The sequence below is a fragment of the Vigna angularis genome, chromosome 2, assembly GCF_016808095.1.
Source record: "Vigna angularis cultivar LongXiaoDou No.4 chromosome 2, ASM1680809v1, whole genome shotgun sequence".
In the NCBI taxonomy this organism is placed as follows: domain Eukaryota; kingdom Viridiplantae; phylum Streptophyta; class Magnoliopsida; order Fabales; family Fabaceae; genus Vigna; species Vigna angularis.
The window spans coordinates 5,922,615-5,994,703 of NC_068971.1; the positions used below are offsets into that span (position 1 = coordinate 5,922,615).

Genomic DNA, 72,089 nt, shown 5'->3' on the forward strand with positions numbered 1-72,089 from the left:
GTTTTTGGTGAGTATTTGTGGTAGGATGGAGGTGTTTGATGGATCTCCGGAGAGGTTGGGCCAACTCTAGAGAAGGGTGGTTAGAGGGACCTCATGGGATGCTCTAGCCTTGACTTGAGACAAGATATGTTTGCACACATTTTGGCATAATAACATTCAAATTCATCAAGTGATTTTACAAGGAAGGAGACCCTTCTATTTATAGAGAAAGGTGTCTCCTAAGTAGACAAGAAACCCTAAAAACTATCCACTCTTAAAGAGACATGTGGCAATCCTCTTTTACAAAGTTTCTCCACTCTTAGAGTGCCATGTGGCAATCCACTTTTGTAAAGTCTTCTCCACTCATGTGGTAATCCACTTTTGCAAAGTTCCTCCACTCTTAAAGTGCCATGTGACAATCCACTTTTGCAAAAGCTTTCCACTCTTAGAGTGACATGTGGCAATCCACTTTAGGAAGAGTTTCTCCACTTGGAAAGTGACACATGGCCACTTCCTTTTTAAGAAGTGTCTTCACTAAGAGCTTGCCATGTGGCCATCATGTCCCATGGTGGGACACACTCTTTTAAGCTAATATTACAAACCATACAATACTTGGCCCATTATACAAGGCCTAAAAATATACCCTATACTACTTGACCCTTAATACAAGGTCTAAAAATACTTCATGATAGCCCAAGTAAATAAGAGTTTAGCTCCTTCTTTTGGAAATGATTTTAATTCTTCTTGAATTTGTTTGGCCATGCTTCTTGTGATTGGACCCTTAGCTAGGAGTTTGTCATCACGAACGGTTGAACAACAGTGGGGAAGGACGAACGGTTGAACAGTGTGGACGAGCGCCCACAGCAACAGTGGGAAAGGACAAACGGTTTCAGCAACAGTGAGGAAGGACGAACGGTCACAGCAACAGTGGGGAAGGACGAACGGTTTGAACAACAGAGGACGAACGAACGCGCAAGGGCGAGGACGAACGCTCTTCTCTTTTGTTTTTTTTTTTTATTATTTTTTTTTTATTTTTTTTTATTTTTGTCATGATATACATTTTTTTTCAATTTTTCTTTTTATGAGGAGAATACAATAAAACAAAATTATTTAGTCAATCCGGACGAAATTGAGTGTTGACAGCTGCCCCTCTTTACTTAGATTTTACTAGATCATATGATAAACAATGTTTTCATATTATCAGAGTAAAAAATAAGTAAAGATAGAAATACTAATTTCGTCTGGATTTCAAGATAAACAAGAAACAAACAGATAATAAAACAAACAAACAATACTGAGAATTGAAGTGTGACAACCTCGTATAAGGTCCACCAATGCTACAGATATAGTGAACGAGGAAATATTTTTTTTTTTTTTTGAAAGTAAATTTATTAATCAACCCGGACGAAATTGAGTGTAATCCCTCTTTACTTAGATTTTACTATATCATATGATAAACAATGTTTTCATATTATCAAAGTAAAAGATAAGTAAAGATAGAAATATTAATTTCGTTCGGATTTCAATGAAAAGGAACCAGGATCAAACATGGAATTTTTTTTCATTTTTTTTTTAAAATTTTTTTTCTTTACTTTTTTTTTGTTTTTTAAATAAAATGAACAAGATTAAATGAATGAGAAATTTGAATTTGATTGGGTTCGACCATTGCCATGCAGAGGGTCATTTGAAAAAATTAAAATTTGGACCTGACCATTGCCATGTAGAGGGTCATTTGAAAAAGTAAAATCTGACTTGACCATTGCCATGCAGAGGGTCGTTTGAGAAAATTTAAAAATATGTACTGACCATTGCCATGCAGAGGGTCATTTGAAAAAGTAAAATCTGACTTGACCATTGCCATGTAGAGGGTCGTTTGAAAAAATTAAAAAAATGTACCTGACCATTGCCATGCAGAGGGTCGTTTGAAAAAGTAAAAATGGGCTCGACCATTGTCTTACAGAGGGCCGAGATACCAATGGCAAAAAGCAAAATTGGGCTCGACCATTGTCTTACAGAGGGCCGAGATACCAATGACAGAAAGTAAAATTGGGCTCGACCATTGTCTTACAGAGGGCCGAGATACCAATGACAGAAAGCAAAATTGGGCTCGACCATTGTCTTACAGAGGGCCGAGATACCAATGACAGAAAGCAAAATTGGGCTCGACCATTGTCTTACAGAGGGCCGAGATACCAATGACAGAAAATAAAAATTGGGCTCGACCATTGTCTTACAGAGGGCCGAGATACCAATGACAGAAAGTAAAAATCGGGCTCGACCATTGTCTTACAGAGGGCCGAGATACCAGTGACAGAAAGCAAAATTGGGCTCGACCATTGTCTTACAGAGGGCCGAGATACCAATGACAGAAAGTAAAAATTGGGCTCGACCATTGTCTTACAGAGGGCCGAGATACCAGTGACAGAAAGCAAAATTGGGCTCGACCATTGTCTTACAGAGGGCCGAGATACCAGTGACAGAAAGCAAAATTGGGCTCGACCATTGTCTTACAGAGGGCCGAGATACCAATGACAGAAAGCAAAATTGGGCTCGACCATTGTCTTACAGAGGGCCGAGATACCAATGACAGAAAGTAAAAATTGGGCTCGACCATTGTCTTACAGAGGGCCGAGATACCAGTGACAGAAAGCAAAATTGGGCTCGACCATTGTCTTACAGAGGGCCGAGATACCAGTGACAGAAAGCAAAATTGGGCTCGACCATTGTCTTACAGAGGGCCAAGATACCAATGATAGAAAGTAAAATTGGGCTCGACCATTGTCTTACAGAGGGCCGAGATACCAATGACAAAAAAAAATTGGTTGATTGTTTTGAAAATTGAAATTTTTGAATTTGTTGAAATTTTGAGAACCTTTTTTGATTTTGATTTTGATTTTGAAATTAAGAAACAAGGTGTTGCATTTTTGTACAAGTATATGGATTTTGAAACCTCAATGTGCAAGAGAAACATGGTTGATGTAAATTTTGAAATTTAGAGAAGAAAACTTTGATACATGTTGATTTTTTTGTCTTTTTGAAGAAGAAAAATTTGATGAAATTTTGAAATTAGAGAGGAAAACTTTGATGCATTTTTTTTGTCTTTTTGAAGAAGAAAAATTGATGTAATGTACATGGAGGGGAAAACTTTGATGCATTTTTTTTGTCTTTTTGAAGGAAGAAAAATTTGATGAATATACATGGAGGGGAAAACTTTGATGCATTTTTTTTTGTCTTTTTGAAGGAAGAAAAATTTGATGAATATACATGAAGGCAAATTCAAAGTTGATGAAAATATGTACATGATGTATTGGAAGATTATGAACCTATGACATTTTTTTTGAGAGTCAATTTGTTTCCTTTGAAATCATCAAATTTATGACGATCTAGACTTCCAATTTCCTTTCAATGGATGTCCAATTCTAAAGTCAATTGTTCAAAATGAAGCTTGTGTGCCAAACATTTCTTGACGAGATACTAGTGTGTACATGCTTGGTATCAAGGGTTGGAAAAAAATGTGGAGGATGATTGGAAGGATTTGGAGAGTACCGGGTGGGCCACTCGAGCCTCTTACTCCTTAAAACGGCTACAAAGGCCATTGTGAAGTAGTAGATACCCAGAAGCTGCTCCAGTTTGGAGCATGCTAAAAGTATTTGGATGGACAAATGTATCTGTGAATTGTGAGGGAATAAGTCACGAACCCGGGGAGTGAGAATATCATGTGGGATTTGCAAATTGCCCCAATTTTGGTGGTGATGGATTTCTTTGAAGTTCGGGGCGAACCAAGATCATGCAAGGCCCAACAAGGGATGCCCCAGTTTTTGTATGAGCTTTGAATATTTAGATGAAAAATTTTGTGATTTAACAAAGTTGCTCAATACTCTGAATGGGCTGAAGCATATGAAAGTCACGCCTTGGTTTTGGGTATGAGTCAATTAAGCGAGGTTCCACAAGAAGTTGCCCCCCATTTTGGGTTTACGAATGATAAGATGGACTCAAATATCATACAAAACCCCAAAGTGTCTGCCCCTGTCTTGAGGGTGGATCTATGAATTTCAGTACGGACAAATCTGAGAGGCCCAACAAGGGATGCCCCGGTCTTGGTACGAACCTTGAATATACAGATGAAACAAATGTGAGATTAACAAAGTCGTCCAATATTCTGAATGGGCGGAGCCGAAACATATGAAACTCACATAGTTGCCCAAAATTGTCCCCTAGATTGGGAATCGGGGGAAGAGTTGAATGGAATTTGAATGTGTTCAGGAATTTGTGATGGATATGAAAAGGATTGGCTTGAAAAGACTGCCCCAAATGGTTTGATTTTCCTTTGTATAATTTTGATCAATAGGGAGCTCCCTTCATCCGAGGACATTTATTTTTCATTTTTTTTTTGACTGCATTGTTGGTCATTTTTGTCTTGTCTCAAAATTAAGCTTTATGAAAATTTAAGCAACCATCATTCAATCTGTGTGGACTTTTATTGGGCTTGTAATGTGGCTTGGGCTAAAGGGTATTGAAAGAAAAGATATAAAGGCTCAAATAAATTTTTGTGGGTTATATTTTTTTGAACAAGAGTTACCATCTACACCTTGTATCAGCTATTTGTCAAATCTGTTTTGACTTTCCTTGCTAATTTGCAAACTTCACTCTTTGTTCGTCATCACTTTGTGATTCTTTGTATTTTTGCCTTACTTTGTTTTTTTTTTTTTTGCTGAATTCTCTTCGTTTGATCACTAAGTGTGTTCCTTTGCAATTTTGAGTCGATTTCTATCGTGATGATAACCCTTGTTTGGGTAAAATTTGAAAAGAAATTTCTTATTGGCTCAAATTGGGTATCAAAGGATATATTTTGTTTTTTTTGTTTTTGGATGAAGAAAGATGGCCACACATCATTTCAAATTTTGATTGCTTTATTTTCAAAAGATTAATTAGGAGACAAGACTAAATGATCTCAACAAGAGTCATTCATTTCTTTTATTTATTCATTTTTTCCTTGTTTTTGTTTTGCCCTAACGGATTCAAGAATCTCCCAAATGAACGCTAGTGGAGGTAAAGGAAAATCTGCCCCAGTGTAAAGCTTGGTGTTTATCATTTGGGCTCAAGAACATGATTGGGCCAATCTAGTGGTATAGCGAAGGCTAAAGGATGATGTTTTCAAGCAATGCACACACAGATATCCCTTAAGAATATGTGATTTGATCATTTGACTCCAGGAGATTATGACATCCATTATATTTTTTTTTGAAATCTCATAAAATGGATGATTTGTATCGAAAACAAATGACTCAAACTTTTGCGTATTTTTTTTGTTTTATGCACGAAGAAAAGTATATGAAATGAAAATGATGATGCTAGTTGAAAAAAAAATTCTTTTTTTTTTTGGTTTGAAAAATGGGCTTTGCAGACTAGCCGGGAAACTGGACCTTAAGGGACGATATGGAAAATAGGCTTTGTGAGCTATTGTGGAAATTGAGATTTTTGGCCTTTGCAGAAATCTGGGCCTTGCGGGTCAGTATGGAAACTGAGCTTTGCAAGCCAGTATGGGAAATGGGCATTCTGAGCTAATGTGGAAATTGATATTTTTCGGCCATTGTGGAAACTGGGCCTTGCGGGTCAGCATGGAAGCTGGGCTTTGCAAGCCAGTATGGGAAATTGGCTTTACGAGCTTATTGTGGAAATTGAGATTTTTGGCCTTTGCAGAAATTGAGATTTTTCGGCCAATGTGGAATCTGGGCCTTGCGGGCCAACATGGAAGTTGGGCTTTGCAAACCAGTATGGGAAACGGGATTTGAGAGCTAAAATGGAAACAAAGGCTTGGGAACCAGTGCAGAAATTAGGCTTGGTGAGCAATGCAAGAATTGATATGAGAAAATTTGATTTAGGAAAACGCTTGAAAAAAATAAAAATATTATTTTTGGTTACTTTCTGACACGGGAAAATCCAGATCGGATCGGACCCAAGGAGAAGTAAAATAGAAAGAAGTTGGACTTACCAGGCACATTGACCCAATGGATCAGATGACCTGAGCCGTGTGAACTTGTCACAAGAAGAAATGACAAAGAAAACACATTTTTTTTTGCATTTTTCAAAGTTTATGGAACAAGCTAAAAGAAAATCATTTTTTTTTATTTTTTTGTTATGAGAGGATTTCACAAATTTGAACTAAAGAAAAATTTGCAACACAACTAGACTCAATGGGCCCAACACTATTCCTTTTACAACCATGACAAAATCTTTAGACAAGGGTCAGAATTCCTTTACTTTATTTTTTGCACAAATACTTGTTCACACAAATGAAAAGGGAAATTATGAATTGAAAACACAAAATCTACATAAACATGAATTTTTATTTTTCAGAAATTCAGATGCACTGGTTTAAGAGAAACCACATATGACAACGGGGCCTAATGGGCTCAAAAACTATTCATCTTCATTCTCAGATTTTTTTTTCTTTTTTTTTTCTTTTACTACAAATTCAACGAAAATCACACAAGACAATTTGAACAAAAGTACAAAACATCATTCAACAGCAAAAATGTGAAAACAAAGTATTTTTGACACATTTTCAAAAGAAGTAGACTCGAGAGACAACCACGAAGGTCATTGGGCCTAATGGGCTCGAGCATTGTTCCTTATGCAGAAGAAGAAGGAATAAAAATCAAACAAAATGGTGTGATGTGAAAATACAAACATGCCAAAATAATTTTTCACTCAAATTTATATTTCAGAAAGAATCGGGTTCAAAGAAGGCTAACATGACAATGAGGCCCAATGAACCTGAAAAATGTCCTTTATCATGGAACTGAAAAACAATTTTGAACATTTCAGATTTCACATCACTTCACTTATTAATTTTGAAAATTTTCCATTTATCATTTTTTTTTGATTTATTATTTTTTTTTTTGAAATAGGATCATCCAAGAAGTCTTGAATTGGGCCGGATCGACCCAACAAAACCCTACCCGTCTTCAGATTTTCAAAAAAAAAAAAAATTTTATGAATTTATTTTTTTTTAAAACTCAGAAAGAAATCAGACCGACACCAGACGGTTGTAGCGACCGGAACTGTAGCCACAGTGGATTTGCTCAGCTATAAAACGGGTATCCCTTCGGGGTCGAGCGATATTTTCTGATTTTGCTCTCTCTCTATCCTTCTCTTTCTCCCTCTTCTTTGAGCGTCTGGATCTGCTAGGAGCCTCTGCCCCCGTGTGCTCTCGGAGGCGTCCCAGGGCTGCGACGAGCTTCTGTAAGCCTTCCACTTCCAGGTAAGTCCTCTAAACTCTTAATCCTCTTTCTTTCCTTTAAGTTTCTTATTTTCTTGCCCTTCCTTCCACTCTTCCCTCTCTGCTTTTCTTTCCCTTTCCCCTCATCATTTTTTTTGTTCGGTTTTCCTGTCTTTCTTCCCGTTATGCTCTCTTTTTTTTTTCTGCTTTCTGCTCTTCTTTTCTTTTATGCTTTCGCTTTTCATTTTTGCTTTACTTCCCCTCTCCCCTTTATGTTTTTCTTTTCTGCTTTCCTTTCTGCAAGCTCTTCTATTTTCTTCTGCTTTCCGCTTTGTCTGCTTTTATTTCTTTCTCGCCTTTCTCTGCCTTTCTTTCTGAGTCCTCTTTTCTCTTTTCTCTTTTTTTTTAATTTAAAAAACTTAAAACACTTAAAAACACAACTGTCTTAACTTAAGGGGTATATAGGCTGGAAACCAGACGTTAATCTCCCTTCGATTGAAGGTATGGCAGAGACAATCGGGTAGAACAACGCCACGTACCCCATAAAATCAGAAAACTTAAAAAAAAGAATTTATTTGTATGAATCGAACATGGACAAATATGGACAAGGACAAAAGGACATAGATCCGTTTAGGACCCTCTTGCAAGGACCGTGAAACAGATCCGAGACCAGACACTGAAATAACAAAAACCGACCGGACAAAAAAAACTTAAAAGGAAACAAAAACGAATAAAGAAAACACTGAAAATACTTCTTTTGTTTTATGCTTTTGTTATGTTTTTGTTCTTTTTATTTTTATATATTTTTTTTTTGTTTCAGAAAACTTAGAGAGGAAAAAATGAACGAGATGGAGATGGAGAGGTACACCAGTCAGCGGTGGAGACCTACTGACGATCAGGTCAAAATGATGACCCATATCTACAATTACGGGGTCACACATCCCAGCAGAGCCCAAGTCGTCGAGATTGCATCTCGACTAAGGGCTTTCGCAGATGCCACTGAATACAATGTGCACTGCTGGTTTAACAACCACGGCAATCGGGTCAGGCGCTGGCAAGCGGAGATAGACCCCACTGGCACTCAGTTTTCACAACTGCCGCTATACATGTATGGTAAGCATCCTGATCACCTCCACCCCTTTTTTTTTTTGAAAATTTCCCCTCTTCTTATTATTGACAAAATTTTGTTTTACTTTTTTTTTTGGAAAGAAAACGACTGGGTGATCATGAGGGCGCCGAGGCTGCTGGACTTGTTCCCCGTTCCGATCATCATCGACGACGATAGGGACACACGACAAATCGCTCCACCCATGCTTCTCACATTCCGCACCAGAGCTCCCTCGACGGAGCTCTCCCTCAGACCACCGCAACCAGCTCGGGAATTTTTTCGCTGAATTGTTGTTTTTTTTTTATTTTCATGGTTTGTAATATTAACGATCACCAGTGATCGAACCTCGAACAATCTTTTATTTGCTTTTGCTTTATTTTCTGCTTTTTTTATTTATTTGAATTTGTGATCTTGCACTTTTTTTTTGTTATTTCTGCTTTTTTTTTCTTTTTTTTGCATTTTTATTTTAAATGTTAAGATCGTATGAGTGTATTTAAATTGCTGTCCTTGTTCAAAATCAACTCTCCGACCTTACTGTAAATCTCTCTTTTTATTGTGAAATAAACTGGATTTTTATGCTTTCTTTTTATTTGGTCAAAACAAGATTTTCCAATAATTATGTATATAAAAAAAAGATGGGCTAAAATAATTTATTTACAAGAAAATAAGGGAAATTGAATTCGAATAAAAACATGAGATCTGAAGTAAAAGGGATAAGCAAAATTTCAATGAAATACGTGTATGAAACAACGAAAGAAACTGGCTCAAGACAAGCCTCAAATGAAAAACACGCTGTAATACACGCTGAAATAACTGTATGGGTGGAAAACACGTCTTGCAAGAAAACATCAAATTCGGGAAAATCTGACACTGCAACCTTACTCTTGATTAACAAATTTGATATTTTCGAAAAACATGAGTTTGGTAATTTGCAAGTAAGAAAGTGACTCAAGATTTTTTTTTTAATTTTTTTCTTTTTCCGCAATACCCTTTAAGGACTTGATTTCCAGCACTGCTTTGAGAACCTTATAGTGAATGTTCACATTGAAAGTCATGGATGAAGGTGCTATATCGATGCGTATACCTCCTCGGTACTAAGACACTTCACAACATCAAATTCTCTTGTATAATGACTTATGTTTTCCTAAAGCCCAATTCATCGAACTTTAAACATCTTGAATCAATTAAAGTTTGGCTTTGCGCTGGAACACCCAACACTTTCGATGAAACCATAAGCCTTGGATCATGGAAGTTTAACAGGCTTCACGAAACCAGTAGACAAGGCCTTTTCGTAGGACACTTGGTAGCATCACGCGTAAATCTCCTCTCCGTCCAAATCTGCTTCTGCAACTCCTCTGCATCAACTTTAAAAGAGAAGGGTTCAATAATTGAGTCACACGAACGTCCAATTTTCTAGACGAGCATCCCAATTCTGGATGAGCGTGGACGAACGTCCTCTGCTGGACGAGCGTGTCGAACGTTCTAGACTAGCGTGGACGAGCGTGGACGAGCGTCCACTTTCTGGACGAACGTCCTATTTCTGGACGAGCGTTATGCACCAGCGTGGACGAGCGTCCACTTTCTGGACGAGCGTCCACTTTCTGGACGAACGTCGAGCGTTATGCACGAGCGTGGACGAGTGTCCACTTTCTGGACGAGCGTCCTCTTTCTGGACGAGCGTCCACTTTCTGGACGAACGTTCTCTGCGCGCTGAACGAGCGTCGCTATGGAACGAGCGTGCGCTCGCTATGTGACGAGCGTCCGCTCACTTGGCGACGAGCGTCCGCTCACTTGGCGACGAGCGTCCATGCAACACTTTCAAACTTGACGCTTCATCCACCTTTTATGGCTTTCACAATTTTTCTAGCACTTCAAATTTGTGCCTGACAACCTCAACATTGACTTGGTGAGAAGATTTCAACTCAGGCAGCTTTGTCCTCATCGTGCTCACAATACTTGGCTTAATAATTTCCCCAAAGGACCATGCAAGTGGTTGTCCCCAGCTTGTTTCCTCTCTCAAATGTGTTCTCCTTGGTCTTTTGTGGGCTTCATGACCCGAGTCTGCCTCTCACGGCGGAGTGTAATACGAGGAAAGACCAATAAGGAGGGAAAATTTGTGCCACTCAAACTCTATTGTAGTTGTGGTGTGTACAAATCTCCAAGTCATTGTAAGGCGTTTAGGGCCTCTAAGATTAAGCTCATTTTTTCCTTCAGTTGTTGGATATCGACTTTCATTCCTTCTTTTTGGTTCTCCAATATTTGTGAACTGGTTCGAGTCCTTTAGGGTATCTTAGATGTTTAGCTGTATTTTAGTTTTTTTAGTTTTTTTTTTAAAAAAAAAAATTAAAAAAAGGAATAAATAAAAAAATGAAAAGAACAGACAACGCAGTTCAAAATCTCTAGTCAGAAATTATAAAGCTGTGAAAATAATTGCCCAGGTATAACTTTGGAAATTAACACGAAACAGAGTCAATAAGGTGGTTCATCATTCTGAAATCCCCAAAATGCGAGACATAGGAATTCTTGGTCAACCATCGCAGGCTTTAGTCATCACATTATCTAATCAGTTTCTTACAGCAATTGAGGAATGTTTCAGTCCCCTCAAGTGGGTTGGTGATTGACATTACAGACTCAGCATCAACTAAGAACTTAAGGACGTTTTCAATGGCTCCATTGATGAAGAAAGCTAATTGTGAGTGACTTGTCCTTTTTCAACGACATATTCCTTCATCTGACTCATCAATCTTTATGTCCCCTTTTAGCTGAATGGAAACATTCCTTCTAGTTTTGTCATTGCTGCTTCTATCCACTGCTCATCATTTTGAAATTTCTTCTCACAAATTGGGTAGGGGAAATTAATGTGAATTACAACTTGATTGTCTTAACCCTTTCTGCGATCCATTGGCTAAGGGAAACTTCCACTAACAGTCCATGATCTTGGACCTTTCTTTGAAGCGAACAACATTTCCCCGAGTGTCTTTAACTTGATGAAACATTTCAGCAAAAGATTCATGCCTCATATGATCTGCAATGTGGCGAGAGATGCAGGTGTTAGCGATCCTCTCAGGATACTCAAATATTTTTTTGCGCTAACATAGGATTGCAATTAATACACCACCTAATACCCATGAGGGGTACATTAGGATACCTCCTACAATGATATGTAATCTGATCTATGCTGCCAAGGGACATACCATTTATCTTGTTCTTCGTTTAAACTTGCACAAAGTTGCGCCCATTCATTTGCTCTTTTTTCACATGTGGTTCACAAGGAACAGCCTAAGACAAGTGCAAAAGTTCCTAAAATTCACTTCTTTTTCCAATGGTGACCCCTGTTCACCTGACTGAGTACCTGTGATGGACTTTTTGTACAAAATCCAACTTTCTCTCGGGTAATCGTTTACAATGTCCTTGTAATCGATTATATACCACAATAATTCGTCCATGGGGTACAGGGAATTTAAGGCATCTCCAGTCTCACGGGAAATGAACCACATATACAACACTGGTAGACAACATAACATCTTTCCCCCCTTAAGTTCGTAACAACGATTAAGGGTCCCATAAACTTCAGCCAGGATGGGACATGGGTATATTGCCCGATTTAGTTGTATAGAGCTTTGGCCTCAAGACTTGCATTTAATATTTTCCCAAATTCTTCCCCTCTGACAAACTCACCAAATTCTTATACCCCGACTCAAATTCCATGTTAATTTCCATTTTTAGCTTAAGGGCCTTAATCGCAACTTTATAATTTTTGACTAGAATCCACAAAATGTGACAAGACTATGAAGAAAAACAATGAGCGAAAAAAAAGGAAAAAGCAAAAGAAAGAAAAAAAGATAAAGAGATATGAGGATATGTACAAGGTGCGTGATTTTTATTAAGCGAACAATGAGGGTTATAAGAATACACATTTCTCCCCTTTGTGCCTTATCAAAGGTTGGATGACTGAAGTTCTAAGGCCAAATATATGCACTCACAAGGATAGCTCCCTAATGCTTAAATCAGGCCACCAGAGCTATGGCTCTTTTCACTGTTTCTCCACAACAGTCAGAGTAATCAACTAGATGTGGAGACACAAATGAAGAGAACAGACTCTGGCTGGGGTTCTCACGATAGCCAAACAGGAAGTATGTCCCAAATGACACCGCTACACAACCCCTCTATTTCTAAGTTGCGCTCAGACCCGGGTATAGGGCCCCACTCATGATATGCATATTGTGTGTGTGTGTGTGAAGGGAGAATGCAATTATACACCCCAAACCCTCACCTGCAAAACAACCAGAAAAATCCCAGGCAGATATAACATGTTTTCTACCCTAGGGTTCAATATAAACAAAACAAACACACATACAATTATGACAAAAATCAAACAAAGATAAAGAAAAAGAAAGGGAAGAAAAACACAAAGAAAAACCACATTGAAATCGCACATCTAATTAAATGGCCTGACTGGTGATTCCCCAGTGGAGTCGCCATCTGTCGCAACCGAAAAAAATCGCGACGGGACGACGATCCAATAAAAAGAAGCTTATATTTTGAAAAGAGATTTTGGAGTCGCCACCATAGTTTATTCTGGAAAACTACGGAAAAAAACCATAAAAAAATAAGGCATGGTCAAATTGAACCAGATTCTTGGTTCGGGAGTCGGTTACGTGTAGGGAAGGTATTAGCACCCTACAACGCCTGCCCTAAGGCAGTACCTTTAACTAAATGTGCGAATGTGGATGTGGTTTTCAAAGTATTTAACTTTCCCTTAAAATAAAACTTAAAAGAAACAAACAATATTTTTTAGCTTTTTGGGCCCGACAAGGATTGACCTTGCTCCTACGTATTCTCATGCAGAATGAGAAATCAGGGTTACGTAGTTCTTTTAGAAACTGCTTGAGAAACTTGTTTGAAAATTTGTTTGAGAAATTGTTTGGAAAATGATTTGGATTTTTGGGAGAGTGAGCCTGACAAGGACTGGCCTTGCTCCTACGTATCTCCACTTTTGGTGGAGAATCAAGGATCACGTAGTTCTGGAGGGCGATATTGTTTGAGTTTGAAAAGTAGATGTTTTTGGTTTTTGAGGATTTTTATATTTTTTTTTTGGTATTTTTGAAGAAAGGGAAAAGGTTTTTGGCACAAGGACGATGCGTGCGATCACACATGTGCCTAAACCTTTAAAACGTATTTTTGGTATTTTGAAGAAAGAGAAAAGGTTTTTGGCACAAGGACGATGCGTGCGATCACACATGTGCCTAAACCTTTAAAACGTATTTTTTGGATTTTGTCAAATTCATTATTATATTTATTTTATTTATTTATTTTTGTAATTTTTGTTCATTATAAAAAAGTGAGTGTATGCAGATAAATAAACAAGACAAAAACAGTACAGAGGGATGGGGGTTATCTTACAAAGGGGTTACATCAGTAAAAACTAATAACCAAACAAATAATAAAAATAAAGAAACAAAAGCCTAAAAATAAAACAAGAGAAACAAATCAGGGATGTAGAGATAAAACCAGGAGTGACGTGTGAAATTGATGCTTCTTTGTTTGGGCCAAAATCCCCTCTTTTGTCTTTGTATCCGTCAGGGGTGTCAAGATGAAATTGGGGGGTGCATTGAGTGTACGCTTGTGAGGCCCAATTCTTCTTTTTATTTTGTTTGCAGAAAGCTTCATTCCAAATGGAAGGAGGTGTAAAGATGAAAACCGTGGACTGCAGAAAGCTATTTTTTTTATTATTTTTTTTTATTATTATTTTTTATTTAAGAAACCAAAACGGGCTCCAAGCCCAAACTCTTCTTCAGGGTTAAGAATCAGACAAGGGGGCGAGCCCCTTCCTTCCTAGGCTTGGCAGCCACTGCATGGGGAGGTGATGGGCGGCCGTCGGCGAGGGTTTGATGCTGGAGGACAACGACGACCTTTCTTGCTGGCTGCGACCTCTCTTGCTGCCGGGTCGGAAACGTCGGGGCTGGAGCTCGTGGTGGCGGGTATTGACCTAGGAGAGAAGAAGACGGCGGCTGCGAGGTAGAGGCGGCGACGCCCTCCATAACCGATAGTTGCCGACGAAGATGGCAGAGGCGGAGAACGACGGTGACTGGATCTGAAGTGTGCTGGTGATGAGGGTCGCGATAGACATACGCGGAGGTAAAGGATGGTGGTTCGGGTTTGGATCAGGGGCGACGGGCAAAGGCTGAGGCAGAGTCTCCGATGACACTCAAATTTGGTTTTCTGTTTGTTAGGATGATGAAAACGGAGGAAATAGAGGAAGACTAAGGTGCTGCCATGAAATGGTATAAGGATGGTCGTGAGGCGTGTTGGAAATGAAGGTGATGATATTGATTGTGTGTGAATATGGCGTATGGATGTTTCTAGTAGCAGTGGGCGTTTGAGATGAATAGGGGATGTTGTTGTTGCTGATATTATGGAAGAAGATGATGAAGTTGGTCATGAGGTGAAAACGAAGAGGGAAGGGATGTGCGGGTGTTCCCGGGGTCTTGGAGATGATCACCGGCGTTGAAGATAACAGAGTTAGTAGTGAGAAAGGAAAAATGGTTGTGGTCATGAGGTGTTGAAGATGATGTTAAGATGATGAAGATTGGGGGAATGGCCTTGAGGTAAGGGTGAAGATTGATGATTAGGTGTGAAGGTGGAGAAAAATGCTCAGAGGTGTTGACTGTAGTCATTAACACTTGATGATCAAAATGCAGAAAAAAAACAAGGTGATGATAGGGGTTGGCCGTGAGGTAAGGTTGATCGTGGCATTGGGTTTGGGATGTTGGGGTTGATGAATGAATAGTAAAATGGTCGTGAGGGAAAGAGGGAAAGGATCAGTGGGCGTGTTGATGATGCTGGAGATGGTGTAAGGATGATAGGTGTAGTAAGTGAATATGGAGGATCGGTTGGGTGAAGGGAGTTCCGGCTTAAGATTAGGCCGTGGTCATATTTGGGTTCTCTGTTTGTTGGAGTGAATTGGTTTTGGAGGGGTATGGTTTTAAGTGAGTGGTTTTTTTTTTGTGAGAGTTGGATTGAAAATTTGAATTTGAAGTTGGATGATGAAAATGGAGGAAGAAGGTGAGGTGGTTGGGTCACGGTGGGTGTTGGGGATCCATCTTAGAAGTGATGAAAAAACTGGCTGGTTTGGTGGCGTTCCCAGGTGTGGTGAGTGATCAAGGGTCTCAGAGATGGGAATAATGATACTGGAGGTGGTTTTTTGTTGTTGTAGATGAAAATGGAGAAGATGAAGGGGCCTCCCCTGAGTAGTTGGCTGTAAGGTAATATCATGTAGGCTTCAGCATATTGTCAGGTGAGAGTGTCGGTAGCTGTGTTTTTTTAAAATTATTGGGTTGGTGGAAGTTGTTATGGTGGTGGTGAGTGGAGCACTCATTCGTGGAAGGTTGGTGATGGTGGAGAATAGTGGAAATCAATAGTGGAAGATTGGATGGTGGAAGCTGTTGGTGGGGAATCATAGTGGAAGTGGAGGTGGAAGTTGTTACGGTGGGGAGTAGTGGGAAACAGTAGTGGAAGACAGTGGGATGGTGGGAGTTGTTACGGTGGTGAATAGTGGGAAACATTAGTGGGAAACAGTGGGATGGTGGGAGCACTCATTCGTGTGAGGTTGATGATGGTGGGGAATAGTGGAAATGGATGAAGATTACGGGCAGGTTGGTTGGTGGTGAGTGGGGCACTCACTGTAATGGGAGGTTGATGGTGCCCTGGAGCGATGGGTGATCGGGACGAGCGGTAGGAAGGGTATAGTGGACGAGCGGCTGAAAGGGGAGGTGATTAGGACGAACGCCAGGAAAGCAAGACGAGCGTAGATGAGGGGGAACGAATTCGGCGAGCGGTCGCGCAAAGGACGAGCGCTCAAAACCGAATCCAGGGAATACGAACGCTGGAATAGACCGAACGGTCAAAAGAGAAAACCGAGCGTCCAAGTGATGACCGAACGCTCATTAAACAATATAAACCGAACGCTCACTAACACAAGACACAACAAAACCGAACGTTCACTAACACAAAACACATCAAAATCGAACGTTCACTAAGAAAAACATGACCGGACGTTATTTGCTGAACCCCACAAATGGCCGAACGTCCAAAGCCGAACGCTGAAGACATATATCATGGTGACCGAGCGTTTAATTTAAAGACCGAACGCTTATTACACAAAATAAACGAACGTTTAATAAACAAAAATAACCGAACGGTAAACATGAGAGGCAGTTGAGGACGAGGACGAACGTCCAAAATGAACAAATGGCCGAACGGTCGAATAGTGAACGTTTGAGGATGACCGAACGGTTGAAGATGAGGACGAACGTCCTAAAGAACCGAAATGCCCAACGGTCGAACAAAGCAAGTGACGGTCGCATAAGGGTGAGGACGAACGGTCACAGCAACAGTGCGGAATGACGAACGGTTGAACAACAGTGGGCAAGGACGAACGGTTTAACAGTTTGGACGAACAGTTGAACAACAGTGGGAAAGGACGAACGGTTGCACAGTTTGGACGAACGGTTGAACAACAGTGGGGAAGGACGAACGCTTTCAGCAACAAAGAGGAAGGACGAACGGTCACTGTTTGGACGAGCGGCCACCACAACAAAGGGAAAGGACGAACGGTTGAACAACAGTGGGGAAGGACGAACGGTTGAACAGTGTGGACGAGCGCCCACAGCAACAGTGGGAAAGGACGAACGATTTCAGCAACAGTGAGGAAGGACGAACGGTCACAGCAACAGTGAGGAAGGACGAACGGTCACAGCAACAGTGGGGAAGGACGAACGGTTTGAACAACAGAGGACGAACGAACGCGCAAGGGCGAGGACGAACGCTCTTCTCTTTTGTTTTTTTTTTTATTATTATTTTTTTTTATTTTTTTTTATTTTTGTCATTATATACATTTTTTTTCAATTTTTCTTTTTATGAGGAGAATACAATAAAACAAAATTATTTAGTCAATCCGGACGAAATTGAGTATTGACAAATAGGCATTGATTTAATTTGAAAATTATAAATTTTGATTTAAAAGCTAATTCGCAATTAAGATAGGTAGTTTTCTTCTATTTATATACATAATTTAGGTATTATCTCTAATATATCTGAATTGATTAAAAAGAGTGGTACAAGTGAAAGACAAAGAGTAAAAATAGAACAGATAAAGTGAAGTAATAAAATAAATAAATTTAAATTTTGAAAAATAGTTATTCAAATTAAAAGCATAAAGTCAAACTTAATTTAAATATAATTAGACCACTTGTATAAGTTTAACAATGCAAAAAGTTGGATTATCTTTCTATGGTGGTAGATCTATAGCCTACACATAACCAAGTGAATTTTTTTTTTAGTGTACCTACTATTTGTACCACAAAATAATATTTAATGAGATCTTCTTGAATTGATGACATGTTCCTCTCCAAGGAACCTCAATAATTGTTTCAAACAAATTACTATGTATTATAATTTCTTTAAGTACGAAGAGTCTTATGACAAGACAAGACAAGACAACTATTATCTCAGTACATCATTTGTTTGCAGAAAGTCACCACATATAATACCAGGCTAAAACAATTAGGGTTTGAAGGTTACATATTGCGTCTTCTTTTTTATTTGTTTATGGCATAAACAGTTTCTTCGTTAGAAGCTAAGTTTTACATCAATTACTAAAAAATTATATGTTACCCTTCCAAAGCCTTGAGCCACTACTCCCAACATTTCCATTCGTTTGTGCTGATGCCACCATCATCAATCCCTTTATTTATCTTAATCTAAGTTATCTTTTAATTGATAACAACATTGGTAATGGGCATGGGGTTTTTGATCAAGGAAAATTTCTATTGTTTTTTTAAAGTTCATATTTTAGATATTATGTATTCGAAATTTTGGAAAAAATTATGTGATGTTAAAATAGTTTTGTAATGTGATAAATTTGTGAGAGTTTACATATAATTGTAATTCGATAATAATATATGATGTTGTTAGTGGCAGATAAAAAATTTAGCAGTGTTAAATTAGATTTTTTTGTATGTAAATTATTTTTTCTAATTAAAAAAAGTTTTTATTTTCTCTACTCAAAATAAGTACACATGATAGTAGAATTCAAAAATATATGATTATAATTCACAATCATATCATAAAATAACTTTAAAAAACTATTACTAAAATCTTAAAGATGAAACAAACTCAAGTAGTTAAAGTAATTTTTAAGATAAGTTGTACACAAAATAACATACTAATACTAATATAGATCAAGCTACTAGCATTATTCACAAAATAGCACACTAATATAGGTTTAGCTACTAGTATCATGTATAATGACTTGCATGTGCAATGCAAGTCAAGCAAAAAATCATCTGATTTTAGCTGGATCTTGAGTGTGGACTTTACGAACAAGTGGAAGGATCCTAACGGTACTTTGATTGCTCCTTTTATTTGAAGGAGGTCTCCTCTTTGATGAGAATAAAAGATTCATCTACAAAGACTCTCTAACACTCAAGTTAGTAAGAAAGTCATGATTTATTATATGAAAGTGATTATCAAGTATCAGGTGTGTAAAATCCCAGAAAATAAAATTTTAGAAGTGATTAAAATAGCGAGAATAAATTATTTTAATATTAAATGGTTTTAATATAAATAGTTTCATTATGAACGAGTTTTATTATTATAAAACACAACGTCTCCTTATAAATCACTTTTATACAATTCTCTGACTTTTTTTAAAAGGATTCTTGCTCTTTGTTCGTTTGTTTGAAGATAAAAGACTGCTTGAGCGATCCTCGCGGCAAGATCTTCAAGTCTAGCCGATCAATTTCTATAAAAAGAATAAGTTGGTTTCTTCTCTTTTCTTTAGTTTATTTCTCTTCCATTGCATCCACACCATTTGTGGTTGCATGTGTCATATGAGTTTCCTATGTGACTATCTGATGATCACTGGTTCTAACGGTGTACCTTGATTATGTTTTTGTTGTTCGTAGATGCAAATAATGTCTTTTTATCTATGGGAGCTGTATGGAGTTCTATTAAGTCGTTCGATCGTTTAATAGGTAAGGAAAGCTAATTATAGTTTTTGATATTGATAATGTTTAAATCAACTAGTTTTCGATCGTCTATAAAGTACTTTGTTGCATTGCTTGATTTGGATTCAAATTCCTGAATTGATTTGCTTATTAGTACCTACATCGTCGATCATGTTTTACTCTCGCACGATTGATCCAGAAATTGAAGAAAAAGTCGACAATGACATCAACGACGACACATCATCAACATACTCTTGATTAGGGATGGAAATGGGTCAGGCACGAATAATGTCTACCCACAACCCGACCCGCAAAAACAAATCTGACTCGCTATCCGCCCGCTACCCGCATGAGTATCCGCTTAGAAAATACCTACGGATATTTTAAAACCTGCGGATACCCCAAAAAAATTAAAAAAATATATTTTATACATTTTTAAATAAAATTACAATATATATATATATATATATATAACATCAAGTAAGTTAAATATAAATTAAAATTTAATTTTAATTAAATTTTACCTAATAAAATATAAATTAATTTTATTTTTAATTAAATTTAATTTATAAAAATAAAAATTATTATTTTATTATTATTTTTTGCGTATAGCGGGTACATGCGGGGCGAATAGTTTCATACCCAACCTGTTTAGAAGCGGGTATTAAAATACTCGCTACCCGTTACCTGCGGGTAGTAACTACCCGTCGTGGATTTTTTACACGCGGATACCCGTACCCGTGGATTTTTTTGTCATCCTTACTCTTGAGCGTCCCTCCCCGCGGACTTCACAGGTGATGATAAATCAACAGTCGACATTATTACTTGAAAGATAAAGAAGAGTTGGACGATTGGTTGACAGAGAAAAGTTGAAGGCAAAGGTGAAGATGACAGGTGGTAAGACCCAACCGTATTTATAGACAAAAGGGACCTCCCGCCAGGCCTGTTGGACCAAGCCATATCCTCACAACATTAGACTCTATGAATTTAGATTGGCGCAAGGCTCAAAGTTGCACGCATCTTTCCCTCAACGGTAATAATTCAAAATTTTGAAAATCATTAATCGCTCAATTGAACGGTCTGGAGGCCAACTAGACGAGCGACCGGGGATGATGTTTCTTCAAAAAAGATTGAACAACAGAAGCTTCATCCCATTACAAACCCCTTTGCTTGTCATGACAGACTCGGGCGTGGGGCCTATGTATCGTATGACCGTTTAACTGGACGGGCAACCGTTAGTCGAATTCCTCCACGAACCTTCCTTGTGACTGAACAACCATGGAGGCGGACCGAATGGTCAATTGTTAAGAAGATTAACTCTAATGTTGAATAACTTAAGATAAAGTGTGATTACCACCAATTAAACTGCAATTAGATCATTGTTATCAAAGGCTCACTCCAAGATTTATAAATACAAATTTGAGATAACAAGATAGGTGATTTGTATTTACTACAACATTAAAATTTCAATTGTCAAACGTTGAACTAACATTGGTATCAAAACATCTTTTGCAAATACCCTTCAAACAATACTAGACAAACGAATATAATAGATTTAAAACAAAGGATAACATTTCGACTCTTTAAACTACCACTTAAACATTGGATGTTGAACTGAACCCTATACCCGAAATACCAATAAGTCTTATAAAAGGATGATTCTAAAATTGTTGTTAAAAAAAATTAGTTATAGTTAAATTCTATTTTTCAGCGTAAGTAAAAAATGAGTAAAATTCTATCCTATAATTAAATATTGATAACTATTTTGAAAAAATAAAACTCCACCGACTCAAATTTATAAAATATAATACAAAATAATTTGTTAAAAGATAAATATTCAAATTAAAGCTTATAAATAAAATTTATAATTAAATAAAAGATATAATTTAGTCAAAAATTTGCTATTGACCTTGAAATGTGGAAAACATAGATTAAATGATAGACAATATTAAACCCTATGGAAATCCATTTTATTTCAATTTTTAAAATTTATTCTTTGGTACTTGTACCACTCCCAGCAACTATACCATTTCAGTAACTCTCTTGGTTGTGCTGAAATCCTTAATTAGCCTCTTATCCTAATAATGGAGGATTCATGGCATAGCTTGGTTTCTCAATGGGTAAACATACTCATTATTATATTATAGTTATTGTATTAGGCTACACTTGAAGCCAATTCTTTTCTCACATTATAGTTTTATGAACTAATTTATGAACACATTAGCACGGTTCATTTCTTACATACATTATTCACATTTTCTTTTTTCATTTGGTAATGATAGGAAATGGATGATTTCTTCAACCAAAGCCACACGATCCATTGCAATGAAGAAGAGTCTCCGAAAAACATGATTGTTTTCTCTCACGAAAGCAATATTCCATCTTCTTCCTCCCTCCAAAGTAACTTGAACTCGAAAACTTCATCATTTTCTGCTGGCCATGATTTGTGTTTTGATAACCCTAATTCTGAAGCACATCAGAACCACTCTTCCAAAAGCACGACACAGAGCCAAAACGCGATTCCAAGAGCAAACAGACAACATCACATATTGGCCGAGAGAAAAAGGAGAGAAGAATTGACGAAGAACATAGTAGAACTTTCCGCCATCATTCCTGGGTTAAAAAAGGTGTGTTCTGTTCCCATTTGAGCTATACTAACACGACAAAATCCCAAAAAGTCTTTGTTTTTCCAAAAATAATTTCGAGGAATAAAATTTAGGAACACGACATTTTAGTTTATAATATTTCTAAAATACATGCATGTACTCGATATTATTCTTAAATTTTTTAATCGCACTAGTGCAGCGAGGGGCTTTTACCGCGGTTCATTTTCACTATACGTCGCGGTTTCAGAACCGCGGCATATGCAGCCGCGGTAGTAAGTCAGAGACTTTATGCCGCGGTTATACCCGCGGTATATAGGTTGCAGGATATGCCGCGGTTGTCGAGGGAACCGCTGCCTAAATCCATTTTTTTAAAAAAATAAAATAAAATTTCGACTATATGCCGCGGTTGAACCGCGGCATAAGACTCCAGTATATGTCGCGGTTCTAGCACTAACCGCGGCCATATGTCTAATTTAAAAAAAAACGAAAACACTATATGCCGCGGTTATGGTTAGAACCGCGGCATATTCCCCTGCAGTTTTTTAAAATTGCAGGTCTGTTTTTGTGATATCCACTACCACAAAAACAGACCTGCATATAAAAACATGTACACAAATTCAATTTGAACATAACAAACACATGTTCAAATGTATTTCAACATCAAATAAAGTACAAAGTCTAAGAAAATTCTATCTAATCAAATGCATTGTTTAAATTTAAGAGCTATTGTATAATCTAACTATATACTTCGCAGCAGCGTTCCTAATGAATAATAGTGACTTCTCAGGAACAGGTGTAGTAGTCTTGAATCTCTGCAAAAGACAATTCATTTTATTTAGTGTATATGAATTAACATTTGTTAAAAAATTAAAATTTGTTAAAGTTAAATATTACCGTTTCCCAGCGACTTGTGATGTGAGAACGAACAATATGGGTCATCCAATACATTACATAGTATCCACACTCATATGACCCATTTTGTCTGTTACACTACAATATATCACCACAGTTGATAATAGTTAGTGAATAACATTTGTTATAAAACAATTATAACAAAGTATGAGATTAGTATATGTCAAACCTTGAGAGAAATCCAAGCAATTTTTCTACTATTAACAATTGATCTCCCACCCATCATCATACTTGCTGGAATAGAACTGTATATAAAAAAAGGTTTTAGCATTCAGTTATATAACAAAGAAAGTCCAAACATTGAGGTTCTTACCAATCAATTGCTTGTTTGAGTTGTGTGGGAGGAGGCCTGTGCAATGAGCAGAACCACAAAGCATAATTGTCTTGCATAGACATAACAAGAAGTTGCCAATGGCGCCTGAAATTCATAATAACGTAACTATTAAATATTAAAATCACATATGGAACATTATTATGTTAACAAAGTTGACTTACCCGGATACATAAGGCAAAAAGTATATTTTCTTGCCCCTTCCAAAACTTCTTATCAGACTCATGTTGATATGCTCAAAATCATTTGATTCATGAATTGATTGGGGATCAATGAATCCATAATCATCAGAACGCCCCAACTTATTAGTGACCCCAGACATATACCTGAAATCAAAAATTAACTTTGATATAAGGATACTTGATATACAAATGAATTTTATATATAAATAATTGGTCATAGACTTACATCGTCCATAGTTGAATAATTGAAATATTCAACTCTTGTGTTCCCGATGCAAGCTCACGGACATCTTGAGTATTAAGGTATATTGGGACCTTAGAGCCTTGCCCAAATACATTAGCATCATACTCAACCTCCAAAGGCTTATCATCAAGGATGTCAGCAAGTAGATGCAATGAAGAAAGAGGGTCATCCTCAGATAGAGGAATCTTCTCTTGTGCCTGCGTCTGTTGTTACATGAAAAGATAAGATAAGTTTTGACATCAAAAACCTTTAAAATTGAGAAGTGTAAAGAATAATTTCATACCGAGGGGTCAGAAACTGGTTTAACCAAAAATTTAGGCCAACTGATAAACGACTTATATGCTTGTTCCACAGTGAAAATCTCTTCCGTGGACAGAGGAACCGAGGCATCTGGTATGATCATTTCATCCACTGAGACCTTCACCTCATCCTCTAATAGTTGCATACCATGACATACAGTCGCTGACCTAAACTCTGTTCCACGAGCTACCAGCACCATCTCAGTATCCTCTAAAATGTATAGCAGACATGGACTACCATCGTCCATGTCATCCTCTGGGATGGCTGATGCGGAACAACTTCCTTTCGCGCTTCTCCCTGTCAGAGTAAATGTTAGATTATACAAAAGATAGAAATAATTGCACATAAATGTTTATTAAGTTTACCTGTGGGAGGGGGAGGGATAACATGTTCCTCTATAGGAGACGGCACCGGGCGCATGCTCTGAAACTGCTGCTGGTATAGCATCTGGAATTCAGCCCTCACCTCGGCCCTGATCTCCTCTCTAAGGTCTTGTCGGACCTTTTTTGTGATCTCTTCTGTCATCCTTTGTGTATCGCTATATGAATATGAAGGCTGACGAGAAGAGCTCCCAAAATAATCTGTAATTCCTACTCCAGGACCTGCACCACGTACACGTCCAGGGTGCTCAGGTCGTCCAATCGCAGCAGCAAGAATATCCTGGCGACCCTCTGGAGTGAATTGGCCTTGGGAGCTCTGCTCAACCAAGGTGTCCTGTAACATTACAAAACACCACTATTCTTTAAATAGTTTAATGTAGTATGTATAATGACAATACTTATTATTTTAGGAACAGTGATAACTTACAATTCTTTCAGAAATCTCTCGTGCAGTGTCGGAAGAGTAGGTGCCCGATGGTCGCATACGGGCCAACTTCCATTTCTCATGTCTAGACGGTGGAGAAGGAGGCTGAGGAGGGCTACCACCCTGAGATGGTGGTATAGCATCTGTCTTTTGCTTGAGGATTTTCTCCTCAAGCTTCCTATACCCACCACGAGATAATAGGTGGGGGTTTTTGTTGTGAGCACTTGTTCCTTGTGCTTTGCTTCTAATTGCCTGTCACATACACATTAATTAATTAGTTCATATGATATATATTTGTTAATGAGGAATTGAACAATATGAACTACACAAACCTGCCATTCCTCTGACATCCGACTCTCTTTAAAAAGCCGCCAAGTCTCCTCATCAATGGACTTATATGCACTACATGGACTTTTATGTTTAAGGTGTCCAAAGATGTATCTTGATGTCAACTTGCTTTTAAAGTTTCTGAAATTTTCTGCAACAGTTGACAAACACTTATTTCTAAGTGATGTGACATTTGGAATGTCAAATGTCATCTGAAAATAACATAATAAAGTTGTATTAGTACAAAATTATCAATATAAACAAATTTTAATTCAAATTCTATTAACTAACTTACCAATATATCTTTCCAAATAATGTTCCGATCAACCTCGGACACATGATCAAAAGATGGAACGAGAATGCTAATCTTATCACGTGTCACTACTCCAAGGTATGATCGGAAGTCATCTGCATAGGGGCCAGTTGCCACACCCGTGGTGACATTCACATTCACCGGAGTTCTTTCACCACTATTTTTCCTGATCAATAGTTGTTTCATCCTAGTGGGTCCTCTAGTGATTTTGGTTGGGGGAGCCTCATCCCCTGAAGAATGTGGATGATCAGCCATATATCTGTCAAAATAAATAACAACATTAAATTTTATTTCAAGACTAGAGATTGCATGTAATAGTAATCATAGGAAATGTATACAGAAATTGAAAATTCATACATAAAGATATGGATTCATCATATGTATATTCCCTCATCATGATCTGACCGAATTGCATGTAAATCATCGTCAACTAGAGATTGGTCATCCAAATTTGTTGTAGTTTGAAATGAATGGTTGTCAGGAATATAAATATTAATCAAATTGTCTTCGTTAACTTCAATTTGTTTTTTGCCTTGAAGAGCAACATACCAATGGTCAGACACAGTATCTTTGACATAAAAAACTTGAGATGCTTGATGTACCATGATAAACGGTTCGTCTCGGTAACCCACCTTGCGAAAATCAACCAGTGTCATGCCCGAGTCATCTATTTTCACACCACTCTTATTGTCAAACCACTTACACTTGAACAATGGAACAAAAAACGCGGTGTAATCAACCTCCCATATGTCTTCTATTATACCATAATATCTCATTGATCCAAGTACAGGAGATTGATCTTTTGATGTGGAAAATTGAAGTGACTCAGCTTCTAAACTGACTCCACTATTTTGTACTGTGCTTTTATCATCCAAAGTCTTCGTATAGAATGTGCAATTATTGACTTCATAACCTGCACAACACACGACATCAAACTTCAAACCATTTGCAAGCCACAATAAAGTTTCAGAAGAATGTGGCTCTTTGTCAATTTCAGATTTGAACCAAGACATAAATGTTTTGTTATGCTCCATCAATTGCCATTTCTCTGATTGTCTTGGATTTTTATTCTTAACAATGGCTTTGTGTGCTTCCAAAAAAGGGATCACCTCATCTGTGTTGTTCAATATATAAAGATGCGCTTGCAACAATTCTTCGCGATCTTTTGTCACCACATTGACACCTCGGATGCTTTTACTTGTAGAAAATTTATTCAACCATGCTGTGCGAGGAACTCCTATTGGATTCGTTGATGTCATGTAATCTGAACAAAACTCGATACTTTCTTCAGCAATATACCTTTCAATCATCGAACCTTCAGGACGATATGGATTTTTAATGTACCCTTTCAAAATCTTCATATAACGCTCAATAGGATACATCCATCTTAAGTATACCGGTCCGCACAACTTGATTTCTCTAACCAAATGAACAAGTAAATGTACCATGATGTCAAAAAAAGATGGAGGAAAGATATTTTTCCATTGCTTTGAATCAGCTGGATGACGAAGCAGCCCGTCAATTTTTCTCTCATCTGCATGCCATCTAAGATTTTTAGCATCTTTGGGATTCGCAAACAAACGCTTAAGTCTGGGCACTATTGGAAGGTACCAAACTACTTTCAAAGCAGATCCATTTTTTTCTATCTGACCATTATCTTCACTATTGTTTTTTGACTTGTATCGTGATAAGCCACATTTTGGACACTTTGTCAAAAATTCAAACTCTTTCCTATACAAAATGCAGTCATTGGGACAAGCATGTATCCTTTTATACTCCATACCCATTGGACAAAGAATTTTCTTCGCATCATAATTACGAGTGGGCAGTGTATTTCCATCTGGCAACATTTCATTCAACAACGTCAACAGTTATGTAAAACCCTTATCAGTCCATCCATTGCTCGCCTTCAAATTCATGAGCCTTAACACCGCTGATAAACGTGTGAACTTAGTTAAACCGACATACAAAGGTGTTTCCGCATCAGTCGACATAGTCTCATACACATGAGCTTTGGCAACATTTTCTGCTCCAACATCGCGGATCATGTCCTCTAATTTGTCTTCATCCGGTCGATCTTCTTCCATGGTGGAATCAGTAACATTTACACTTTGAGAGTCAGTGGGAAAATCCATTTCTTCGCCGTGCCAGATCCATGTTGTATAGCATCTTAGAAAACCATCACATATAAGATGTTCTCTAATTTGAGTTGCGTTCAACTTTCTCCCATTCAAACAGTTCACACAAGGACATCTAAACTTCACTTCATCATCACTTCTCCCCTCATTACGTTGCGCAAATTGTATAAATTCCTCTACACCTCTCTCGTACTCAGCACTAATACGTGGTAAATTAATCCAATTTCGATCCATATTCCTAAATATATCATAAAAAGATAACCTACTAAAAATCAAACTTGCAATTTCATACATATCATTGAAACTTAGTGAATAATATTTTAAGGTTTATAAATAATACAAGAACTACAACACACATTACCAAAACTATAGCAAAAACCATACCATACATTACCAAAACTATAACAATTTCATGCATTATCAAAATTAAACCAAAAATTATACCATACATTACCAAAATATACAAACTTCATACATTACCAAAACTATAGCATTATGCAAAAACTAATGAAGAAATCACGTTAAGAATGCAAAAGGGCATAAATACCTCGAAAGGGACTGGCGAAAACGCTTGGTGCAAAGAAAACCAAATCGCAGCCGAGAGGGTATGACGAGTTTCAAACGATTTTGATCGGCTAAAACTGTTTCAAACGCGTCACAAATGAGAAAGGACCGAATAATTTCAAGTTTAAACGGTGCAGAAACGCGTACCTGAGATGATGGCTGTCGGAGGAGAAGAAAAAACGCGAAAACAGTGAGAACGCGCGAGGAAGACGAAACTGTTCCAAGTTTTAATTTTTGACTCTGAACGGGAGAATCTACCGCGGTTCACTAATGAACCGCAGTATAATAGGGGTATATGCCGCGGTTTAACGCCCAACCGCGGCATATACGGATTTAAAAAATTATCCGAAATGGCATTTTTGCAATTATTTTCAAACTATATGCCGCGGTTCAGCGGGCAACCGCGGCATATACCTCGAAATATTTCAAATATATATTAAATTAATTTCAGATAGGAGATTATGTCGCGGTTGCTCGTAGAACCGCGGCATATACCCATGTAACGTGCTGAACACAACTGCCTCCCCAACTGCCTTTTGGGGAATTTCAGTAGATGACATGGGTATATGTCGCGGTTGCTCTGCTGAACCGCAGCATATACCCCTGTAACTTCTGAAATTCTCTGACTGGCAGAGAAGTTGAGAAGTTACAGGGGTATATGTCGCGGTTCAGCAGAGCAACCGCGACATATACCCCTGTAACGTTTTAAATTCTCTGACTTAGTCAGCACCTGCAATAAATTGGCAGGGGTATATGCCGCGGTTCTCTAGACAACCGCGGCATATACCCATGTTATTTAATTTTTTATTCACACATGGCGTCAAAGGGGATGGTTGACCGGTGTATATGTCGCGGTCTCCCTCTGAACCGCGGCATATGTGATCGATTTATTTACAAAACTGCCACCGCGCACCATTATGCTGTGGTTTCCTGTGAACCGTGACATAATGTGCGCTGTAAAAACCCAATTTTTTACTAGTGTCGTTTGATTATTTACTATTTTGATTTCATTCACGTGATAGGAATGAGTTATACATAAGTAGCTTTATGAAGTCAGATTTTTACCCTGATGATTTATACTCATTAAAGTCCAGTTTTTCAAGGTCTAAACTAAAATAAATAAATAACAAAAGAAAAAAATCAGAGTAATATCTGTCCAAATGGGCCCTGCTATCATCAAGAAAATAATAAATTATTTTAAAACATAAAGTCTAAACCTACCCCACCTAAAAGTTGGGCATTTGCAAAAACTACACAAAGTAAATGAGGGAATTCTCAAATCATTTTCAACGTGATAAAAAACCTTTGAGGCACTGTATCGAAAAAGTTATAATAATAATATAAAAAAAAATATTTACGTGTTTTCTGGTAACACCGTGTTTGTGCAATCATACATAGCCCACAAGAATGCGGTACGTGACATTTTTTTGAGTGATTCATGAATTAAACACGTTTTCAGAGAGACAAGGGCAGTGTGGTACGTGAAGCTGTGGATTATGTGAAACGACTTAAAGAACGAGTGAAAGAGCTGGAAAATCAAAAGAGAGAGAATACGAATTCAAGAAGCCTCACCAAGAAACCAACAAGTGTGGAAGAAGAACTTCCAGAAATGAAGATTTCCGTTTCAGACAGGGAAGTGCTTATAGGAATTTTTTGTCACAATCCAAACAATACTTTAGTCAAAGTGTTGTCGTTGCTCGATAATCTTCATCTTTCTACGAGATGTTCTAGTGTGTTGCCATTTGGAACTTCAACATTTAAGGTCACTATAATTGCTAAGGTACACAACATTTAATTTTTGAAAGCAACACTGTCTTTTCATGTTTGTTTGTTCACACTTTAAGTTCCCACTGTTCGCGGACCTTATCCCTGTCTTATATAAAACAAGAAGCATTTAAGACATATATCTTCCCAGTTAAATTCACACATTAAGATGGGAACACGTTTAAGACTTCTTACAATATTCTTCTTTTTCTTTATGATAAATTTTAACAAAAAAAAAGGTTAAAAAATACTTTAATAAGGTTAAAATTTGTTTTTATTATTTTTTGTATTAAATAATGCTTTGGACTTATATTTAAGTTAGAATGTACCGTCTTAAATTATGTGCCTAATTTAAATATCAGTTTAAAAATTTATTTAACATGTTAAAAAATATTTATACAATTATATTAAAAAAGTTATATTTATTCATTTTTAAAATTTGAAGATTAAGGAAAACTGAAATCTAAATTTACGTTTAATTTTAAAGACTAAAAAAGATATTTAATTATAAAAATAAGTATTTACAATAAAAATGGAATTATTTATATTTGTTATTTGTATTGCAGATGAATGACGAATATAGCATGACCATCGATGACCTAATAAAAGAAGTTGGAGGACGCTTATTGAGTTTGAAGTCACAGAAGGTGGTAAAGTGAATCAAGAAGTGGTCTTGGTTGTTAGGAATTGGAAGCTTTTGAAGTGCATTGCCAAGTTTGTAGTTTTTTAGATCTTGAAAGTTTAAGATTTCAGAGGACTATTCAAAATTTGTGGAATGTTTAAGATTGAAAAATGAAAGAATATGAAACTTTAATTAAATATTTATAATTCTAATAATTATAAGAAGGAAGAAAACTGTGATTTAGCTACATAAATTAGTGATTACATTGATGTAAGCTGGTTCCCACTCACCAGAAGAACCCTTCACAAAAGTTTGTACAATTTTCATGTCAGAATTAAATGCAACATTGATGGCCACGGAAACTTAACGGGAAATTGACTTCACCATAGATCCCTTTTCTTCTTTCCTTTTTCAACTGTTTATAAAATATTTTTACTTTTAAAATTTAAGAAAACATTAACTTTTCATGTTTATAATTTATCTAATGTTTAATTAGTATATATATTTAAACATTTCAATATTTCAATATTAATAATATTATAAGATTCATCACATATTTAATAAACTAAAACACTTAAACAAATGTATACATAAAAATGTTATAATTATCCAAATATAACTATTATAGGAAAATATATACGAGAAATAGAAATCCAACAAATCCTTTCACACCTAAGAATTAAAGTATAACCACAAGTTTGTCAAGAGCACATATACATATATTTTCCTATAGAAATAATAAAATTAAATCTTAATATAAATATCTGCTCTATCTTCATTTTTTTAAATCTTCATTTTTTAAAAACTGAGGGAGAGTTCATTCTGACATCATAAAGATAATTATTACAAATAAAAACACAAACAAACACAAAATACATGAAAAAGATAAGTTAATGTTATTAAATAATATTACATATATAATCATATTCACAGACATCAAATTATAATTTACTTTAAATGGACAATTCAGATATATATATATATATATATATATATATATATATATATATATATATATATATATATATATATATATATATATATATATATATATATAGATATCAAACTATAAAAACCTTACACTTTTCTGATTTTAAAAAATATAATTCAAGAATTAGAATTTGACTAAAGAAAAAAAAACCATCAGAGAATAAATTTTAGATAAATGATAAGTATTTTAAGTAATAAAACGAATTTCTATATGTGCCTTTTACTTTTGAATATTAAAACAACATGATATTATTATTTAAATACTTTACCAACTTTTAAAATTTTACTTTTAAATTATTATTATATATATATATATATATATATATATATATATATATATATATATATATATATGTGTGTGTGTGTGTGTGTGTGGTGATATACAAGTAAAAGAATATCTTATAAATATTGTATTTTAAAATTAAGGAAATTTGTAGGATTAATTGATTCCCAATAAAAAAATAAAATTTATGAAGAATCTTAGACAGTAAAGTTAAAGAAAATACTAAATCAGTATGGTTTCGCTCTATTCGAAATAGAAAAGTAAAAATGAAAAATAAAAATACAAGTTGAAATTATTTAATTGAAGAGAAATAAAAAATATACTAGAAATGTTATTTAGTTAAAAGAATTGTTTTTATTATAATTGTTTTTATTATAATATTAAACTGTATTACTTTTATTCATATATTATTTTTATTTATTCAGTGTACTTATATATAGGGTAAAGTAATTTTTTTTTGGTTTAATATCTATTTTGATACCTCAGTTTGTAAGGTGTATTCAAAGTTGTCCTTCTTTTTTCAAAAGTTCACTAATGTCCTATATTTTGCAAAAACGGTTCACAATAGTCCTTTTTGTTTACGGCGTTAAAAAGGCCAACAACAGACTTGTTCTGCTGGAAAAAACTTGATGATGTATACAATTATTGTTGATGTGGCACTGTGAGGTCATTTGAGACCAATGAGAAGATGGTACGTGGTAGATCCCTTTCCACCCAAATTTAGGGTTTAACAATTGCAGAATGGGCAAGGACTTTCTCTGCAACTGGAGGTTCTACCACGAATTATCGTGGAAGCAGGATTCAGGTATTCACAACGGCGGCGTGATTGTTGTGCAAAGGAGAACACCATGACACTACGATTCGGTCCTCGTGATGTAAATGAGTTTCTAGTTTTATTTTGCGCAAGAACGATGAACTCGCGAGGAGGAAGATGCAATTTAGGGTTTCTGTTTCTGGATTTTTGTGTTTAATTTCGCTAAAACTTTTTAACAGAGCAAGGAAATATGGTCTTGTGTTATTAAATAATGCAATTAGAGTATAAAGTCCTTAGGATGAAAATTAAACATGTTTATTTTAGGTGGGGGCAGTAATTCTTTGTAGGAGCTTGGCGATTGGTTGCTGTAGAAGGGTTTCTCCACTATAATTTTGTTCTTTATAGAAACAATATCCACCATTTTCTTTATTTCATTTAATGATTTATGTGTTATTACCTATAACGCTTCTTGATTGCATCAAACTTTTCCCATCTACTGGATTTGTTGAGAGGGGAAGTTTGGATTTGTTGAGAGGGGAAGTTTGGAGGAACGTGATCAAAATTTTAGGAAAGGGGTAGATGAATGTCGTATTAAAAAATGGATGCTAAGATTGCCATTTTGGAGAATGACATGACAAACCTCAAGACAACTTTAGCAACAATGCTGTTGATGGTGGAAGAAAATCAGAAGAAATTGGTGTTAATGCTGGAGTGGAAGAAAATGAATGTTCCAATTTTGAAACCCTAATTTTGAGTGGAAAGAGATCTGCCACGTGACATCTTTTCATTGGCATCAAATGACCTCAGAGTGTTATGTCAATAATAATTGTACACGTCATCAAGCAGCAGAGCAAGTTTGCTGTTAATCTTTTTAATGCCGTAAACAAAAAAGACTAACATGAATCGTTTTTGAAAAATATAGAACATTAGTAAACTTAAAAAAAAAAAAAGAGGACAACTTTGAACACACCTCTAAAAATGGAAGAACCATTATTAAACCATTTTCCGTTCGTGAGTTTTCGTACTTTATTGAGTTTGGAGCCAGACTACTCGGCTCCTTGACCATTGCACGTGATCATCTTCGCCCTCTTGATGTGAAAACATCACTGAAACAAAACAAGTAAACAAAACGCCAAGCAAAAGCAATGATTTATAGAATCTTTTATATCCAAATGAATTTTCAATCTTATTTTATTTAAACATTTTTTTATAAATAGCATATCCTCTTCATTCATTTTTGGATATATACGAAAAACCATGTGTTCTAGGAAAGTAATTTTCATTTTCAATAGTCCTATCACGTTAAATAGTCACATATAATTTAAGAATTGAAATTTAAATTGTTTAAATATTTATTTCCTTTTTTATTCTAACATTTTTTTAATAATAAAACCGTAATAAATTTTACATTTCAAAATAAATAATATTTTATATATATAATGATTAATCCTAATAATATAAATTACTACAAAAATAATCATTAATGTTACTTTGTTTATGTTGAATAGAAAAAAAAATCAATTTAAAAATGTACTTTTTTTATGAGTATTCAAATATAATATATGTGAAAAACTCCTATTAAATTAGATTTAAAATTTTTAATTTACCGATAGAATTTCCTTATTATAGACGAATATGTAATTCAATTTTTTTTTCTTGTAGTGCACATCTTAATTCTTGTCAAGTCTAATGAGGTTGAAACATCCTATGCATTTTCTTAATGATTTTTAGCAAAAGTTTCCTTTTACTTTTGTCTTATAATGAAACTTACGTTTGAACCTTTTTTCGCAGCTTATAAGGTGATAAGATTCAAGAACCGACTCTTTTCATAAACAAAAGTATGGTGAAGAGGATATTCCACTTTTTAACGAACTTCTTTTTTTGTTATTTTTCCCTTTTACTTGATAAAAATCCTTTCCTTTTTTGTCACATAATTAACCGATCGATATAATCTATTGCCATTTATATTTACATTAAATCTAAAAATAATTTAATTTAACAAAAATAATTGAAACCCATTTATTGCGTAGATGAAATTTTAATTTTTTTTTCTCATTTTGTTTTGTTAATATAATTAAGTTTGCAACCCATTTTAACTGCTTTAAATTCAACCCACCACTAGTTAAATTTTCAGTCAACCAAATATATATATATATTCTGAATGGTATACAGTCCGAGAAGATTTTTGATGCACTAGCACGGATCACAAACTAACTTGCTGCATGTCATACACATTCAACAGATATTCTCTCAGATTCTTCACTAACTCATCCATGTTCATTCTGCATTCCTCATCCATCTGCATATAATAACACAACATTACAGATCATGCATTTGCATGATTAATCATAAGGGTGCATGAAAGGTGTTTGATATATGTACCTGAGCAATGATGTGGATTATAAGAGTACAAGTGCCAAATGGTAATACACTGCTACTGGTTGGAGAGAGATGCAGCTTTTCAAGAAAGGCTAGTATGTTGCAGACTATGTCCTTTTGCTTCTCACAATGGATTCCAATCAGTATTTCCTCATCTAGGACTCTTGCTTCAACCTCAAACAGTGATTCTTTGTTGTTTTCACTGCTATTGCTCAAGCTTTTCTTTGAGCAAACTTCAGATTTTCTTACCAATGTTGATGAATGATGTACTACTCTTTTCTCACTGTTTTTATTTTCCAATTCTTTCACCCTCTCTTGAAGTTGTCTAGTGTAATTCACTGCTTCACGAAGTACGTAAGCCTTGTCCATCTGTAAAGTTGCACACCAAATCTTACCGTTAATACAAACTAACACAATTTTTAAATATTCAACTTCTTTTTTGATATTATATTATATTATATTTTTTTTAAGTGCTTTGCATCTCAAAAAGAACAATAATGCATTTGGGACTTTAATTATAAGGAAAATATTTTTTTAATAATTTTTTTCACAAACTTTTTTACAACTACATATATTATATTTTATAATTGATTTATTTTAAATATACGTATCATTAAAATAGTAATAATGCTCTAAAAAAGTTGTTAGAATATGTAGCACTAAATATGGGAAGTGTACCATGAAAACTTTCTTTCTTTCTTTACTCGTGTCAGGTTTTGAATAAAATAATATTTCCCATTTGCAGTGATAATAATAGTGAAAGTGCATCCCCAACTGCCCTATTCTGCCCAATAATTAGTGTAAAATTGTAAATAAATAATTTCAAAATTAAAATTAAAAAGACATTGACAAAATAATGCCGGGACAAGCTGTTGAAAAGGGATTCCATACCTAATCAAGCATGAGCGAAAAGCACAACAATTATTTGGAAAGAACAATAAAAAAACCTTTTTATTTGTTTTATTATCCAAAAGTTAATTGATAATACAGGATTACCGTTTTAATATTAGACAGTAACACATCTGAGTTTATGTACTTTTTTAATTCTAAAAGAACATATCAAACTATTTCATTACATATTTTATCAATTTATATTACTTCAATAAAGCTAATTTAATCCCTGCAAAAAGAATACATAGGAAGATGAAGACAAAACGCAAAGTCCGAGAAATAAGAATTATCTTACTATTTCCTTATTAATATAACAACTAGACTTTTCATTAATGAGTTGACTCGAAAAGTAACAAAACAAAATAGGTCAATCACACTATATATATATATATATATATAAAAGAAAATGCATGATGAAACTAATGTTAATTCTTATAAGAAAAATCAGTGTCTTCCATGGATCAAAAGAAGATATTTCTAACCAACACTGGTTGGCAAATAAAAAACAGAATTATTTATTAAAAAATGCAAATAAAAACCCATTAAATAGTGAGAAAAAAAAACATGTTTTTAATATGCATTTGAATGAAAGAAAATCGGTTTGAATTTTTAGATAATACTGAATGTTCATGATATAGTAACTGACCCTCTTGAGTCCAGGAATGGTGGCTGAAAGTGCTATGATGCTCCCTGTGAGTTCCTGTCTCCTTTTCCTCTCAGCAATGATGTGATGCTGTGTCTCACAAGACCTTCTAGCCCTCTTTCTTGGCTGAGCCATGACAGGTTCAAACTGAGATCCATCTTTCACCACAGCACCACCCCTTTTACTGCAAGATCCCTGCAGTGTAGAAGGCTTATGTTTTGCGATTGGCTCAGCAGTTGAAGTATCAAAAGAGAGAAGGTATGCTGATGATGATGGTGGTGGTGGTGGTGGTGGTGATGTTTTCAAGGACTTGATGGAGTTGGAACTGTAGCTTTTCTGCACAGTGTCACCAATTGCTTCATCAAATGACACGCTGCTGTTGCTGGGACTGTTGTTCTCTCCTTCAGGTGACAAATTCTGTGGCTCCTCAAGGATCTCTCTCAGGAACTGTTGCTCATCAAATGCATCATACTCTTCCATTTCCTGTGACAACTATGAACAAAAAGTTCTGAACTTTTTCCCTGGTTTGTTCATGGATATATAGCAGAATGCATACTCAAAAACCCAGAAATTGAAACTAAATGTGGTTGAAGAAGGCTTTACCAGATCGGAAATCCAGTTCTCCAATGAATCCTCCATGTTTTATGGATCTGAGAACTCCTTTTGTGTGAACCTCTGTGTTTCTGTGAAGCTGATAGCAGCACTTGCAACTTCTGTATCAGATTGCTGTGACTGTGATGGAACAAGGTTCAACTTTTATATATACTACTTGTATTCTAGGATGATTTTTTATTTTTTATTTTTATTTTTATTTTTCTCACACCTTTCATGCGATTATTATGTATTGAGAAATTTATACTCGTTTCAAGCATACTCCGGTTGACTAAACAAGTTGTGCATTTGTTTATTATATTATTTACATGGTTTTCATTTTGTGGCAGGTGGTGTAAAACAAATCCTTAAAGTCAAAAAATTAATATTTTATAACATATTTAGTCTTAAAATAAAAAAGTGCTATTTTAATAATTATACTAATTTTTAAATTGTAACAATTTAAAATGTAAATACAATTTTATAAAGGTGTGAATTTATCAGACATTATGATGGAAACAAAATTTATGTATGATGATTTATGTAGAGGTAATGTCACGTGATATAAAATAGAATGAAATCCTTGTAAATCCCTCTTAGTAGTAGACATTATTTATTGGTTTTATAGGTGACTGATTTCTATAATGCAAATATTTTACTATCTTTATATAGTATCTTGTTCGGTAGTAAAAAAATTAAAAATAAATAAATTTAAATTGTTAGACAATATAAAAAATAAAAAATATGTTAAGTTTATTATGATTTTTGCACGGTAATATGTTATGTTTAGGTTTATTATCATTCGACAGGTTTTTTTTAGAATATAGATAGGTTCTTTAGATTTTTTTTAATTGGATTTTTATTTTTTAAAAATTTACGTGGTATAGTTAGTTTTTTAAATAACGTGGCAAGTTGTTAGATAGCTAAGTTTGATGTAAAATTTTGTTTTTCTTTCAAATTAAAAAAATTGAAATTTGTGCCACTATTTTTACCTTGTATCAATCATCATTAACATAGTTTAATTACCATCTTTATCATTCTCGTTACTAAAACTGTAAAAATCTAAAAAACAAGGAAGTCACTATCAAACTTGTCTTTTTCTACCAGAATCATGAAACTCAGTTCATGTCGCCATAAAGATCACCACAACAACCAAATCAAAACTATGAATCCATCATCCACCTTCACCCAAACCACTGAAACACAACAACCAGTCATCATTAACACCATTCAACTTGTTGAGGTACAAACAAAGTCTCACATCGAATAAAAGAAGAGTTGGACATGAGTTTATGTACACATAGATACCTCCATTGGTAAGAGGCTTTTTGGAGTAGTACCAAAAGCAAATCCGTGAGAGCTTGGCCCAAAGCGGACAATATCTTACCAAGTGTGGAGATCTATGTATATATCGAACTTCCCCAACACAACTACCATCTTCATCATCTCGCTACTAGAACTGCAAAAATCCAAAAAACAAGAAAGTCACTATCAAATTTGTATTTTTCCACCAGAATTGCGAAACTCAGTTCGTGCCGCCATAAATATCACCATAACAACTCAAATCAAAACTATGAATCCATCCTCCACGTTCACCCGAACCACTGAAACAAAACAAGCCAGTTAATATATAGTTTTTTATATATAAAAAATTATTATACTTTTTATGTATTTTAACTCATTTTTTTTACTTTTTGGCTTTTGCAATCTAATAACTGTAAATGATACTTTATTATTTTTATTTATTTTCAGTCAAATATCTTTAAAAGTTATTTTTTATTTTTATTTATTTTCATCCATGTATTTGATAAAGAAAAGATTATAGTAATAATGAAAATTACATGAACATTTCACGTGTCAAATATTTCAATAATTTTTCTTTGCATTTTTAAATCAATGACGCCTCACTTATTATATATTTTCTTTTTAAATATTGTCCACTATTTTCTCATAATCACAATGATGATGATATTTTTATATAGTCTGACATCATTAAAATAAAACATAATTAATATAAAATTTATAAAATACTTTTCATTATTTTTCAATTAAATCAGTCATTGTCCCTCTTTTGTTTTTTTTCTCCCTTTATTATTGCACAAGATATTATATAAATTTTAGGTACGGACAATGTAGTATGTGAGCTAATCAGTGATAAGAATACATTATTAATCGCCAAAAATGGAACTTGTTGGATCCAAGACTCAGACCACTATGACAATTATTGTGTGCAAAGTGCCAAAAAGTATAGTTTATTTTATTTCTCATAGGAAAATGAATGAAGCTTTATTTTATTTTATTTTTAACTAAGTTGGTTAAAGTTCTAGCATGATTGTGAATCGAAATTATGAAATTACTTTTATATATATATATATATATATATATATATATATATATATATATATATATATATATATATATATATATATATATATATATATATATAGGTTTGCTAAGACGCGTATGTCTGTTTTTTAGGTGGTATATTTTAGAATATGTACCGGATTTTAGTAGATAAAAATATCCTTATATATAATGGATTCTAAGTTTTAAGGTTAAGGATATTTTAATAATTTACATTCTCAAAACTAAAAAAAAAAATCCCAAACCCTTACTCACCTACTCTTTGGTATCACAAAGAGTTGTGTTTAAACTGGTATCAACAAAATAAAACTAACTAATGTAAAACTTGTCAACTTTAAAATAATGACTAGTAGCAATAGTTCATCTGTAAGAGAATGACTAATGACAATAGTTATTTGTATCGTAACACACTTTTCTGGTCTAAATATATTATCTCTACTGCTCAACCATGTTTCCGTATCCATGACCTTAGCTTTTAAAAAAATCTAAAATTATTTTGTTGGTGCTGCTGCCTGAACCATGGAAGCCTCTGTTGCCTTCTCTCTCTACACGCGAACACCTTTTTGGGTTTTATCCAAGATACCAGTTCTAATACTTATCCCTACCTATGATAAGCCTTACTCAATATTATATGATATCTTGCTGAGAATTAAGGAGTGCATGTTTGATGGCCATGGAGAGTGCGTTTCCGAATCAGATGGAGTGTTTGGAAAAAGGGTTTGATTTCACATGTGATTTCTGATTGAGTGGAGAAATCGTTTGTGAGATGTGGCAGAGGTTAATATAAATGAAAATTAGCTTGATGCTCGTTATCTATGCAGTGACTTCTTAATGAGAGTATGCTATAAATCTAGTGATTGATGCACCCTTTCTCGTGACTTCTTCATACAATAAAAAAAAGTTTTTGAATCGGATGTCGACATGCGTTTGTCCTTCAACGGATGTCGATATCCGTTCACGGATGTTGACATCCGTTTAAGAATCTAATGCATATTCAGATCCATTTAAATATTACTAAAGAATAAAATAGGAATGGAGAGGTGCCAGGAGCACTGTGTGGTGGTGCAGGGAGTAACTCTCTAAACTATACTATCAACTTCATTTTAATGTAATAATTAATTACCATTGATGGAGATCCCTTTTTATTTTGTACACAATGAAATATGAATTGTTTGTGGTTAGACACCAATTTCTATTTACCTTTAACACATTCTTAAACACTATTCAAATTATTTCATTAATTAAAATGCATTACGTCTAATACATTAATATTACAATTACATTAAATGCCCATACAACAAACACATCAAGTACTTTAATATTACAATTACACAATTACATTACATTAATTTTTTACAACAAATCATGGAAGTTTAATCAATAGATATTACAATTACATTAAATACATATAATAAACATCATCCCAAATAACACCTTCAACCATTTTTCCAACATAAAAACATATTTATCTAAATTTGATATTTTCATTCTTTCACCATCCCTTTCTTCCATCTTCACGACGGTTCAAGTCATTTCTTTATTTTTCTGACTTTCATAATCCCTTTCTTCTATCTTCACGACAATTAAAGTCATTTCTTTATTTTACAGACTTTCATGATCCCTTTTTTCTATCTTCACGACAGTTCCAACCATTTCTTTATTTTTGGACTTTCTTCAATTCTTTGTTCACTGTACCATTGAAAATAATTGTAGTCAACCAAATCTTAACTCCCACTCTATTGAACAACACAACAAAAACACGCTTCAAAACACACTTCTAGGCCCCGTTGACAACAAAAATAAAAAACAGTTATTTTTGTTTCCATGGATCTTATCTTGAAGTTAGACAACTCCAAATTTTTTTTCCTTATTCTTAGGGTTTCTTACAACTTGAAACACTACATTCTTACAACAATAGCAAATGAGTTTTACACTCAACCTCCTTTTGGTGCCACTATTATGTTTCATCCTTTAACCATTGCATGTGCAAAATGAACAAGAACGAGACTAAGACACGTCTCACCCTGAACAATGTTTGAAGCCTTCCACAACCTCTTCTTTTACAAACCCCACCTCTTATTAAAAGTCACAACTTTAAATGTTAGGACAAACAAACTAATCACTTAGAAGGAGATGAGTTAACATGTTAAATATTAAATTATTTAACAAAATGACACTTCATTCACTAATACAACTTACCACGTCTTGACGTCATTTATGTCATGTTAACGGAAATGATTTATTTGTTTCACATTTTTAAAAATAAATACCTACTTGAGACTACTTAAAATTTAAAAACCCAATTGAAATTTCAATACAAATACGATAATCATCCAAAAGTTTTAACTATAATTAATAAAAAAAAATCCCAAATATAATGACCTTCCATTAATAAACATTGATGACGACACATTCCTTATATTTTGCTAGTTTTCAATTATAATTATAAGCATGCACCAAACAGTTTTTGTCACACATAAAAAAAAAAGAAGTATATTTATAACGCAAATGGTTTACAATAAAATAACAAATTTTAAAACAACAACTGTAATTTGGTAATTTGCCGAAGGTAAATGATTATATCACGTTACAAACTAAAAATTAAAAACATGCATTTATTAATAAATTATTAGGTTTATTAAAAAAATTGAGATTTATTGAGAAAATACAACAATGAAATTTAAACCCAATCATATAAAAAATTATATTATTAAAAATCTTAAAACAATAAATTAATAATTTTTCATCTTTATATATTATTCAATTTTTTTATTTCTATGAAATTTATAAGTACGCTTAAAATTTTAATACAAATATTATTAGTTAATATTCACAAATTATGAAAACTTCAACAATATAAAAATGCATTCAAATATTTTTAAATGTAGGCAACTCTAATTCCAACAAAGATTTGTTTTCTATAGGAGGTTTATCATTCACGTTAATTATTTGAGATGACAGTGTTTATTTAGATTAATATTAGATTATTAGATTATTTTATAGAAAATTTGGAGAAAGATGAAATTAAATGTGAAACTAGAAGAAAGTAAATGATTTATGGTGATTATTGATGAATTATTAATTTACTTTTATATACAAAGATTGATTTTGAAATGAATTTTAACAATTTTTTATTATTATTGACAATCAATGAACAATACCTTTAAATCATTATTAATTTTTAAGAAATATTTTATTTTCATTTCCTCAACTAAATATTTTTAATCAAATAATATTTATATTTTAAAAAATGCATCTAATAAAATTTTAGTATTATATTAAAAAAAAATTTATCAACTTTTATTAATTTAGTAAAATCAATCACGTATCAATCAATGTTATAATCAAATCTATTTTTTTCATTAAATTACATTATTTCACGTTTCCTTATTTTTAAATCAACCATTCACTCTTCACAGATATTGTGTATAAAATTTCCACGAATGTGATCATGGCAAAATAGACTTACTAAGCCATAGTTGAGAGTTGTATTTTGCATCATCTATTAATATATATATATATATATATATATATATATATATATATATATATATATATATATATATATATATATATATATATATAAAAGTATTAGATAATACTGATAATTTTTAACATATTTTTTTAGAGAAAAATTAGTTTTAAAATGTTAAATGTTATTAACAAAATTTTAAATTTTTATTTGTAACTAGCATAATTGCAACATTTGGGTAGATAGGACAGTTCATAAACATCTAAAAATCATTTTCATTTTTCCTTTGGGTGGGATTACTTTGTGTCTGCGTCAAATCATAACCACAATCACAATACTCAAACTCTACAAATTTTAATCATGAAATTAGGTAGCAAATTAGAATAATCGTACGAGAATAAGACACAGCTTAATTGGCTAGAATTTTGAAAACGTTTATATTGAGTGATAGTAAAATAAAAAAAAAAACAAAAGAAACAAAAGACAAAAAGATAAGGAAAAATATATTAAGTATAACAAGCTATATGTAGATGCTATACTTAGAGTATAACATCACCAAAATATTTTAGAAACATTTTTAGATATGAATTGGACGAAACATGACAAACCGGCAAATGTATTAGAAAAGGAAATAAACATAAAAAGAAACAAAGACAGACAGAGAAAAAAGAAATAGCTAATAGTTAAAAAAGAACCTGGTGTAAAAGACAAAAATGGTCTACGCCTTCGTAATTATTAAAATGCAGAAAAATGAAACATGAATAATTGCTAAAACGATATCAATGTCCCATGCTACGTTGCAGCCTTGCAGGTGTTACAAGACAAGTTTTTTAATACATCCAAAATAAATTATTTAAAATAGACTTAAATATTTACTTAGTTCTAATGTTAAGTGGTTTTTTTTTTAATTTAGTATCTGATTTTAAAAGTGCATAGGTTGAGTTTAAATTTGTAAAATTGTATGAATGAAGTTATATCTGTTAAGTGGCAGTAAAGACGTTAATTCCTACTAACGTAGCGAATGAATCAGTAATTTTTTTCTTCTCTCTTTTGTTGTGTCGAGCTTTTTCTCTCTCTTACATATTAATGGTTTTCAAAGTTCAAGAACTTTTCTTTGCTTTGATAAAAAAAACCCAAAAGGACTTCTCCCTCTTATTCCACATATGGGAGGCTGTATTCTTCATCTGGCAACGTAAGGGGCTTATCCAACCCTGCAACCGAAGTCACAACGTCATCCATGTCGGAAGCGCCATCGTCCCTACGCTCCTCCTTCTGCGTGCACAAGTTCTTTGAATCTTGCCCTCACAGGTGTTGCCACGACGACCACTTGTAAATGGACAGTGGTGATGTTACAACGGTGACTTGTTCGTGACTATAGGTGTTGAGTCCATGAAGATAAAAAAATGAAGTAGATCCTCGAGCTGTGATTTAATCTTGATTTTTTCCCGATTTCAAATTTTTATGTCTTTTTTTTTGCTTGAGAAACTGATTTCTTATTTAGTTTTCTTCCTGTGGACGTGGCTGTAAATGATGAAGGTTTGGCTTGGGGATTTGGCAGAGGTTAATGAAACAAAAGCAAAAAATGAATGAAGAAGAATTCTTGATTGAAAGAATTGATGATTACAATATGTATGAGTCTCCTTGAACGACAATTGCAAGGGAAGATGATGGAGGGAAGGGGTGATTTGGTTAAAAATGTAGGGATTATGGGCAATTCTCTTTTAGAACAAAAATCAGTGAAAACTAAAGAATTCCTTTTTTAAAAAATCAGTGAAAAATTGAAGAAGCTATTGGATCTTAGTAAAGGAAGGAAGAACGTGTTATGGTGAAAAAAAAATAAAGATATGCCCCTATTTGTAGAATTTAGGCACTACAACATGATGAGGTGTGTCAGTAAGGCTAATAGATTGTTAGAAAAAAGAAAAAAAATGAAATTGGAAACCATTAATATGGAAGAGAGAGAAAGTTGGACACAATGAGGAGAGAAGAGAAAAAATATTGATTCATTTGCCATGTGAGCATGTAGTTAATGCCAACTTAACCGACAAGACTTCATTCTTACAATTTTTATAACTGAGACTCAAAATATGCACTTTTAAAATCGGATACTAAACTAAAAAAAATTCACTTAACACCACATGCACGAAGTAATCATTTAAGCCTTTAAATATGAAAAACATAAATATATATATATATATATATATATATATATATATTATACTTAAATATCATCGTATTGACTCATAGCTATGTCATATTATTCATATGATGGACTGAAATATTGGTTAGATTAAGTGTATTGAAGTTCATAATTTGAGTTTTGTAAAATGTTATATTCATGGTAATTTTAATTCATAACACTGTTTTTCAGTAGTATATAAATAATATTTTTTTCTTGGTGATTAGTTTTTAAATTGAAGGAGGAATATGTATGTAAACTTTTATTGATTTTGACTTTAATAGAAAGTTAAGAAAAAATATTTTTGTTTTTACGTTATGTTAGTATTTTGATTCCAAGTTTGTTAAATAATATTTTTTGTGATCAATTTTCGTATTTGATGTATTATCTCTTTTAGAATCTAAAATTATATTACGGTAAGTTCAAAATGTAGATTATGTTCTTTTTTTCTTTAGAGGATTGAAGGATGAAGGGATATGTAATTTTTCTTTGGTCTTGACTCCAGTGTAAGACTAATGAAAGTTGTTTTTATTTTATAAATAACGTTAATGTTTTGATTTAAAGCTCATTAGATAACATCATTAAACTCGTTTTCTATATTTGAAGTATTATTTGTTTTTGAACCTAAAACTCTGTCACAGTTTTGTTTTTAAAAAACGTTTAAGAGAATTAAATAAAATATTTAATCTTTTCTTAACCTTTGACTTCTAAACAATTTGAGACGGTTGAGTGTCTGAGAATATAAATAATTTAAAAATAACAATAATTGTCATTTAGTATATAAAAATAGATTTACAAGTAAAATAAAATTAAAAATTAAAAAAAATAATCTAGAAGACAATTTTTACAAATACCCGCTTAACTTAGTGGATTTTTTTCATTTATATTTATATTTATATTCCTAAAACTTTTTGAGTAAGTTTCTTTATAATCATTGAAAAGAGACAATCGAATTATCTAATTCTTATATAGAATAAAAAAATAATGAAAAAATATATAGAGACAAAAACACGTGTTACCACCTAATGGACATTTATCCCACCACCAAAGATTAAAGAAAAACATATGAAAACCAAGACTCGAATAAATCGTTATATCTAAAACTTTAATTTCTACTAGACCCTCAAAATATTTTTAGGATATCCTAAAAACAATAATTTCCATGATCAATAATATTCAAAATATAATTTTGAAATCATATCTTTATCTTAGTGAAACGTGTGTGGTCCTACATTCTTGTGTAGAAGATGGTTCAAACCTATTCTTATAATTTAACTTAGTTTATAGAAGACGACGAGAATGTTCTAAATTACTCTTCAAAACACGCTATTATGGCATTGCAATTAGTAATGGTATAAAGTTTAACATACCATGTAACATTTTTTTATATTTTCTTTTTAATAAAAGGTACATGTTATTCATTACACTACTATATTCTTTATAATAGGATTTTAGGGATATTTTTGTTTAAAGTAATTGAATATTCTTTTTTTTTTCAGCATCACATGATTTTGAAGACGTGATCAGTGCATTGCTTTCAGACAAGTAATTTTAGGAGCAATAAATGTTTCGACCAACATGTTCACTGCTTTTCCTGCATATTTGGACTAGCACGTGCATTCATCAGTTATTCATGCTTCAATAAAATATGCATTTCAGCTTTTTTTTTTTTTTGGCCTTGGTCGGCAATAATTGTGGTTGGTAGGATTTTTAAATTATAAATAACCTGGTAAAAAAAAAAACACCATAAACATTCGAATTAATTAATCAAAAACTATAATTCAGAATTTTTGTTTCAGTTGAAAATTTCTACGATCGCAATATGTGTCACGACTTATCTCTAAACACAAATAAAAATAACAAAAATGTGTTACCGTGTAGGAATATATTTACATTCTAAAAAGTGAGAATAATAAATAAATATGCCAATTTTAGTAGGTTTATTTATTTTCATTATGAAAAACGTAATCGGAAAAGTAATGAGAAACTAATATGTTAGTCAGTACGTTATATAGAGTTTATGTTAGTGTTAGTAGCTTAAAACTGGTAAGTTAACTTATTAAATCATAATTACTTAAAAAAAACACTTTCAGGTGTTTTTAATGATTTTTTATCTTTTGATTTGTTTATACATGAATTATTTCAGTTGTAATTTTTAGTTTCAGTTATTATATCTTTTTTTTCATGATATATTCTGCTATTGATCTTATATTATATCTTAAAGTATTTTAAAAAAAGTTTAAAATTAAGTAAAAATAGTATATACTTAGCGGATGCATACATTTTGGTCATATTATTTAGCGTATTGATTAAAATAAATAGTAAAACATGAAAATACTAAAAAATAATAGAAAAAATAATCTAGTATTATTATTTCTTGAATATTTATTTAATCAATAAAATAAATATTAAAGTATTAACATAAAAAAAAGAGAAATGGAAAAAAACCAAATCAAATATTTAACTTACTTTATATAGAAAAATAACTAGGGAAATTAATAAATATTTTTAAAATATGAAAAGGAATAAATATAAAAAAATATATGCTACCATTTCTTCAAAATATTATTTCAAGTAGTATCTAAAAATATTTTAGAAGCAAATAAAAAGCTTATTTATTTCTAATTAAACTAAAGAAACTTTTAGATAATAAAGAAATATAAACTTAAAGTCTGTAATACATTCATCATATTTCAGTTTGAGCTGATAAGAAAATAAAATTCAAATGAATTTAAATCAGCTTTTAAATTTGGTTAATGATTTCAATATATTTTTTTCTATACCAACTTGGATTGGTTCATTTATAAAAAAACAACTTCCTTTGAATCTTATGTTTTAATTTCCGTTGTGTGCACAAACTCTTCAAACTAGCAATAAAATCTGTATATCAATAAACTGAAACATTCGTGGTGGGACTAAAAGATACGCAGTTGAAAAAAGTAAGACCAAGATGAATATCTCAGTGAATAATATCAGAGATTTAGCATGGCTAAAAAAAGTTTACAGTAGAAATTGTAGTCCTTCAAAAAACCAGTACCAATTTTCATTGACAAATTCCTCTCTGAACAATTCACATTATTCTAAACAACCAGTTCCTTCACTCCAATTCAAAAGAGAAAAAGGAAAAGATGACAAACACCAGATTCCATAAACATCCAGTGAAAGTAAGGAAAGGGTTCAAGGTTGCACTGATACTCAAAAGTTCAACAAGAAGACAAATAGGAAAAAAGGTCATATTAGTTAACCAGCCATGGGATGATTAGCAATATACTCAATAGCAAGATTACAGGAGTCAATTTTATCGGCTTCCTTGTCTGGGATCTCTAACTTGAACTCCTCTTCCAGAGCCATTACAATTTCCACATTGTCCAAGCTATCCAAACCCAGATCCTTCTGAAAATGGACATCTGGAGTCACCTGAGGAGCAGAAGAAACCAATACACACAAGAACATCTCATTAGCAATGCTCACAGTTTTAACCAGATGTGCATCACCAAAATTGCAAAACGGAATAACACTCGGTGCAATCAAATTAAAGAAAATTTTAGCAGCTTTGTTACAAAGTGCAAGTGATAAATACTGTTAGAAATCCCACATCGATTAGGAATAAGACGAGTTTATAATATATAAATGGATGCAACCTTCTCCAAACTAATTTTGTAGAATTAAGTTCGGTTTAAAGTCCACTTAACAAATTCAAGATGAAGTAATCTAAGGGCTTGAGATCAACTAATAGTGTATATTTCAAGAGTGGGCTGACTGAGCAAAAGTGTAGTTGCTTCCACCCAGATTTTATCTAAAAGAGTGAGTACAAAAAGAACCAAGAGATATTTAACCATAACTATGCATTTGTTATATTGATAGTAACCCCCGAGGAACCAAAAAAATTGGAATAAAAGTTAATAGATAAAAGTCTACGAGAAACGGGAAATAAAGACCACAACCATTTCCAGTTTTACATATTTCTCATGCAATGTCTTCCCCTAGAGCTGAAAACTGAATGCAGGAATCAGGAAAAAAATTGAGGAAATACTTAATCTGATCCTAAAAAATTGAGACATTAATACATAAGTTGCTGAAATTTATTTCATGCAAATGAGTCCCTGAAATTTTTTCTATCTTGCATTTAAGTCAAAGGTATGAAGAGTTATCAACTTGACGCATGCCCATGAGTCAGTCCTAGTCCACCCTTGAAAAAACCCCTTTTAGGAGGCCTCTTCAAGCAAGGGCCAAAAAAATGCCTCAACCCTCAAAACTCCCTCTCAAGTGGGCTAGGGTCAAGATTAGGGTGGGTTTAACCCTACTACAAGACTTTAATTAACTCTTAGAAACGATATCATTTATGGTTTATGCATAATTTTCCTATAAAAGCACACAACCAAGTTTATTAAAACTTCTCACAAAATTTATGTTAGTCTAATTAAAATGTTTGTATATAGTTCTTTGACAAATTAAAAACACTTAAATTTGCAACAAATTAGGAATTGCATTTTTTTCTTGTATTCAAAATGAATATTTTTTCTAAATAGAAGACACATGGACGGGCTCTGATGCACAGGACTTTTGTAAATATTTTGATCCCGTAGGCTTTTTCAATGGGAAGCTTTTTGACCTTGTAAGTTTTTCTAGCCTCAGCCCATGTGAGTTAGGGCCAAACCATGTAAGGAGGGTCAACTTAAGTCCTTCTAACTCCCAAAATATAAAATTCATAATTTAATTCCATACAACCACTCCATATTAGTGAAAAACAAGGAAGCAAGCAAAATCCCAAAGAAGCCTAAATCAATTACAGATAAAAGTTTCATTCTATATAATCCTTCCACGTTAGCAAAAATCAGACATAGTGGATGAACCAACAATAGCCACCAAATGAAATCTAAAGCCATAAACTTTATCTCCATCAACCAATGTAGCCAATAACCTCCGATCCAAACAAAACCTCACACTTCCAATACACCATCTCAAAATAAGCCCACGCTATTCTTCCTCCACCACCACTACCTACAAAAACAGAAATTATCTGAGACCCTAGCTCATAAATATCTACCATTACTACCCACCAAACCACACCCATAGTCCGATAACTCCAAAATACACTACTTATATGAAATTGGGCATTTACTTAAGAATTCATTGAAGTGAATCAAAAGTGTATTACACAGTTCATATCTAGTTACACCCTATCTTCATCTCTCTCTCATCTCCCACCAAGTGGATTTGAGGAAAACTTAACCAGCCGCCTAGCCCTCCCCCATACACACAAAGCAAGTAAAGGGTGAAGAGTCTTAATCACTGAAAAGAAAATCAACAGGGAATATTATTTATATAAACATGCATGCATCATTCCGATCAATAGACTGAATTATAATTTCATAATTTGCTTTGTCTATCACTATTATTTTTAACTCTATTAAGGGGGAGAGAGTTACCTAGAATTTGGATAAAAACAAGACAGAATAAAAAAAGGGAAAAACAGAAAGAAAAAAAATGCTTCAAAGCAAGGGGACAGTCTTCCAAACTCCAATCCATCACGCCTTGGCACGTCAAACTCTAAATGCCTTCATAAAAATGAAAGCCTTTACCATTTTATTTTTCACCTTTTGCTCCGGAATGTGTGCTATAAACAATAAAAAATGCAAACTCTAAAAATATTACTGAAATTGTCAGAATCTTGTTACCTGAATCTTGTTATCAGAAATTATGCTTCATTAAAAGAATCTTGTTATCTGAATCAATATTTTGATAAAAAAAATAACATAGAAGCCAAATATCATACTAGGTAAGGTCTGACACACAACACAGAGAACAATTCCCCCCATCCAACCCTTCCTCCACTTAGTGATATGAGTCCTGTGGACCAGGCCACCAATTTAGGAAGATATTGACAGAAATCATAATCAAATACACTATAGAAGAAAGTTTGAGTCACACCATGCCCTAGTCCCCCATAGTTTTTTTGATAAAAACATCACTCTCAGAAGAATGAACAGCTAAAAACAATAACAGAATTTGCTCTTTTACCTAAATTCCCTCATTAAATATTTGAAAAATTCCCCACTAGTGATGTGGACATCATTGATCAGGCTAAAGCTCTTAATTCCCATGAAGCTCAGACCCATAACCAGATGGAAGCCCAAGACCCAATACAAGTTTAGGAGGGCCCATGATCAGCGCGAAGAACTATAAATTGGTCCACGAAAGTTTGCAAAAGATGATGACTAATCTAATGAAGGTGCCATTACATGATGGAACCAAACAAGTGGAGAACCACATGAGGGAGGTGCTACTCACATGTACTTTTTGCTTAGAATGAGAATAGAATGCCTAATTGTTGCTCCGAACAAAAGATTTAGAAACTTAGTTAGGTTGTTTTTTCTTCTGTAAAAGAGGTATAAATAATTTGGAAATGAATGGAATAGACAAAATGTCTAGTTATAATTTAAGGTGAGAGAAACTCTCTGTTAGGGTTCTTCCCTGAACTTTTTTTATCTTATTGAGAATTCCCTAAACTTTGGGAAGAACCTTTTCGGGAAAATCAATAAAATAGTGATTTGTGACTTGCACTTTTCCCAAAATTAAGATTACCAAAAGTAACCGTATGATTACTGAACTAAATTTCCAGACTATGGGAAAATCCATATAGCAAAATAAACGGATCACTATACACAGTCTCACATAACACAACAAAGCACAAAAACAAGTCAGGTGGTTACGGCAAACTTTCAAATGTTGAATAGACTTTGTGAGCTCAATAAACAGAATAATGATTTGGAATATCTAATCCTCAATTTCACACTAAATAAGATTACAATCACAACCCAGGTTATTTATAACTGAGCTAAATTCGGGGAACATCAATTGGTTAAATCAACGGAATGACAATTTTTCATTTTCGAATTAACCAAGGCAACAGAATGTAAACACCACCCGGATAGTTACAGGTAAAAAAATGTCATATTTCAGGAAGATGAAAGACCCTTATAGCTAAATCAATCAGAATTCCCACTGACAATTTTTGAAGGCAATTAAGAACCCAAACACCACCCAGATTCCAATTGAGCTAAATTTCCAAGTGTGGGAAAACCCTTTTGCCAAAATATAAAAAAGGCCAGCGACATTCATTCCCCGTTTCCCAAACAATCGGACAACCCATTTGGTGAAATCAGCAGATCACAATTCAGAGTACCATTTTCTCATATTTCTTATTTGACAATAAGAATACAGAAAAGGATGGAAGAAATGAAAGTAGGGAAGGAAAAGGAAGAGGGAAACCTTGGAAGGATCGACTTTGGGGAAATCTTTGACGACGGCGAGGACTCTTTGGATGACCTCCTCTTTGGAGAGATGGTCGTCGCCGTGTGATGACATGGCACGCCATGGCTGAAGTCTTGGAACGGCTTGGAGTGGCACACGAATGTGGCGGAGTACGGCGGCCCTCACTGCCATTTCTCTCTCTCTCTCTCTCTCCTTTCTTTTACCAACAAGTGAAGTGACTCTACCAATAGCTTTGGTGTATTTTAGAGCAAATGTAAATAACTAAACCCTGCACCACCTCTTCTCACTTAAAATTCATTAAAAAAAATTAATATTTTGAAACATAAAAAAAATTTATATTTATTAGATATTATTTAAAAAATATACAACATATTTTATTTTTATATTAGATGTTAAATAAATGTAAAAATATATTACTTTACTATTTCTCTTTGCATAATATTACAACAAAACCAGATTATAATTTGGGACCTCTTTCTAATTATGATATTTTGTATGATATGAACTTCTTTCAATAATTGCACTTCATGATGCTTGTAAAAAGTTATACTTTATACAGTTAAAAATGAAACAGTTAATCTAACATTAAAAAGTTATCTGTTTCCTCCCTTAATTTTTGTTATAAAACTTATTTGCAAGACCTATAAATAATATTATATATGTATATAAATAATTTAATTTATGTTAGAAGATGGCCTTGACCAGTTCTGTAAAAGCTTTTATTTTTTTCAATATAAATACATTGAATTTTAAGTTTAATCTTTAAACTTATTTAAAAGAAAACTGGTTTTGGCTACACTTTAGTGATAAGATGTAAGCCAACCGCTTTAAAAATAGCATATAACATGTTATTAGATATAAATATCTACTTGATCACTAAATAATAGGTTATTTTGAAATTTTCTAAATTTATACAGAAAAAAAAACTAAAAAAAAATTTAAGTCCGAGTTAATTATAATTGAGAGACTGTTTAAAATATTAAGAATATTTTAAGCTGCAGGAAAATATTTATTTATCCTTTGTTTTGTTTTTGGAATGAATTTGAAGTATTGAAAAAGAAATACTTGAGGGAAAAAGAGAGAACAAAATGTTGTTGTTTATATTAATTATTTATTATATTATAAATTTGAAATACATATTTTATTATATTTTAGAATCCTTAAAATAATTTAACATAAAATAAATTTTCAAAATTGAAAATTATAATTAAATAAAAAATTATTATCAAATTTTAGTAAATAAAAATTTATATTTCATAAAACATAGTTAATATTATATTAAGAAAAATAACCAAATTGCATCACAACTAACATAATATTTAAACCAATATAATAAATATTATTAGTTTTTGTTTTTAAATTATCAGTTAACAATATAAGATTGATGTTAAAACGAGTAATCCAATTGCATCTAATTTTTTTTTTTGCCTATAGATATTTTCAATATTTTATTTTAATTGCATCTTACTTGAAAATAAATATTTCTCAAAAGTCAAAAAGTCAGAGTTAACTCTATATTGTATATTATATATATACATTAAATTGCTTCTTGTAAATATAATTTCACATTAAATGACACTTATTCATTCTTAAAAATTATTTTTATCTTACTATATAAAGTAAACATCAATGATCTAAGTAGATTAGGATGATTTTTATTTTAACCTAATTAAGGAGGATCTTAATCTGTTTAAAACAGGGTTTTCTGGTATGGTGATTCTATTATCATTCTCCAAACAGCTCTTAACCTGGTCTTCATAGCTTCCACTGTAACGTGCGATTGAGAATTGTCATTCCACACCCAAACCTTTGAATCTTATTCGATTCATTTAATGACAACTTACTCTCCCATGTTCACTCATTCATGGTACCCATGTTCCCTTTCATCCTCTTCTAATATCTAAACCTTTCTCTCTCTTAACCTCTTCCCTCGTCGCCCACAACCTTCTTCGTTGCTTCTCAACAACATGACGGGTACCTCTTTCTCCTTTTTCGATTCAAAGTCTCATACTTTATAGAAAATAATATGTGGGTTTTGCTTCAATCATAATCTTCCTGGCTATCGGTTTCATGTTTTTTCTTCATTTAGTCTTCAAGGTCAAAGGGTATGCAGTTTTTTTCTTTTTTCCGTTATTGTATTTAGATTGTGCTGTTGTGATGTAATAATCTGGTTGTCATGGAATTGGGATTTCTATTATGTATGTTAATTTTCTCTGTCTCGAGTCTTTTGATTTGAGTGTTGTATTATGCATTGTTATGTCCTGAATAATGGTACATGTTTGATATTTTAAGCTGTGTTATAGTTTTAAATGAGAAGTTTGATGATATACTTTCTGCTGCCACGATATAGAATTCTAAGACAGGGGATTGCTCGAAAATAAGGTTGTTGGCTGGTTAGTGTAATGCTATGTTTTGGGGAATGCTAAGTTTATGCAAGAGGTGCATGTATTTTTAATGGATTGCAAATCTAAGTGCACATTCGTCGTGTTTGATATGATTATATATGTTTTGTTTGATAATGTCTTGGACTGTTTGAAATATGGTGATGACATTGAAAGTTGAAAATTAGAATAGTATGCTATATTTGTGAGAATGGTTGTATGAATGTACGTGTTCTGCTGAGTATATGTGTATTGGTGATGTTTTTGAGTTGTAGTAGTAACTTGCAAAAGTCTGAAAAGGGAAGTATAAGGGATACGCTCTATTGTATGAATGAAATGTTAGAATGTGTTGTGGGGATGAATTGAGTGCCTGAAGAATCTGTAATAAGCAAAGTATGAACTATGCGTGTTTACTGTGAATAGAATGATACATTTTGAAGAGTTTATGCACTGAATCATTGTTTACTTTGTTTTGTAACTGGATTAGCCGGATGTGACACATGTATGAGTTTGCCACACTGATATATGTCAAGGATGCGTTCTGATTGGTTTGATAACAGTATTAAGAGTATTCTGGTTAGTAGATAATCCTACATCAGCTAAAGCTGCATATTGTATGTTTAAATTGACATGTGAGTATCATTGCATTTTGAATTTAGTCGAACTCTGCAGTGGGATATTCCGGGAACCAAATCTTGGATATAATGCTAGGAAATTATCGATTTGAAATTTGAAAATAGATTGTCTAATTAATCTGAGCATAGTATGTTAGATGAAACAAATGTTTTCCAACTGAATCTTGCATACTGAAATGAGGTGTCTTGATAAAATGGTTCTGTGATCAAAATAAAGTAGAGTATTAATGTGTATATGTGGATTGAACTAGTTACATTATTTACATACATATGGACATTGATATAAAATCATTCTTCGATGGGAATGGACATTGATATACCCATATTCAACTATTAACTTGTGTGCAGAGTGCTCTACTGGTGTATTGAGTTTAAATGGGATTGTCTTTTTTCATTTTATGTTATAGAGGTTCTTTTGAAGTACTTAAAAAAAAACTAACTTCAATGATGCATCAAATTACAGACAATGAAGAACCGATGATTGCACCTGGAACAATGTCTGAATTAGCATTTAATAAATATAAGCGATGGCAATGGTGGTTTCTTGTGGCACTCAGTATAGGCTTTCTTATCATAGGCCAATCTGCTGCTGTTATCCTTGGAAGATTTTATTATGATCAGGGTGGAAATAGTAAATGGATGGCTACTCTAGTTCAAACTGCTGGCTTCCCACTCTTGTTCATTCCATTATATATAATTCCTTCACCTGCAGAGGCTTCAACTTCTGTTTCACCTTCCATCAAAGTTATTGTTTTGATATATTTTTGTCTAGGAGTCTTAATTGCTGCCGATAATATGCTGTACTCCACTGGACTGTTGTACCTCTCGGCTTCTACATACTCGCTGATTTGTGCATCACAATTAGCCTTTAATGCAGTTTTCTCATATTTTATCAATGCTCAAAAGTTCACAGCTTTGATTATAAACTCTACAGTGGTTCTCACTTTCTCTGCTTCTCTCCTGGCTATTAACGAAGACTCACAGGAACCATCAGGTCTTTCCCAGGGAAAGTACCTTATTGGTTTCCTATGTACCCTTGGAGCTTCTGCAATGTACTCTCTTTTGCTTTCCCTCATGCAACTGACATTTGAGAAAGTTCTGAAGAAGGAAACTTTTTCTGTTGTTTTGGAAATGCAAATCTACACTTCTCTTGTTGCCACTGGTGCTGCTGTCATTGGTCTATTTGCAAGTGAGGAATGGCGTACTATGCATGGAGAAATGGAGAGTTTTGGGAAAGGACAGGTTGCTTATGTAATGACTTTGGTTTGGACAGCAATAGCCTGGCAGGTATGCTCTGTTGGTGTTGTTGGCTTGATCTTCCTAGTATCTTCTCTCTACTCCAATGTTATCAGCACTGTCTCTTTAGCTGTTACTCCTATTGCTGCAGTTATAGTTTTTCATGATAAGATGAATGGGGTGAAGATAATTTCTATGCTTTTGGCTCTATGGGGTTTTGCCTCTTACATCTATCAGAACTATCTTGATGATGCAAAGACAAGACGTGCACAAGCTGTGCCTAGGTCTCAGCATGATTCTGCTTGTTGAAAACATTGAATTTGGCCATATCTTTGCTATAGTACATATTTTTTTTTCTTTTTATGCTTTGATTCCTTCAGTATAGCGTTTGCCAGCTTAGATTTCATTTCTCCTTATTCTCACTGAAAGAGTGAGATAGTACAGTTAAGGAGGTTTATTGGTTATTCTATAGATTATTGTTCTCTCATTTAGGAAATGAAATATTATAGGTCTGAGCACTGGTTGGAAGTCTCTGATCTTCTTATTCCAAATATTTTTTTGATGGCTTTGTGAACTGTGATAAGTTGAAAATAATTATTGGTTATTCTATAGATTATTTCAAATTGGATATAAGTTTTGTTTGCTTTTTTTCTAATTATTGATTAATTGTAATCTCTGTCAGTGTCCAACTTCTTAATCCTATCATATCCAATTGAATTGCTATATACTTATGAGTTCTCCTTTACTGTAACAACCACAAGCTTCTGTTTATGAATCAAATCTCCTTTTAGTGATATAGCAATCATATCATACTGATAGATGATAATAGAACAACTTTTCCCTGGTAGCTGTTCAAAATTTAGTGAGAATTTTCAAATAAGAAAATTACCAATGAATGTCACTTACATTTGTGTTATAAATTATGTGATTATTAATCTTTGACCTTTTTATAAACTATCAGATCTTATTTTTCTTACTGAAGCGAATTAAGTGAATAATTTATTTGAGACTGAATAGTCTATGTTGATTTCAATACTATTTTACTATTTTGAAATTTTTTATCAATTTTTTTCCTAAAAATGGAACACTCTAGCTTTTTTTTCTACACTTGTCCACTTCATTTTAAATGAGTCAAATTTATCCAAAATTAATTTCTGTTTTTTTTTCTTCGTCTTCCTTCTGGAACACATGACATTAAGAAGGCAGTAAATAATGCTTTTATTAGAGTTACTATGGCATATGCAAGGTTCCGATTACATGGTAAAATATTTATAAGAAACTGATGCAATTTTATATACTTTTAAATAAGCATTTGTAAAATTTAACTTACACGAAATAAATATTTGTTAACTGAAAATAGTTCTTAATCCTAATATAATTTTTGTATTGTTCATACCACATTTAGTAATTTTATATCCTAATTTTATATCGAGATTAGGAGTTGATGTCTAAAACAAGTTAAATATTTTTTTTCTCTTTCCAATATATATTTTAGGTTTAATAGGTTCGGATTGAACGTTTTTAATTGGGTCCTTGTTTTGATAAATTTTGAATCAATAAAACCTTTGATTTAATTACGAGGTGGCATAATGACGTGAATTTATTTGATTTTAAGTTTAAAAAATATTTAAAATAAATGACGAGGTATCATCGTTCTTCTTCAACAATTCCCTTCAACCACCGTGCCGTCAACCACCGCCGTACTAGCGCCGCCAACTCGAGCCTCACCGGCCACCATTGTCGTCTTTGCATCTTTGCAGAAGCCGCCGCAATCATAATCGTGGCACCAGTCTTCACCGCCACCATGGGAAAGGGCTTCTCCTTGTGCCTCTGCCTACGCGCCGTTAGAATGGGAAAATGCTTTCTCCGCTTCTCGCACCAGAACTTCCGAATGGAGATGGCTCTCTTCTGTTTCTGGGTTTGTTTGCAGGTCTGATTGTGGTTACAGGTGGAGATGAACGAAGGAGAAGATGATTCGCGCCATGGCTTTCGAACAGCTGCGCGATTTTGATTTTCTCTGTGATTGGGTTTCTGCGTGTTTTCTCTGACAGGTGCGAGGGTGATGAAGGTTAGTGGTTGCGATCATGGCAGCGTCTTCACGGCGGTTTTGTGGCGCTAAGGTTTGGCGAAGCAGCTGCGAGATGCGAAAAAAGGCGCGATTCGGAGAGGCTTGCATCTCTGGTTTGGGGGAGGTTGCGGCGAAGCTTGCGAGGAAGGAGATCGAATCACGCTTGGTGGCGGAGGACGAAGGAATCGCGATTCTGGTGGCTGATACGATTCACGGCGATGGTGGATAACGGCGATTTGAAGGTTGACGGTGGTGGCTTCAAGGTGGCTGACGGCTAGGGTTTCTGGGTTTCCTCCTTTCCCCTATCTGAAACCCTAATTTTGGGTGGGAAAGGGGTTGACATGTGGCAGGTCTTCACTGGTCACGTTATGAATCAGTCAAAGCTGGTCAACAAGACTCTTCTGATGCCGTGCCACCTCGTAATTAAAGGACACCTCAGCATGTCACATTAGAAGAAAATTAATGCCATCCATAACATTTAACGGCAAGCGTTTTATTGACTCAAATTTTACCAAAATAGGGATCCAATTGAAAACTTTCATAATACGAGGACCCAATTGATACAAATCTGCATAAATAGGGACCTCCGAACCTATTAAACCTATATTTTAAAGACAAAAATATGATAGACAAAATTATAATGCAGATGATATTTTATATGTACGGTGATTTGAGAGACTTACGATCAGAACACTTACTATTTATATTTGGGTGTTGCTCCTTCCAAGTATTTCTGCACCTCCCCACTATTTTTTTTTATTCCAAAAATACTTTACACCTGGTCGCTATTTTCTTTTATTTCAAAAATACCCTACACCTCCCCCACTATCCTCAACAATCTTTCTCTCTCTGAATTAATGGAGCATTATCTTTCTCTTTCTCTCTCTACATTAATGGAGCATTCATATGGCTTACATTTAAACTTGTGATATATTGCAAAATATAAAATTGAGAGGAAACTTCAATATTAGTGTTTCTACCAGTTGCATTTTATAAACTTAAAGGAATAATATTAATAGTAAATAATATATTATTATTATTATTATTATTATTATTATTATTATATACTAACTTTATAATGTCGAAAGAACTAAATAAATACCAAATCTTTAACAAATAATTTTTCTTTTATATTTTAAGTATTTAATAATATTTTTATATTATTTATCTAATAATTTAAATATTTTATTCAATTTATTTGAGTCAAACATGTCGGTAAGTTAAAACATAATATAATGTTAAAAATTATAGATATTAAATGTAAAAAAAAACACACATATATATAAACATTTTTCTAGAAATTTAGAACAAAATTTTACCATTTATTAAGTGATTTCAAGAAAAAAAATATATTGAACAGTGAAAATAAGATTGAATCAAGCTTATTTAAGGAAAAGTGTAAATAAAATTTTACAATATATCACAAGTTTAAATCTGAACCATGTGAATGCTCCATTAATGTGGAGAGAGAAAGAGAAAGATTATTGAATATAGTGGGGAGGTGTAGGATAATTTTGGAATAAAAGAAAATAGTGGGGAGGTGTAGAGTATTTTTGGAATAAAAAAAAATAGTGAGGAGGTGCAGGAGCACTTGAGGTGGTGGAGAGAGCAACACCCTTCATATTTTTTATGCTTTTCAGTATCACAGAGCTATTATTTCCACTGGCCCATTTAAGCAAATTTCGAGGCACTTTATAGGAAAAATATGGTTAAAAACTTAGAGGCATTTTTCTTCCTGCACCCCCTATAATTTCTTGATCCACCACCCTACTTTTTAAAATGACCGTTTTACTTCTGTTAAAAGCACTTCAAGATTACTTGCCTTTTCCAAAAAACAAAAAATTAGAACACGCTTTCTGTCCTTTTTGGAGCATGATGTCTACAAAAAAGGGTTTTTTTTTCGTATATAGGCAAAAAAAAGGGTGGAATTTACGTATATGAGCAAAAGAAATTTAAATTATGTATTTAGACAAGTTGTGGCGTTCAAACGACTTCTTATGAAGAAGTCGTGTTCTCTCTGCTCGACTTCATCCTAACATAATAGTTAGAGATGAAGTCGTACATCTCCAAAAACGTTTTTAGGTTTTGATAATCGATTATTAGGTTTTTAGTCTAACCATATATATTGTTTATGGTTCTTTATTACATTGAGAAACCTATTTACTATATCAATTAATTACTATCAATTATAATTAGAAACATAATTAATATTATGAGTTATAATTAGAAACATAATTAATACTATCAAATATTATAAATTATAATTACTGCACAATTTTAGTATTGTAATCGATTACAATGCTAAAATCGTGCAGGGAGGCACAAGTTCACCTGTAATTGATTACCGAAAGTTTAAATGACTCTGGTAATCGATTATTAGAGGGTTTGAATGTTGAAACAATGAATTTTTTTAGTCGGTGGCCATATATATTGTTTATGGTTCTTGATTACATTGAGAAACCTATTTACAATACGTATCTTGTTATTTTTTATTATATGTTTTTAATTATAATGAAATAAATATATTTGATAGTATTAATTATGTTTCTAATTTTGTCAATTAATTAATTATACACAATAATTATTAAAATTATGTTATTCAAATTATTCTTGATTATATGTTTTTAAATATATTTGATAGTATTAATTATATTTCTAATTAAATTATATTTATTTTCTAATTTTATCAATTAATTAATTATACACAATAATTATTAAAATTTTGTTATTAAAATTATTCTTGATTATATGTTTTTAAATATAATGAAATAAATATATTTGATAGTATTAATTATGTATTAACTATGTTTCTAATTATAATTGATAGTAATTAATTAATATGGTGAATAAGTTTCTGAATGTAATTAAGAACCATAAAACATACATACTCAACAACCAAAAAAGTTTATTGTTTGAACATTCAAACAACCTGGTAATCGATTAACAAAGTCATTTTTGCTATTACACAACTTTGGCAAGCAATTATAAGAGAGTTTATGTCCATTTACACTTTGTGTAATCGATTACAGAAGAGATGTAATCGATTACAGGTGAATTTGTGTTCCCATGCACAACTTTAGCATTACATAATTTATTACAATGTCTGATAATCGATTACCAGAGCCTAAAAACGTTTTGGAGGTGCACGACTTTCTCATAGGAAGTTATATGGTCCCCACGACTTGCCTAAATACGTAATTTAGATTTTTTTTTGCCCATAGGTAAATCCCACCCCATTTTTTCTTATATACGTAAAACAAAATCACAGAAAGAAGTTCCAAAGAACATATTTTCATAACAAGATGTTTGGAATGCATTAAGGAATAAGCTTTTTTAGAACTTGAATAGGATTTCTACAATATCTATAATCTCTTTTGGAACAAGATTTCTTAAACCAATACTCTAGAGTAAGGTTTTATGGAGCACATGAAATGTATTTTGCAGTGAGTTTTTTTAACAATGTGTTCTCTGTTTTTCTTTCTGTATAGGTTTATCCCTCTCTTCTTTTTTCTCTACAGCGACCATGATGAAAACAGTAGTATGATGCAGTAAGAGAGGATATTTTATTCTGTTTACAGTTACTAAGGGGTGTAGAAAGAAATATTTTAGTCTTTTCAACACCATAGAGGTGTAAAAAGAAAATAGGGAGGTGGTAAAAGAAATAGTTTTTTATCCGTGAATGAGCCCATGAGTATGCAATTGCATGAGGTTATATATTTATGAATTAGGATGAATGAGCTGTCGAAATCCAAAAAAAAAAAAATTAGGTCCAATCTTTAATGCACATTTGTGGTAGGCTTAGTTGTCACATGTTGACAACAAATGAAATTTTGAATGCTTAATACACATTCCATCATTACATATAATTTTTTAAGTGTTAAAGTCTCCATTCTCAACATTGACCATTATTTTTCTGACTTCTCTCATTAATATCACAACCTTATAATTATATTGATGTGACACTTTCTAATATTAGCCTATTGTCATGAAATATAATTATATCATGATTATTGCATCAAATAACATTTTTTTGCACTGCATACCACGGATAATAATAATTTTTTCTTTCAAACGAGCTCATTATCATTACGTATTCTTTCATATAAGATTTTTGTTGTTACTATCAACCAGGTTAACGTATACCCTTGGTATAAGAAACTTCTTTGTTTTAAACTGTCTTTTTTTTAATGAGATATTTAAATATAGAAGTTTTAGGGAATTTTATAAAATATAACTAATTATGATCTAAATTTGTGTAATATGTTTTTTTCGGCGAAAAAAAAACTATTTTTACTATTTTTTTACATTTAATTTCACACGTTAAACATGGTGCTGCAGCGAAAAAATATAAAGTATAATTTTCTTTTCATTTTCATCTGCTCAGCTCACCGTGTTTTTCTTTTTCTTCAATTTGCACAAGTTATGATATTGATGTTTGTATCATATGAATATGTGAAATTAATTTTTTTTAATAAATTAGTGTTATTTTATTTTTTACTTTGTCAAAATGGATCATTTAAAAAAATGCGAATATAATTAGTTAAGTGATATTATTTTGATATAAATTTATCATGAAAAAGTTATGTAAGATACACGATTTAAATACACAACATATTTAAGATATGACTTTAATTCCATATATTTTAAACTAAATGTCAAAATAATACAAATTTAGTTTAGATTTGGTAGAAGTCAATGATACTATTTTAATTTAAAATATTATAAACTAAAAATGTGACACTTTATATTTCTTTTTCATAATAAAATTATGTAATTTTGTCATGACTTGTTCATATTTATAAATTTTTTAATTAAAAAGTGTTCATTTGATAAATAAAAAATGTGTTATTTTGGTGGAAAAAAAAGTCAAAATCAATTTTGAAGGAAAAATATTATTTACCGTTTCTCATAAGTTTATATTTTAAAAAGAAAATAATAACTATAAAAATATCATGTCGAAAAGGTTTTATATATGTTACTTTTCTTTAAAACGTTAACACGTTTATTCAAAATTCAAAAGAATTGCATGCATGTAAATTTTATTTTAAGAAAAAATACATAATATATTTTATTCAAAAGTTTACATATGTAAACAATATTTTTACATTGTTTTCATTGAGTTGAGTGAATTATGCAATTTGTTGGTTATACAAAGTAAGAAGTTGTTTTCATTTACTTTTATAGATAATGAGAATAAGTAGTTGAATTTGACCAACCACAACATTAAAATAAGAGACACTGCTAAATTACTTTACACTGTTAAAACCGACTATTTTACTAAAATTTGTTTAATAAATTATAAAAATGTATAAAATATTTATATATTTCATTCATTTTACTTCTCTTAGATTTTAAGATTTTCTTCTTTAAATTAATATATTTTATAGTTTTATGTGATTAATTATGCATTGTTTAAAATTTTAAACAGTTTCGCTATCTTAGTTCATATTTTTAGCTTTAGCTGAATATATAAATTTTTTAAAATACTTAATATTTTATGAATGGAAATGAATAGAAATTATAATAGCGATTAAACTGAGTTTGTTTTAATTTTAGTTTTATAAAAAAAACTAAAAGTATAAAATCTTACGTTTGGGTCGTAATAAAAAAAATTACGACATATAGATATACTTTTTATTTTTTAACATTAAATCAATACTCTAAAAAATTGAAAGAACTTTTTAGTATAGTTCTTAGTAACAAAAAAAATATTGAAAGAATAAACAAAAAAATTCTAAAAAAGTAATAGATAATTCTTATTTCTTAAAATGAATAGAAGATTCCAGTGGACTGATTCCAGAAATAAATTATGTACTTTTAGGATAAAAAGCTGGCCGAGTTGGATTTGTTAAAAATAATCAAGTTTGACTTATTTTTTAGTTGAATAAAGCAAAACCTGAAAACAATTATGAATTATGTATAATAGGCAATAAAAAAACATTATTTAGTTATAGATAATATTTTTTACCAAGTCTTTTTATACGATAAATTTTTATAAATTTATTTATTTTAGTCTTTGATCTGGTCAAAACAATTATAATTGATACCTATTGAACTTTACACCATAAAAATTTCTTATTATTACAATAAGATAAACTCATGTTTTTAAAACTTTATGAAACCTCGTCTTACAAATATATTAGTCACTATTTAAATTATTATTATTATTTGTTAAAATAATCTCACTTAAGTGATTAATTTGTTTTGTGTATTCGCTAATAATTAAGGTCTAATTAATAAATGAAATTTAGTCATAAAATTGGAACCCTTAATACCATCATCACTTTTGAAAAAAAATAAATTGAAATCATAATGCAATCTGGAATGATGTAATGTGTGAAATATAGAATTATAACTCAAGTCAATTATATACGTATAAATCATTAAATATGTGAGAATATATAATATAATCCAGAGTAGTGACTTTTTTATTTTAATAAACTAAAATTGATAATAATAATAATAATAATAATAAGTTTTGATAAATAAAAGAGAGTTAACTGTTTTTAATTTCTAAACTATTCCTTGTGAATTGTTTGATTTATGTTGATTTTGAATTAAGTCTTTTACTTGTGTTGTCTAATTAACTGTTTTTTTATAGTCTTATTTAGTTATAATTTTATTATTTTTTAGTCTAAAAAAATTAGAGTTTTGTTTTATTTGGTTTTTTGACTTAATTTTTATATTTCTTAACATTTGTATATCAAATGTTAATTGTTTTTTTAAGCTAACAAAGTTACTTGACCAATGATAAAAGAAAATTTAAGCGATAAAGAACAAGAGAGTATGTTTGAGAAAGAACCTATAAATGTAATACACGAGTGATATTTGAGTGAAATACGTAGAAAGTAGTGATGACCTGAATATATTTTGTTATTTGGTGTTACTAACTTTTCTGATAGGAATTGACAATATTGAACAATGCAACATGTTTTCACAAAGAAATTTTTCTGAAAATGGTTTAATATATGGTTTAACCTATTCTACTCATCATCAGGATCATTTGGTTAGAGAATTTTAAAGTACCAAGAGAGTGGCACTAAGAGATACACACAATGTTTGTGAGGAGGTCTTGTTAGAGGATATGAATGTCTTAGTGTCCAAAATTGAAAAGTTGAATGACAATGTTGCTAATTTTAGAAGGAAACACAAGCACGATAGAAAATTGTTGTCAAAAAAGAAAATAAGTGTTCTAAAGTCCACTAAATGTGAAGGCTATTGTCAGGAAACTCATCAATGTCTTAATTGGAATGCAACTTCCATACCAATGAAGACCTCAAGAATTATATGTTATATTTGAAAAAGAAAAACATTACAAAAATTAGGTGTCTTGAAAAGAGAAAGACAAGAAGAGAAGCTAAAGAAAGCACAAGAGAAGAAAACATTTATATAAAAGGAAACAAAAGAAATAAGAAAAAGAAAAGACAAAGAAAAGACAAAGAAAAGAAAGAAAAACAAAGAAGAGAACAAAAAGATAGAAAAAGAAGAAAAAAAAACAAGTATCTTGATTTGTCATTGAAAAGAAGTACTAACTCATTTTGTTTTGTTGCTTATAAAAGAATTATTCATTAAGAAACAATGACAACAACGGGGAGAAGAAAGAATAATATTACATACTCGAAAAATTATCCACTCCATGAAAGGATAAAGAGAAATTTAAAAGTAGAGCTACTTCTAACACTATCAAATATAAAGAGAATGAATCTTCTAATAGTAGACTTTATGACATAATTTTCTTATATTGTTAAGCAAAAAATCATACATTATTATCCATGGTTGGAATTAAAATACTTGGATCTTAAATGTTTAAAGAATTGTCTGTTGATGATCATGATTGTAATTATACTTGAGTTAATTTATTTATCGAATGGTGTATCAAAATTTAATTATTTATACCATTTGATACATTATAACTCAGATATTAGTCCAAAATGTTATTTAACACGTAAAAATAATTTAATATTTTTAAATTCAAAAGAATATATCCATTAACTTTTAAGATTTAAGATAAAAATATTTATATTTAGAAAAAACAATAAATTTTAATTTCATATATAAATTTAGAAATTACAAAGATATATAAGCTTAAATAAAAGAATAATGAAAGGAAGGGTGTTGTTAGAGAGATGTTATGGGTAGGAGAAAAGAAAAGGGTGGAAAATGCCGTGTGAATGGTTTATAAGAAGTAGAAAAGGGGGTAAAAGAAAGAGCGTAGAAGAAGAAGAGAGCATTTAAAAGGGTAGAGAAGGAATTAAAGAAGAAATAAAGAAGGGGGGCAGAAAGTGGTTAAATGGGATGGACCCTACCAAACTCTCTTTGTGTGTTCCAATTCATCACCACAAACACCAACTTTCATTTCAGATTCAAGTGCCCACACCACTACTATCTCTCTTTTCTTCTTCTAATTACTGCCTTTTCTTAAACGCTCCAATTCCTCCAAATCTTATCTTTTCCTTTACATTCCTCCTTAATTTATTTTTTTATTGACTTTTTCAATGTCTTTATTCATCAAAAATGTCAACGTTCTATTTTTTTTTTTAATTTTATATATCTTTTTCGGAAACAATTAATCAAAATACAATCAAATGCTCAATATAACAATCTCTTTCACACCCACAATTCACCATCACAACTTTACTTTATGGTAAGCATATAAATGAACATTTAATAAAGTTGTAATAAATATATTTTTCACATAAACCTATTCAAATACATTTAATACAATGTTGAGTGGGTGATAAATGATCTAAGTGTAAATTGATTTGGATTTCTCCATCAACATTGAAGTCAATATAATTGAAAAAAAACACACCAATGTGAAATGTATTGTAATTTTTTCTTAACAAAAATCGAACTAGACTTGTGTTTCATGTGGTGAACAATTTGTGTACAAGGAGAATTAGAAAAAAAAATATCTGTTTTTTTTTTTCTTTATGCTGAAAGGAAAACGAAGAATGTGCACAATACCGCAAAACGAATAGAATGACAATGAGAATCACGGGTCGGGTCACGAAAAGGTAAAAATCAACGATTGTGGTTGACTCGTCCAAAATCTGCGAGCTTCCTGGAACGGTTTGCGCAAAACGACGCCGCGGCGGAGAGGTGAGGCTTCGCTGCTGCGGCCCTGGCGTCTGCCGCCGCGGCCATCTCCGGCGGCAATCCCTTGTGGTTCCACCTCCGGTTTGGACTCGCCCGAACCAGAGGACTCAGGCAAAGCGCCATACCAGAACCGGACGCGCTCTTTGTGTGTCCAAACCGCGATCGTCGAGCCGAAGGCGCGACCGTCGGAGTCCTCCGCCACCACGGCGAAGCCTCCGAGATGTATCCGCTTCCAGACGGCGACTGATCGCACTCGTCGCCGAAATCCTCGGTCCTCACGGGCGACATTCCGCGATCCGACGGGCGAAACCGCCGACGCGCGGCCGAGGAATACTCCTCCGGCGCGCCGGTCCGATCCTTGTTCCTCCGGCGAGCAGGGAAAAGCGAGGAGAACCATGACGGCGACGCGTACGAGGATTGCTCGCACGACGGATCGGATTGAAACTTATCCGATCTGGACCGGAAGAACCTCGCGAATATGCGGAACTTGTTCAGGCGTTTCTTGAACGACCGCGAGTCGCCGTGGTACGCGGAATCACCGCCGCAGAAGGTGGGACCGAGCTGCGGAGTGCTGTAGAAGAGACGCTCGCGGCGGTCGTCGCAGCCCTGCCAGGCGGCGGCGTAGTCGGACTTCCGGCGAGAGACGTAGGGCGAGACGGAGCGAGGGAAAATTAAGGGTGGGGGAGGGTTGGGGTCTGAGGTTCTGGAACAATCGTCGGAGGCGCGTGAGATGACTCGCGTTAATTGGGCCTGAGGATGATGGAGCTGGGCCTGGGCCTGTGCGGCAACGAGGGCTATGAGGCGTTCCCTGAGACAGGAGGCGCAGACCCCGACGGTGCTGCTAAGGTCTAAGGTATGTTTCTTGCACCTCATTTGGGTGTTGCATACGACGGCGTATTGGTTTGGGTTGCTTTGTTTGGCACCAGCATTCGTGGGTGTGTGAGAGAAGGAGAGAGTATGGTTGGTGCTGCAGAGAGTGAACTGAAAAAGGGAGATCTGATTGAGGATTAAGATGGCTTGGTTTGTCTTCTTAGAAAACAGAGAGAGTGAGGTTGAGTGAGAAAGTGAAAGAGGAGAGAGAAAGCATTTGTTGTCGTTTGAGTGTGTGTATGTCTGTGTGAAGAGTGGAACTTCTGCCCAATTCAATCGAAATGCTGCTAGATTGTATTATATTTCGAGCAGAAAAAGGAGGAGAGAGAATTAGAGACGCAAAAAGGAAGGAGTCAAATTACTTAGAAAAAAACATCTTATCCTTCACACCACTTTAAACTACCTTCTCAAACTACTCACCTAGTATTTTCTCAAAATTATATCTTTCTGTAAATAAATTAATATTGGTATACTTGTTTCTCGTATAATTAATAGAAACCAATTAAACTTTTAAATATTTAATTGGGTCGTAAATCACATTTGGAGAAACGAAAAAGGGAGAATCAACAGTGTGATGAAAATAATTAGATATAAAATATACTTTAAAAATGAGAGTAGGGACAAATTGAATTGTGAAACTTAGATAGGTTGAAGAAAAGGATGGAGAAACAACTCTGGTAGTATGACAGATAAGGAAAGGTTCAAGCTGGACTCGAACACTCCATCATTCATACAACATCTTATTCTATCTAGATTATCTTTTGTTTGTTTATATATATATGTACACTTTTTAATTATAGGGATAATTCCTTGAAAATAAGTTAATTATTGTACCTCCGATTCACTTTGTCATTGATGTTATTTTTTTGACAATTTTAGTTCTTAATATTTTTTAATATCTGCATTTTGATCAATAAATATATATTTTTTGTGTATATCAAATGAATAGTTAGGTTAAAGTTGGATTCAACTACAAGAAAAAACAAATTGAAGATAAAATCCTAAAAGAATATCAAGGCCACAAATAAAAAATTAAAAAGTCCAAATTGTACCTCAAAAGAATATTGTAGTGACGGGCTAAGACAAATAATAAAACAGACGGAATGAAAAATATGACATCATTTTGAATATGCCATATTTAATTTCGTTTTATGCATAATTAGTGAATTGTTGTAATTTTGATACACTACTATTCAAACTCTACAAACATTATTAATTATTAATCAACTTTCATGCAAAATGCATTTCTTAAATATAAGTATTACACATGTCAACAATTTTGTTATGAATGGAGGTTTCTCTCTTTAGGTGTCATATAAAATGAAAGTAAATGCTTCCAAAATAAACTCAGAGTTTATAAGTGGTTTGAGTGAGATTGATCTAAAAGAGGAAACATAATATATATGTATGTATGTATTTGGTCTTGACAGAAATGATTACGAAAAGAAAATACTAGAGCTTAAAGTAAAATAATGTTGTGTGGTATTTACGATTATTATTACTATGTATCTAACGTAATCTGATGTTTTGCTAACGACATATCTTGGTTTGTGGACATATAATTATTGGTTGGTTGAATCTTGAATATGTGGTTTCTTACCGTTCTCAACCCCAAACTTTTTAAAAACCTTTTTTATATTTCAAAATTTTGATTATTCTGTCTCAGACTTTTCCTTAATTATTGGTAATTTATATCAGTAATACGTATTCGTTGAATGACAAATAGAATATGGAAGAGCGTGAATTCCACGCTTCATGGGAGGCCTTGATTCAGTCAACGAGGTCAAACTTTGGCCTTTCGTCATCATGAACCAATCACCCTTTAACGGTAACCATCTTCTTTTTCATTGCACGCTGTAAGAAGTTGTGTCATTTTTCCCCTTTTCTTTTGGCATATGTGGCCCAAACTTTCTTTTAAAATTTAAATTAAAGATTCAAACAGACAAACAAACAAAACTGAAATACCAGTTACTTTGTCCAGAAGATTGAGTCAAACCTTTTTTTTTCATTATCATGAGATTAATGCAAACTATTTATAAGTTTTATCCATTACTATTTTTTTTATTGAAAGCCTTACCAGTTAATTGCCTATTGTTTAATATCAATAAAATTAAACAAGAAGGCATTTTTAAGTTTAAGAATCCCATTATTAATGGTCTTCCTCGTTTGACTGGGAGTAGAATATTTTAACTAAGGTGTATTAAATTCACCGTTTCACTAATTGTCCCTTCTTTATTTGAACCTGAGCAAAATAATATGGGGTGGTTGTTGACGATATTATTCACGTCGTGGTTTTGATTCTGACACATCGTTGGATATGCATATGATCTTCTGGAAAAACTTTAAGGGGTGGTTCGCCCTTACTTCCACGCATTTAGCTTATCAAGCCCTATTCATCCCTCTATCTATTTACATTTAAATTTTACTTCTTCTCACCTTTTCCACCCAATTTACAGTGATAGATGTATGCAACCTGTTTCTTTGTTTTTCAGATACATGCTTTGAGAAAAGCAGAAGCTGGAAAAAATTAACCATGAAAATTATAATGAATGTATTAAATTTTAAAAAAATAATTAAAGACAAAAAAGAATTTAATGGAAAGATACTCAAGCCCCCTTGTACTTGACTAATGCATGCATATTGTATATTGTCTCCGTTAAAATAAAAATAGTATGAGGATTTTTTTTAAGAAGACACCGATAGATTTCATATTAATGAGTTGTGAACTTTTTACATAAAAACAGACTAATGTGAAAATCTTATTTTAGGGAAAACATCCAAAATTCGATATCAATAAAAAGACAGGTAAACTCTAAAAATGAGAGTTTCAAGAAGTTTAAAACTTTTTCACAAATAAGTATTATATTACAAGAGTTAAATGATCCGTAAGTAGTATGAATACTTAGGCTTTGTTCACTTGAATGGATTTGGGGGGGAGTGATTAAATAGATTTGAGAGGATTTAAAAATAATTTTTGTTGTTTATTTGAGTGGATTTGGAAATAGGTAAACTAAATTTTTTTAATTTGTCACATCAATCAAATCCTACACTAATTCTCACAAATGTTGCTTCCAAATTCACTCCCATTTACTTCCAAATTCACTAAAATAAACAATAAAAAAATTTATCTTCAAATTCACTCAATCACTCTCTCCCAAATCTATTCAAAGTGAACAAAGGGTTAAATATCTTGTTAGCGTTTAAAAAGCCTTCTAAAACCAAAGCAAGTGGAAGACATAATTTTAATATTGGTTCATTTCAAACTGAACTTTATCCAGTTCTCCTTTAAACACTCTTAAAGAGTTTCACTAATCTTTCAAAAAATTACAAATGAGTTTTACCATTCCTAATTTTACAAACTAGCTCAACTGGTTAGATGAGTTTCATCATATTGGTATAACACTAGTGCAATTGACTAATTCGCTAAACTCCACTGATTTAAACTAAGTATTTTGATTCACTTTTGAATCTACAAAACGATATATTTTAAAATACAAGTACAAATGTTTACTCTCTTCAAGAAGATACAAAATTAATACAAAGAAGATTTGAAA

At 33.0% G+C, this 72,089-nt stretch overlaps 6 protein-coding genes across 8 annotated transcripts; 2 read left to right on the forward strand and 4 right to left on the reverse strand.

Annotated features, from left to right (window-relative positions):
• Positions 1-14,116: 14,116 nt before the first annotated feature.
• On the reverse strand, positions 14,117-24,376 carry LOC128195232 (uncharacterized). The gene is made up of 4 exons (XM_052872463.1): positions 24,259-24,376; positions 23,877-24,190; positions 23,665-23,796; positions 14,117-14,413 (listed from the first exon to the last, which is right to left on the reverse strand). The coding sequence occupies exons 1-4, from the start codon at positions 24,338-24,340 to the stop codon at positions 14,117-14,119; spliced, it is 825 nt and encodes a 274-aa protein (XP_052728423.1). The 5' UTR covers positions 24,341-24,376.
• Positions 24,377-25,361: 985 nt separating this feature from the next.
• On the forward strand, positions 25,362-30,462 carry LOC108327193 (transcription factor NAI1-like). Its single transcript, XM_052872464.1, has 3 exons — positions 25,362-25,415; positions 29,499-29,819; positions 30,370-30,462. Exons 1-3 carry the CDS (start codon positions 25,362-25,364, stop codon positions 30,460-30,462), a joined length of 468 nt encoding a protein of 155 aa, XP_052728424.1.
• A 4,079-nt stretch (positions 30,463-34,541) lies between these two features.
• On the reverse strand, positions 34,542-37,150 carry LOC108328732 (transcription factor bHLH18). 2 transcript variants are annotated; one of them, XM_017562626.2, is made up of 4 exons: positions 36,969-37,150; positions 36,369-36,848; positions 34,835-35,200; positions 34,542-34,751 (listed from the first exon to the last, which is right to left on the reverse strand). In XM_017562626.2, the coding sequence occupies exons 1-4, from the start codon at positions 37,002-37,004 to the stop codon at positions 34,656-34,658; spliced, it is 978 nt and encodes a 325-aa protein (XP_017418115.1). In that variant the 5' UTR covers positions 37,005-37,150; the 3' UTR covers positions 34,542-34,655. The 2 variants fall into 2 exon arrangements, with proteins under 2 accessions (XP_017418115.1, XP_017418113.1); XM_017562624.2 differs by having other exon boundaries at positions 36,369-36,857.
• A 10,842-nt stretch (positions 37,151-47,992) lies between these two features.
• LOC108329295 (acyl carrier protein 1, mitochondrial) lies at positions 47,993-52,485 on the reverse strand. Its single transcript, XM_017563446.2, has 2 exons — positions 52,244-52,485; positions 47,993-48,388 (listed from the first exon to the last, which is right to left on the reverse strand). The coding sequence occupies exons 1-2, from the start codon at positions 52,415-52,417 to the stop codon at positions 48,212-48,214; spliced, it is 351 nt and encodes a 116-aa protein (XP_017418935.1). The 5' UTR covers positions 52,418-52,485; the 3' UTR covers positions 47,993-48,211.
• A 1,484-nt stretch (positions 52,486-53,969) lies between these two features.
• LOC108329294 (probable purine permease 11) lies at positions 53,970-57,131 on the forward strand. 2 transcript variants are annotated; one of them, XM_017563445.2, is made up of 2 exons: positions 53,970-54,220; positions 55,726-57,131. In XM_017563445.2, the coding sequence occupies exons 1-2, from the start codon at positions 54,214-54,216 to the stop codon at positions 56,805-56,807; spliced, it is 1,089 nt and encodes a 362-aa protein (XP_017418934.1). In that variant the 5' UTR covers positions 53,970-54,213; the 3' UTR covers positions 56,808-57,131. The 2 variants fall into 2 exon arrangements, with proteins under 2 accessions (XP_017418934.1, XP_052728839.1); XM_052872879.1 differs by having other exon boundaries at positions 54,215-54,351.
• A 10,459-nt stretch (positions 57,132-67,590) lies between these two features.
• LOC108328268 (uncharacterized) lies at positions 67,591-68,538 on the reverse strand. Its single transcript, XM_017562102.2, has one exon. The coding sequence runs from the start codon at positions 68,536-68,538 to the stop codon at positions 67,591-67,593; it is 948 nt and encodes a 315-aa protein (XP_017417591.1).
• Between the last annotated feature and the right edge of the window lie 3,551 nt (positions 68,539-72,089).

Coding starts and splice junctions, on each gene's coding strand:
- LOC128195232 (XM_052872463.1), bottom strand. CDS start 24,340: ATGCTATACCAGCAGCAGTTTCAGAGCATGCGCCCGGTGCCGTCTCCT. Junction 24,191..24,258: donor TATCCCTCCCCCTCCCACAG/GTAAACTTAATA, acceptor TTACTCTGACAG/GGAGAAGCGCGAAAGGAAGT. Junction 14,414..23,664: donor TATTTGGGCAAGGCTCTAAG/GTCCCAATATAC, acceptor CCTCATCACCAG/CACACTTCAGATCCAGTCAC.
- LOC108327193 (XM_052872464.1), top strand. CDS start 25,362: ATGATCAAAAGATGGAACGAGAATGCTAATCTTATCACGTGTCACTAC. Junction 25,416..29,498: donor TCACGTGTCACTACTCCAAG/GTATGATCGGAA, acceptor ACACGTTTTCAG/AGAGACAAGGGCAGTGTGGT. Junction 29,820..30,369: donor AGGTCACTATAATTGCTAAG/GTACACAACATT, acceptor TTTGTATTGCAG/ATGAATGACGAATATAGCAT.
- LOC108328732 (XM_017562624.2), bottom strand. CDS start 37,004: ATGGAGGATTCATTGGAGAACTGGATTTCCGATCTG. Junction 36,858..36,968: donor AGAACTGGATTTCCGATCTG/GTAAAGCCTTCT, acceptor TTTTGTTCATAG/TTGTCACAGGAAATGGAAGA. Junction 34,752..34,834: donor TAATCCACATCATTGCTCAG/GTACATATATCA, acceptor TATTATATGCAG/ATGGATGAGGAATGCAGAAT.
- LOC108329295 (XM_017563446.2), bottom strand. CDS start 52,417: ATGGCAGTGAGGGCCGCCGTACTCCGCCACATTCGTGTGCCACTCCAA. Junction 48,389..52,243: donor CCAAAGTCGATCCTTCCAAG/GTTTCCCTCTTC, acceptor TCTGCTCCTCAG/GTGACTCCAGATGTCCATTT.
- LOC108328268 (XM_017562102.2), bottom strand. CDS start 68,538: ATGAGGTGCAAGAAACATACCTTAGACCTTAGCAGCACCGTCGGGGTC.